The 72,089-nt window shown below is 42.5% G+C and overlaps 1 protein-coding gene across 1 annotated transcript; it reads right to left on the reverse strand.

Moving 5' to 3' along the window:
• Positions 1 to 18,370: 18,370 nt before the first annotated feature.
• On the reverse strand, positions 18,371 to 46,734 carry LOC149165343 (uncharacterized). The gene is made up of 3 exons (XM_089429781.1): positions 45,849 to 46,734; positions 45,574 to 45,767; positions 18,371 to 18,721 (listed from the first exon to the last, which is right to left on the reverse strand). Exons 1-3 carry the CDS (start codon positions 46,717 to 46,719, stop codon positions 18,371 to 18,373), a joined length of 1,416 nt encoding a protein of 471 aa, XP_089285907.1. The 5' UTR covers positions 46,720 to 46,734.
• Between the last annotated feature and the right edge of the window lie 25,355 nt (positions 46,735 to 72,089).

The following is a 72,089-nucleotide window of genomic DNA, read 5'->3' on the forward strand; positions in this document are numbered from 1 at the left end:
CATTCAGCAAGTTTATTTCAGCTAGTTTCAGTTTGTTTTGTTCAATCACAATTTCGGTTTTTGCAGGTACTTTCAGTGTGGGGAAAAAAGAAACAAAAACCAACCAAAAATATTTCCTTTCATGCCTCGCAGGAATAGAGATAACTCAGGAAAATTTTTGCCCAACATCCCCACTGCTTCACACAGCCAACCTTCTCTCTTCTTCGATGGCTGCACTCAAGAAGAACCCTTAGGTGAACAGCCAGAAATATTTGAAGAACCTATAGGGGAAGAAGAAGAAAACATTCCTCCTGAGCCAATGGCTGAAAACAGAAATGCTAGGGGAAATGGAGAGAGAATAGAGGGTACCTTCCCCATTCAAGAGACCAATGGGGACACCAAAATGAAGAATATAAGTCCTTCAGCCCTACCTCACTTCCATGGTTTGACTACAGAAGATCCTGACACCTTCTTGTTCGAGTTTGTTGTCATCTGTCGAACTTATGACTATGCAGAAGACGAGCAAAAGTTGAAATTGTTCCCTTCTACTCTCAAGGACGTAGCACTATGCTGGTTCATTGGATTAGTTGGCAATAGCATCACAACTTGGGCTCAGATGTAGCAGGCCTGAACGATAAGTATCAAGACTATTGTAGGTCAAAAGATACTAAAGAAGAAATCTTCCGAATGACCATGGGAAGTGATGAGTCCCTGGAAGACTATGAAGAGAGGTTCCAGCTCAGTTACAAAAGGGCCAGGTGTACACTTGACCCTGAGTCTCTGAAGTTGGTCCTACTCAGGGGAATTCGGGAAGACCTTTTAGTCACCCTCCATCTACTGGCCGTGGGAAACATCTACCAACTATCCTATGAGGACACAAAGACTATTTTTAGAAACCATTCTAGAGGAGCCAGAAAGAAAAGTAGGGGGCATCAACCCATAGCCAGTACCTCTTCTTCCAATTCATCCATTAAAGGTGAAATTGGAAACATGATGGAAGACTTCAAGAGTGAGATGCTGCACACTCTTGCCATGCAAATGGATACCTTACATATCAAAAGGAAATAAGAGGAAGCAGAGAGGGATTTGGCCATTTTTTGCCCTAGATGCGCCAAGAGGCATCCTAGGAATGAATGCCCATTGAACTCTTTAGAGGTTTGTTTAGTCTGTGAAGAAGATCATCCTACAGATAAGTGCCCTTCCTTGCCCAGACTTAAAGTTGTATATCAAGGGGCCGAAGGAGGCACTGAACAGATCTATTACATAAACCAAAGGAGACAGCATGGACCTAGACCATACCAGTAGGGGATGCAAGGGACATCTCAGGCATACTACAACCCCAACCAAGTCACCTCCATACCTTCTTGGGGCTCCCCTGCTCATCCTTAATGGTCCACGCCTCCTCCTTGGTCTTTCCCATCTCAATATCATGCCCAAAAAGCCACCCATTCATTTCAAACCTATGCTCAGCCGCAACCTCAGTGGAATGCATCTCATCAGGGGTGAAGGCCCCAATATAACTCTCTTCCCACTCTTCTTCCTCTATCACCTGCCCAACCACAACCATTACCTTCTGCTCCACCAAGGCAACCCCAAATTCCTACCCAGCCGAATCTGAACATGAACAACATACAAGCTCAACAAGTGTATAGCGAGGAACCATCATGCCCAACTTATGTTGTGGAGATTCAAGAAATTAACTTGCGATCCGAGAAAGTTCTCCCAGATAGCTAGCCTCCACCCAAGGAGGTTGAGGAAGATAAAGAGGAAAGCGAACCTAAAGCAAATCCACCCTTTCCTGAGAGACTATCCATGACAATCCAGCCTACCCCAGAAGAAACTGAACTCCTGGGAGAATTGAAACATTTATGTGTGAAGATACCACTTCTCCAAGCCATAAGATATGTGCCTATCTAGAATAGGTTGATCAAAGAGAAGTGATTTAGGCATCCAGGAAGGCGCAAGAGAGATGCCCCAACCATCAATGTCATAGGACAACTGTATGACCTGATGTTGGGGTAGACAATCTATCCAAAATATCTGGACCCTGGAAGCCCAGTAGTTGATGTCCACATCAATCTGGGAGCTTCCATTAATGTGATGACAAAGGACACAATGCTCAAACTTAACCTCCAGGGCTCCTTGACGAAGACCACGACAGTGCTGCAGCTAGCAGACCGCTCCATAGTGACCCCAGAGGGGATTGTGGAAGATGTGATGGTCTCCATCGATTCTTGGGAGTATCCGGCTGATTTCTTAGTTCTCCAGCCAAAGGAAAAGCTCACTGGGTATCCTCTCATTCTGGGAAGACCCTGCTTGGCTACAGTTGATGCCTACATCAGCTGCCACGCTGGGAACATGACCATAAAGAATAGGCATATGTCCAAGTAATTAACCCTATATCCTCCTGCCCAACCCTTGCTAGAACATGATTTACCTCTCTAGTTGGAGGAGGAGGATGAGGATGAAGTTTATTGTGCACTTCTTTGTGCATTAGAAATCACCATGGGGGGAAAACCGCAAAATGAGGATGATATAATTGAAAATTTGATTCAAAATCCACCTCCCAGTGTATCACCATTAGAAGACATAGTAAGAGAAACCCAAAAAAATCCCTCAACTGATCTCTGTGTGGCCAACCCTACTTCTCTCCATGTCAAAAATATAGAGTTCAGTCCAGAAAGAACATTGAAAATCAATCCATCCCTATCTACCTCCGAGGAGAAGGAGCTATGCAGCATACTGAGAAAACATCTAGATGCCTTTGCCTGGAGTTATAAGGAGATGAAGGGAGTGCACCCTCAGTATGTACTCATCATATATACATCAAAGAAGGTTGCAAGCCAGTCAGGCAACCTCAAAGGAGGATGAACCCAGCACTTAAAGATATTGTTAAGGAAGAACTGTAGAAATTGCTTGATGCAGGATTCATCTATCCCATCTCAGACAGTGAATGGGTCTCTCCTTTGGTGCTAGTGCCAAAGAAAAATGGTAAGTGGAGAATTTGTGTCGACTATCGAGAATTGAACAAAGCCACTAAAAAGGACCATTTTCCTTTACCTTTCATAGATCAAGTGTTAGACAGTCTAGTAGGGAAAAAGTTTTTCTCCTTCCTAGATGGGTTTAGCGGGTACAATCAGATTCAAATCAGTCGGGAAGACCAAGATAAGACCACTTTCACTTGTCCTTGGGGTACCTTTGCATACTAGGTCCTTCCTTTTGGTTTGTGCAATGCTCCAGCCACTTTCCAAAGAGCAGTATTGAGTATATTTTCTGAACTAGTTCATGATGCAGTAGAAATATACATGGATGATTTTACTCCTTGTGGCTCTAACTTTCAGGAAGCTTTATCTAACTTAGGAAAAGTTCTAGATAAGTATATTGAGATGAACTTGTCCCTTAGTTCGGAAAAATGTGAATTTTTGATGATTGAAAGGACCGTGCTAGGTCATGAAATATCTCAACAAGGACTGTAGGTGGACCCCAACAAAATTGTCATCATCCAAAGGGTCCCACCTCCTCAAAAGGTGAGAGATGTCAGAAGCTTCCTAGGCTTAGCGGGATATTACAGGAGATTCATTAAAGACTTCAGCAAGATAGCCTCTCCTTTGTTTGGCCTCCTAGGTAAAGATGTTGAGTTCATATGGTTGGAAAACTGTCAAGAAGCCCTAGATACCTTGAAGAGCAAGCTAGTGACTGCCCCAATTCTCAGAGGTCCAAACTGGGCCCTACCCTTTCACATTCACACAGATGCCTTGAACAAAGCAATAGGAGAAGCCTTAGGACAAATTGATGAAAAGTTACCTTATGCCATATACTTTATAAGCAAAAACTTGTCAAAGGCAGAGTTAAACTATATAGTGACCGAGAAGGAACTCCTAGCTGTCGTGCATTCCTTAAACAAATTCAGAAATTATATCACAGGCTATCAAACCTTTGTGCACACTGATCATGATGCAATTAGATATTTAATGAACAAACCAGATGTAAATGCTCGCATTATTAGATGGTTTCTTTTACTACAACAGTTTGATCTGACCATTTTTTATAAGCCTGGTAAAGAGAATGTTGATGCCGACTTTTTGTCTAAAGTGAATTTGCCTGCAGGTGAAGAAGGAATGGTGGATGACTAAATTCCGGATGAACACCTATTTTCTATATCATTACTCTCTCCATGGTTTGCTGATATAGAAAACTACTTGGTTTTAGCATAGTTTCCACCACACCTATCCTCAAAAGAGAAGAGAAAGATAGTAAGAAAAAGCGCCCCTTTCACCTAGATTGGAGGCAATCTCTTCAAACTTGGCCCAGATCAGATCTTGAGAAGGTGTGTCAGGGAGGAGGAAGTCTTTGACATCCTCCTAACATGTCATGACGGGCCTTGTGGTGGTCATTTTGCAGCAAAAAGAACCGCCTTCAAGATATTGCAAGCAGGCTACTACTTGCCCACTCTTTATCAGGATGTGAGGAGATACACGAGCCAGTGTGATCGATGTCAGAGGATGGGGAAACCCATTCCAAAGGATGAAATTCCCATGCAACCTCAAGTGACTTTTGAGCCATTTGAGAAGTGGGGCATGGACTTTGTGGGGCCTATCAACTCCCCTTCAAAGCAAAAGAAGTACATCATTGTGCTTACATATATAAATTGAAATAAACTAGCTTAAGAAATGGTAGCTTATTTGTGAGAAGAGATCTCGAAGCTACATGCCTTCGAATTGTCTTAGAATGCGACTCAAAGGCCTATTTATTATTGAAAAACAAAGGAAAACCCTAAACATCCAAAAACCTAACCCTAGAGGATGAAGTGCCAAAACTGTGGACCCCGTTTGGGTAAATTGGTACATCAACTTCTCGAGGTCGTAACTTTGGTATACTATCTTTTTTTGCCTATCATAATACCTCATTTCAAATATTTCGAAGAGGAGGCGGAAAAAAAAAACAAACTGAAGAACAATTTGGGACTTTTATGGTCTCTCCGTTTTCCCTAAAAACGTCTTTTAGTCCCTTAAACGACTCTAGAAGTTTAGAACCCGAAAAACTACCAAAAATAGTAAGTTGTTCTACAATTAAGGAAACTAAAAAGAAACAACAGCAAGGTTCCAAGTGGAATAGGTGGTTGGCCACCAATATCCACCTGGATCAGTCCTCCCCCCTTAGGAAGAAATGGTCCCCATTACGTTGAGTTCCAACATGGGATGGGGAAACTTCTGCTAAACTTGGTCCCTTGTGAGACACTTGCCTTGGTGCAAGAGTTGGCTAGCTTTGACAACTTGATACAGTTGGATATTTGTGTGTATTTTTCTCCAATTCCTGATGTGTCCAATAATAGTGGAAAGTATGGTCAAAGGCGATCAACATTGAACAATGGGTGCAGGCCAACGAATGGTGGAATGCTGAGCTCGAAATAATTATACCCTATAGCCTTAGTGATGGTGTAAGGCCCATATTATAGCAGTTAAAGCTTGCAGTGGGGCCCAACGAGGCACTCCTTTTGCAAATGTAACCAAAAGTTGTCACCCACTTGGAATTTGTGTGGCACCCGATGCTGATCATGACACTGCTTGTATTTAGCATTGGATTTGTCCAATATACCATGGACCTGCTGGCGGACGTACTAAATGCGCTCAATGAAGTTGTTAGCCCTGTCAGCTTCATACTGGACATGAGCCGAATCTCCTTGAGTAGCTACAAATGGTATGGCCACATCAATGAAACATAGTAGCGAGAATCCCAACCCCGCTTGAAAGGGGTTGTGGCCAGTTGAGCTATGGAGAGCTCTGTTGTAGTTGTGCTTAACATAGGGGAGGATTTCATCCCATGTGCATGGATGCTTTGAATTGTACATACACAAAATGTGTATGCTCATCTTGTTGATGAGCTCTATTTGGCCATTAGTTTGGGGGTAAAAAGTCATGGACTTAGTAAGTTTGGTATCCAACACTGACAAGAGACTTGACCAAAGTGTACTTAGGACCTTGTTTTCCCGATCTAAGATAATGGACTGTGGGATCCCAAAATTTACCCGCACTCATTCAAAGAAGATCTTAGGAGTGGCTCTATTGTGATACTCTTCTTGCAGGCTACCGAAATGGCCATCTTAGAAAATCTATTAACGACAATGAAAACACAATCATTTCCATGCTTAGTAGAAGGAAGGCCCAACGTGTAATCCATGGAGAAGGATTCCCAAGGTTGAATATGAGTAGGCAAAGTAGTATATAGGCCTTGCTTATTGATGGTCGATTTGGCAATGACATAAACAGTGCATGATCTGATATATTTCCGAACATCTTGTTGAAGGTTTGGCAAATAAAAATACTTTTGCAGCGCTGCAACTATTTTCTCTACCCCAAAATGTCTAGCGAACCAACTGTAGTGCGCCTCCCAAATCATAATGGCACACTCACTTAAAGGAACACAGAGGTGTCCCAGGTAGCATAACAGTGCATCCTGGAGGTGAAAATTTGGAACTTACTTGACTTATAGGAGTGTCTGGTATGTGTTGTCAAATTCTAGATCACTCTTATAAAGATGCGGCCACTCTATAGTCTTGTTCCCACAAGATTCAAGCACAGTGGTCAACACCATGACTGGTGGTCGATTGAGGCAGTCTACAACATTGTTGGTGCTTCCCTTCTAGTACTTAATGTTCAAATGGAACTATTTCATGTAAGTGTACCATTTCTAATGGCGATCATTTTGCAACTTCCCTTGTGTCTGTATGAACTGCAGGGATCAGTGGTTTGTGTGGATGATCATTTCCTTCCCCATAATGTAATGCTTCCATTGTCAGTAGGCCTACACAATGGAATACATCTCTTTGTCATAGGTGGGATACTTATGGAATGTGTTTCAAAGTGTCTCACTGTGATATGCCATTGGATGCCCCTGCTGGGTAAGAAATGCACCAATAGCATAGTCGGATACATTTGTCTCGATCTCAAATGGTTGTTGTAGGTATGGTAATGTGAGCACTAATGTAGAGAAGAGGTGATGCTTCAACTCGGCAAACACATTCTGTTGCGATTTAGACCAAAATAACTTTTCTTTCGCTCCTCCATTGGTGACTTGACTCAAAGGCCAAGTTATATGAGCTAACCCCAACACAAACCTACAGTAGAAGTTGGCAAGTCCCAGAAAGCTGCAAAGCTCTGTTAGAGTGGTTGGGGCTAGCCAAACCCAAATGAATTCTATCTTGGTTGGGTCCACATGCACACCCCGCTCATCAATGATGTACCCCAAAAATTAAACCCAGGTCATAACAAAAGTGCATTTCTCCAAATTGGCACACAACTTGTGTTGCACCAGGGTTTGGAGGACTTGTCGAATATGGTGGAGGTGTTCTTCTCAACTATAGATGAAGATCATAGTGTCATCCAAATAAACCACCATGAATGAGTTGGTGAAGGGACACAAGATGTCTTCCATAAACCTCATGAAGGTTTTAGGGGCATTTTTCAACCCAAAAGGCACAACCAACCATTCGAGAAGGCCCTCCTTGTATTTGAAGGCAATCTTCCACACATTGGAGGGTTCGATCGGTACTTGGTGATAAACACACTTCAAGTCAATATTGCTGAAATATTTGGCCCCATTGAGCTGGTCCAGAAGGTCATTAATCCATGGGATTGGATACCTATTCTAGATAGTGATCTTGTTCAGCGCCCAATAGTCAATACAGAATCTCCAGGTCCCGTCCTTTTTCTGTACCAACACGATCGGGCTTCCACAAGGTGATGAACTTGGCCTAGTGTTCCCTTTCTGTAACAATTACGAATCTGCCTCTTGATTTCATCATTCTCTAGAACAAAGCATCGATAGATCGGTCCATTGGGTAGTGACACACCCAGGGTCATATCGATGGAGTGCTTGACCTAACCGTGTAGAGGTACCGCTACAAGTGAGGTGAAGATGTCCCTATACTCCTCTACAAACTTGTTCATATTCTTCTATTGTGCAGAGGAGCCCTATCTTAAGGCCGCGACCACAATCTTCTTCTTGCCCCAAGGGAAAATCATAAGGAAAACAAATTTCTTGGTCTGGGAAATGATCTTACTCCATTGCTTCATAGTGATCAAAGAAACAGTGGTAGGCGATGCTACCTCTGATATCCTATACAACGTATTTCCCAAAGTAATAATAACAATGTGAGGCCTAGACTCATACAAATCATGTCGCTTCCATAAGTATGGTTAACCTAACTAAACATCACAAGCTTCAAGAGGGGAAACATCACACAATACCTCATCTATGAAGGGCTTGATTATGTAGGGAAGGAGGCATTGTTGGATGACATAGAGATCTTGCCCTTAGTGAAGCCACTTGATGGTGTACAAGTACGGGTGTGGTGTGGTCAGTAGTTCCAACTCCTTCACGAAATATGTTGAAATGAGGGTATTTTGGCTCCTGCTATCGATAATGAACTGCAATGGAGAACCCTTCACCCACATCTATGAGTGGAAGATTTTCTTCCCCTCCTCTGGATCTTGGGGCCCATCCTTCTGGATCTTGGTGGTGGCAATGATGGCACTAGGATCCTAGTTGATAATCTGCTCCCTTTTGTCATTCCCCTTGTTGGTTTTTGACTTTAAGTCGGAACATGCATCTAATTCGAAAGCCTTCAAGTTGGTCTCCAGTAACTACTTGGCTCGGCAATCACTTATGTTGTGAGTGAGGATCTTATGGAACTCACCTGATTTTCCTGTGTCCTTCTTTGTCTTCATGGTGTTCTTCTTTGCTTACGGCTTCAGTGAGTTGTCCTGGGTTGCCCCGCCTTGGCATTGTCCTTTGTTCTGTAGTTTTGGGGCGCCTTTCCCTTGCTTCGCATTCGCAGATCCAAAATATCGCTTCTTCTGTTTAAATTTATGCTTGATCTTAATAACGTATCAATAGGCGGCACCGAGCGAGGAGATGTCGAGGAACTCCATCTTGTCCTAAATGTACTTGTGTAGATAACCTCGGTACTTGAGTAGCAACTGCTGCTCAGAATCCTTGATACCCAACTTCGTGGGAAGGGTATGGAAAACATTTGTGAACTTCAGCACATCTTGGTCCCTTCCCTACCGCAACGTGGTCCACTTTATGTATTTATTTTCATAGCTCTTGACAGGGTAATATTGTTCCTTGATGATGTCTTGGAAAGAATTCCAAGTGGGTGCGGCTGAAAACAATGAGGATTCCCTCTCATCCTTTTGTTCATAGTAGGTTTCCCACCAGTCCTTGAAATGTGGGGCAGCTGCGAGGAGTGAAAAAGTAATATTTTTCCAATTGGAAAAGCCATGAACTAAAAATATCCTTCCAATAGATTTAACCATCTATCTACGATGTCTGCATCTATCCGTCCTTCAAATATGGGAATGTCAGAGTTAACCTGTACCTTAAAAGGAGTGGTGCCTCCAGAGTGGTTGCTCGATGAAGATGCGTCGCCTATAGGTAGCCATCAAAGGCTTTGGGAAAATTTATCCATCATCGTGTTCCTTTGTCACTCGATGGATTCCTTGAGAAATATTTTGAAAGGATCTCATGTCCCCTCATCTTTCTTTTATTCCACCATAGGAAGTCGTCAGGGTTTGCGAATCTGGTCTTGCAAAGGTTCAACCAGATCGAGCTTTAACTCCTTATACCCTAACCTCACTAGGGAGATGCAAAGAAAAACAAAGAAAGAGTAGACTGCTCTGAACCACTATTCCAGACTTATACAGGAATTCAAAAAAATATAGATATACACATAAACATAGAGATGTAGTAGAAATAAAATTTCATTTCATTAATATCAAATAACTGAAATATGCTTACATACAGAAATGGAAATAAACTAGCTTGGGTGATGGTAGCTTATCTCTGAGAAGAGATGTGGCAGCTACATGCCTTTGAATTGTGTTACAATGAGGCTCAAAGGCCTATTAATTATTGAGAAACAATGGAAAACCATAAGCATCCAAAAACCTAACCCTAGAAGATGAAGCGCCAAAATTGTGGGCCCCGTTTGGGTAAATTGGTACATCAACTTCCCGAGGTCATAACTATCGCATACGATCTCCATTTGGCTATCATAATAGCTTGTTTAAAAGATTTCAAAGAGGAGGCCTAAAATAAACAAACTATAATACTAGTTTGGGACTTTTTTGGTCTCTTTGTTTTCCCTAAAAACATCTTTTAGTCCCTCAAAATAACTCTGGAAGTTTAGCACCCATAAAACTACCAAAAATAGTAAGTTGTGCTACAATTAAGGAAACGGAAAAGAAACAACAATGCGGGTCCAAGTGTAATAGGTGGGTGGCAACCAATATCCACCTGGATTAGTCCTCCCCCCTAGGAAGAAATGGTCTCCATTGCGTTGAGTGTCTCCATGAGATGGGGAAACTTCTGTTGAACTTGGTCCCTGGTGAGCCAATTGCCTTGGTGTAGGAGTTGGCCGTCTTTTACAATTTGATATAGTTGGATCTTCTGCTAGTGAGTATCATTGATCTACATGTCCATGATCCAATTAGTTTTGGCCTATTCCATGTAGTCTGGGTTTAACTCTATTGGTGTGAGTTGTTCTCCAATGTCTGATGTGTCCAGTAATAGTAGAAAGTATGGTTGAAGGTGATCAACATTGAACAATGCGTGCAGGCCAAGGAATGGTGAAATGTTGAGCTCGAAAGAATTATCCTCTCTAGCCTTAGTGATGGTGTAAGGCCCATATCAGAGCGGACAAAGCTTGCGGTGGGGCCCAGCGAGGCGCTCCTTTTGCAAATGTAACCAAACATTGTCGCCCACCTGGAACTTGTGTGGTACTCGATTCTTATCATGGCGTTGCTTGTATTTAGCATTAGATTTGTCCAATATGTCATGGACCTAATGGAGGATGTGTTGAATGTGCTCAATGAAGCTGTTATCCCTGTTCGCTTCAGACTAGACATGAGTTGAATCTTCCTGAGTAGCTACAAATGGTATGGCCACATCAATGGTACATAGTGGCTAGAATCCAAACCCCACTTGAAAGGGGCTATGGAAAATTGAGCTATGGAGATATCTTTTGTAGTTGTGTTGGACATAAGGAGGCTTTCATACAATGTTTGTGCATGATTCAAATTGTCCATACGCAGAATGTGTATGATCATCCTATTGACAACCTCTATTTGACCATCATTTTGGGGGTGGAAAGTCATGGACTTAGTGAGTTTGGTATCCAACATCGACTAGAGACTTGACCAAAATGTACTTAGGAACTTGTTGTCCCAATCTGAGATAATGGATTGTGGGATCCAAAAATGTACCCACGCTCATTCAAAGAATATCTTAGTAGTGGCTTCTGCTATGATACTCTTCTTGTAGGTTGCCAGAATGGCCATCTTAGAGAATTTGTCGATGATCACAAAAATGTAGTGATTTCCATGCTTATTAGAAGGAAGGCCCGACATGTAATCCATGGAAATGGATTCCCAAGATTGACTAGTAGTAGGAAGAGGAGTATATAGGCCTTGCTTCTTGATGGTCGGTTTGGAAATGGCGCAGACAGTGCAGGATCTAATGTACTTCCCAACATCATGTCGAAGTTTCGGCTAATAAAAATACTTCTGCAACATTGCCATTGTTTTCCCTACCCTGAAATGTCTAGTGAACTGACTGTAGTGTGCCTCCCAAATCATCATGGCACACTCACTTAAAGGAACATAGAGGTGCCCCATGTGGCATAATGGTGCATCTTGGAGGTGAAAATTTGGAACTTTCTTTCCTTTCAGGAGCGTCTGGTATGTGTTTTCGAATTCTGGATTGCTCTTGTAAAGATGCGGCCACCTCCTAGTCTCATGCCCACAAGAGTCAAGCATAGTGGTTAGTGCCATGACCAGTGGTCGACTAAGGTAGTCTGTAACATTGTTGGTGCTTCCCTTCTTGTAACTAATGTTCAAATGGAACTGTTGGAGGTATGTGGACCATTTCTGATGGCGATCATTCTGAAACTTCCCTTGTGTATGCATGAACTGTAGAGGTCAGTGCTATGTGTGGATGACTGTTTCCTTCCCCATAATGTAATGCTTCCATTGTTAATAGGCCTTCACAATGGAATACATCTCTTTGTCATAGGCGGGATACTTCTGGACTATCTGAACGTGTCTCGCTGTGATATGCCACTTGATGATTCTGTTGGGTACGAACTACACCAATAGCATAGTCGGAGGCATCTGTCTTGATCTGAAATGGTTGTTGCAGGTTTGGTAATGTGAGCATTGGTGCATAGAAGAGGCTATGCTTCATCTCATCAAACGCATTCTATTGGGATTCAGAACAAAACAACTTTTCTTTCACTCCTCCCTTGGTGACTTGACTCAAAGGCCACATTATAGAGAGAACCCCAACACGAACCTGCGGTAGAAGTTGGAAAGACCCAAAAAGTTGTAGAGCTTTGTTAATGTGGTTGGGGATGACTAATCCCAAATGACTTGTATCTTGGTTGGGTCCACATGCACACCCCGCTCATCAATTATGTACCCAAAATATTGAACCTAGGTCATACCAAAAGTTCATTTCTCTAAATTGGCACACAACTTGTGTTGCCACAATGTTTGGAGGAATTGTCAAATATGGTGGAGGTGTTCTTCCCAAATCTAGTTGAAGATCATAATGTCAGCCAAATACACCACCACGAATGAGTTGGTGAAGGGTCGCAAGATTTCGTCCATAAGCCTCATGAAGGTAGCAAGGGCATTCGTTAACCTGAAAGGCATGACCAGCCATTCGAAAAGGCCCTCCTTGGATTTGAAGGTAGTCTTCCACACATCAAAGGGTTCGATCAATACCTGGTGATAACTAGAATTCAAGTCAATCTTGCTGAAATATTTGGCCCCTTTGCGCTGTTCTAGAAGGTCATCAATTCTTGGGATTGGTTATCTATTCCAGACAATGATCTTGTTCATCAATCGATAGTCAACATAGAGTCTCTACGTCCCATCCTTCTTCTATACCAACGCAATAGGACTCCCACAAGGTGATGAACTTGGATTGATGTGCCCTTTTTGCAACATCTCCTGAAGCTACCTCTTGATTTCATCATTCTCAAAAATAGAGCATCGACATATCGGTCCATTGGGTAGTGGCGCACTCGGGGTCAGATCGATAAGTGATTGACCTGAGAGTGTAGAGGTACCCCTGTAGGTGAGGTGAAGATGTCCCTGTACTCCTCTACAACCTTGTCCATCTGCTGCTACCATGCCTAGGAGACCTATCTGGAGGTCGTGGCCACAATATTCTTCTTGCCCTGATGGCGAATCATAAGGAAAACAAATTTCCTAGTTTGGGAAATGATATTACTACATTGCTTCATAGTGATCAAAGAAAAGGTGGTAGGTGGTGCTACTTCCAGTATCTTTTACAATTTATTTCCAAAAATAATAATAACAATGTGAGGCCTCCTAATAAAACATCACAAACTTCAAGAGGGGAAACATCACAAAATACCTCATCTGTGAAGGGCTTGATGTTGTAGGGAAGGTGACATTGTTGTCTAACGTGGAGATCTCTCCCTTGTTGAAGCCACCCTATGTTGTATGGCTGTGGGTGTGGTGTGGTTGGTAGTCCTAACCGCTTCACGACCTCTACTAAAATGAGGTTCTTTTGGCTCCCACTATCGAAAATGAATTGCAGCAGAGAACCCTTCACCCACATCTGGGAGTGGAAGAGTCGTTTCCCCTCATCTAGATCTTTGGGCTCATCCTTCTGGGTCTGGGTGGTGGAAATGGTGGCACTAGGGTCCACATCGATAATATGCCTCCCTTTTTCATTCCCCTTGTCGGTTTCAAACTAAGAGTCTGAAATTCATCTGATTCGGAAGCCTTCAGTTCAACCACTAGTGACTGCCTAGCTCGACACTCACTTGTGTTGTGAGTGGGGATCTTATGGAACTCACACCATTTCCCTGTGTCCTTCTTTGTATTCGTGGTGTTATTCTTTTCTTGCAACTTTGACGGGTTGTCCTGGATCGACCCGCCTTGGCTTTGTTTTTTTTTCTGGAATTTGGGGGTGCCTTTCCCTTGCCTTGGATTCGCAGATCCAAAGTATCACTTCTTTTGTTTTAATTTTTGTTCGATCTGGACAACATATATTTAGGTGGTGTCAAGCGAGGAGATACCCAAGAACTCAATATCTTGGATGTACTTGTGTAGACAACCATGGTACTTGAGTACCAAATGATGCTCATAATCATTAATACCCAACTTCATGTGAAGGGTATGGAAAACATTTGTGAAATCCGGCACATCTTGGTGTTACACAACATTTTTTCACTGTCCTTGTACTCCTTGTTCCTTGATCCTGGAGGACCTCTACAGTGAACCTACATGCTTCCCCTTCACGAAGAAACTCCCATTGTGTCCCTCTTCATAAGCAGGACAATTCCCTTTTGCATCATTTCCCAAAAATCTTTTGTTTTTCCTAGTTTACAAGACCGGCGCTAATGACCCGTGTCCTCCTCGTGCTGATATGAAGGGATTATAACTGTCACTAGCGCCGACCAGAGCGACTGAGCCTTGTTCCAGTTGTGCCAATCCTCTTTTGGAAAGTTTTTTAAATAAGGCGCTGAAGCTTACAGCTCTAGAAGCTTCCTAACGGAAGTCTGGTAAATGGTTGGGTCGAATGGAGTCGAGGATGTCAGTTTGGGCTCCTTTCCCCTATTAGGATGGAACTACCTCAAGAGATAAGACCTTCTCCCATGAGAAGAGGAACCATCTCCCTTCCATCCATGCTATATAAACCTCCCTTTTTCCCAAGCACAAGCTAGTGTTGGTGTGCTAGTTCTAATTAGGCTCTGGTTGAAGAGTAATCAACAAGTTATTCATAGTTGTAGCTCTCTAGTTGTGTGTGAGGGAGAAGTGTGAATTTGGTTTAGTGTGAAGACTAAAGGGAAGAGCCTTAAAACTACCAATTTTGAGGCCATCATGGAATGCCAACGAAATTGTGTGGGAACCAGTATTTGTTGGAGGAGAACAACAACGTTAAGACAATGGTTGTAATCTCTTCTTGATTTAATATATATGCAACTATCGATTGATTTCCTACATAATATGTCATCTCACATATTTATGGCTTAATGTTTCTTGACCTGTTAAGTAGGTTGAATACAATTTGTTTATTATCACGGTTGTTGTTTGTTGTTGTTTACTTGTTGCAGGTGTTCAAAGAAGGAAACGAGAGATATCTGAAGCGATCAAGCAAGGTCATCATCAAACGGGATAAACGTACTAAGAGGTAGGACCTCTTAATTGGTTATAACCTAAGGAAATCTTCCATAGAATGTCTTATTTGTAGCTAGACCCGCTATCGGGCTAGAGGAATTGTTTGTGTCCGCACTTAAAATTTTATTTCACCACAAATTGGCGACTCCGCTGGGGAAACCAATCCTTATGTTTGCTTGTTTGGAATTTCATGGTTTTGTGTGAACTTTTCTAGTTTCTCCATTTCCCTTTAGTTCTGTCTACTTTACTTTGTTTACTGATCTAGGTCTGAAAATTCACAGTAGCAAGTCTGGTCTCAACTTTTGAATTTTGAATTTTTTGTTTTTATCTTTGCATCCTTGCTCAACGCGCTTATTTCGCTGACAGTCACGCCAATCAGTGCGATATGCTCAGAAACAGTCTCGTCGACCCCCTTCTGGCACTTGTTGTCAGTTAGGCAGTCACGCCGATGCCTGTAAGTGAAGATTAGGGTTCACCCCAGATCTTGGCCAGTGTGTCTTTCTCTCTTAATTTCTACCTTGTAAGTTGTTTAGATTGTCTTCTCCTTGACTGGAATGCTGCATTTCACTTGGTTTATTTGCTTGTTGACTTTACTTCTTCTTGCTTGATTTCTTGGGTCCTTGGATGATTTGTGGCCCTAGGGAATCTAGGTTGTCATCCATTCAGTTGATTGTGAACTCAGTGAGTCAAGTTTTTGGTGCATTTACTCCTTGCATTTCATTTATAGTCCTCTCATCACTTTGGGTCTCCATTACACAAGTTTGAGAAGCTTCGTTTGCTTGTCTAAACGTCTCTTTTCTAGCATAGATTGCATTGCTTGTCTTGTTTTTGGTAGAATCATTGTGTCATTAGTTTGAAAGAGATTCTCTTTTTGTGTTTTTCATTTTCCTAAGAATCGATTATCTCGAAACCTTTTCATTGAAGTGTTTTATGAGAAATTCATTTTTTCATTTCATGAAAAGTACATAATCCTAGTTTGCTGCATCAATATGTTACGTTAGTTAGCATCATTGAAGACTAGGATTGCATTTGCATTTGAAAAGAAAAAGAATTCTCTTTACTTCTGAAAGGACTGTTTGGAGTGTACTTGCTAGGAAACTAGGAATTGGAATGAATTTTTCATTAGTTTATCTTTTTCAAAAGTGAAGTAGTGAAAAATCATTTTTCTTTCAGTTGCTTGATTGTTTGCATTTGATTGTGTTTTCTACCCTCTCTAGTGTAGACAATTCATCAAATTCAAAGGGTCTTGTCTCATTTAGTTGCATTTAGGACTTTCCGAGTCACATTGCTAAGGCCTCAAAACCAAGACATAATTCAAGATAAACTTTAAAATGAACTCAATTAAACTAAGGCGCATTTGAAACCTAACGATCATATCTATAAGGTCTAGGCTAGAGACGTGTTTCGACATCTTTAAACCTAGCAACTGTCGTTAGCCTTAGCATTAGACAACACTAGTACGGACTTATGCTCCCCGTACCATCGAGTATATGAAGGGAGACCCCTCTAGGTTGTAATCCTTTATCCATAGGAAGCCGAGTCTACCTCCTTGTAAACGTGATACACCGAACACAACATTCGGGGAGATTGCTTGACCGTACTTCTCGGTTCACCGAGAGGTATTCTACAGTTCATGGTTGCCTGGTAATCCTTTTTACCTAGATCATCCGAAGTAGTCATTTGATATTTTTGACTCATTAAACTTAAAAGATCATTCAAGTGCTTGTCCTTTCAAGCTCGTTTCCAATCAAAAGTGATAGAGTCATCTTTGCTTCTTTCTCGACTCTTAAAACATGAAAGAGCACCAGTTTATTTATGTGTCTTAAAAAATTGTTGCCCACGATCTTATAACATCCTGTTAGTATTTTCTAGACCAAATCATGAGTTTTCCTTAAAGTACATTTTAAAGCCTTGAAATTTATCTCTCTTTTCCTGTTAACTAAGACGAGGTCATCGTGGCTAAACCATCTGGTTCACCTAGTTCCTCTTCCTCTCCTCTGTCTGAAAGATTGTCTGAGGAGCCTTTTCCTAAATTACTAGAGTCACTTGAGGACCAAGATGTTGAACTCGGAATCGTTCTGAGCATTCAACCTTTGTCATCTCATCCTCCGCCTACTTCTGATACTGGGTCAGCTTCTGATATTGGCCCGGAATCTCCGGACAATCCCATCCAGACTCCTGAGAGTTTGCCGACTACTGAAGGTCGGATTGGAATGGTTATATATCCTCTGAATACTTTGTTCAACCCTGTTGTGATATCACTGTAGTGTACGTACAATCTGTACGATCAGTCGGGTGTTCCTTTGGAATTATCTCCTTGTACATCTTTGGTCGTTGGTCATCGTTTGTTCCCAGTTATGGAACCCTAAGGTGAAGCTCCAATTACCTCTACGGATCAATCGGAAGTTTCTACTCCACACACTGTCGAAGAGGAAGAACATCAATTTCCTCCTGAAGGTTTCCCTTACACGGGAATCATTCCCATCAGTGTATCGGTATTTGCCACCTAATTATGTGACTTTAGCACACTTGGTCTCAGGTACACCTAGTGCCTCATCACTGTATCACAACCATGTTTGGGCGTCTGGCGCCATTCCTAATACAGGTTCGTTCATTTAGAACCCGACCTCCCATCAAGCGATGGTTTCTTCCATTACATCAGTCCTAGTGCAACCCACCATTCTGAACCCTCTTGTCTTGTTTGTCCAAGTCACCCATTTGGTTCAATCGACGGTCTCGAGGCATGTTTTTGTCAGTTCTTTGACCCCTCCAATAAGTGACCCAGTTGTACCGCTGCTTGGGGGGCAGAATCTAAGTGTTTCTATGATGTCACGCACAAAAATGTGAGTAGTTCACAGGCTCAAATGGTTGGGATGAACCAGCCTTCTTTTGGTGTTATCCAAAACCCTACTGGTCCTGCTGGATCAAGCAATGTCCAGTACCAACAGGTCCAAAATCGCATTGGTCCATCTGGGTCAAGAAATTTCCTAAATCAGTAGCCTTATGAGGCTCAGCTTCAGTACCAAGCTCCTTATGTTCCATATGGTTCGCAAGGAATGGTCAATCCACCTTACATCCTTGAGCCCGGACAGTATGTTTAGCCTGGTCCATCCACTTTTCCAAGTGGCTATGGCCACATACAGTTCAAAAATTTTCCGGGAATTGTTCAAGTACCTCTACAGTAGCAAGGACAACCTCTGCAACAACAAGGGAACCTTTGTTGCAGCAAGGGCCATCTGTGCAGCAGCAGGGGTAGATGATACTGCAACAAGGGTAACTCCAACAACTGCAGGGGAAACCCTCACAACAGTTGCAGAAAACCATGTAGTATGCTCCGCAAACCTCCCAACCAATGTCTTCGCAAGGCCAACCTCTGCAGTCATAGGGACAACATTTGCAGCCACAAGGTCAATCCTTGCATCAATAGAACCAACCCAAGCAACAAAAACCCTTATATACATATCAACAGGGTCAACCCTTGCAAGGACAAGGTCAGGGTCAAATCTTGCAGTAGCAGGCCCAAAATCCTAATGTCCATGGGCAACAAGTCCTCAATCCTTTTGTCCAAGTGCAGCAAGTCCAAAATCCCTATGTCCAAGGACAACAAGTTCAGAATCCTTATGTCCAAGGAAGCAGGTCCAAAATCCTCTTGTTCAGGGGTAGCAGGTTCAAAACCCATATGTTCTGGGACAATAGGTGCAATATCCCTATGTCCAAGGTCAATAGGCTCAACAGCCTTTTAACCCGTATGTTGCTTATCAACAAACTATGGCAAGACAATTCCAAGGCGTTCAAGGTCAAAATTCTCCCTACGGCCAAGGTAACCTATAGTGGGGGAAAAGTCAAATGCCATATGGAAAAAACTGTCCACTATGGGGACAAAATCCCTACCATCAGGGATGGGCTCCTCCAGTTGGACCCGCTTATTGACCTCCAATGCATTTCAATACTCAATTTTCATTCTTGAATACAATAGAGTTTCCAGATGTGTCTCGACTCACGAATGCTCTAATTCTTCATTCGCCATACTGGCCTCCGGTTCCGTCCAAGATCCCAAGCAATTGTCCCAAGTTCAATGGGAAAGCAAAAGAAGATCCTCAAGCCCATGTGATAACATATCACCTCTAGTGCTCTTCAAATTCCTACGTTGATGATTCTATTCATCTCTATCTTTTCCAACAAACCCTTACAGGTGTTGCAGCCAAGTGGTACATCGAGTTGAAGTACTTACCATGACTTCAACTCTTTAGCCATGTCTTTCCTCATGCATTTCTAGTTTCCTGTTCGCTATGAAACTAGCACCTATTTGCTTACATCGCTCAAGCAAGATATTGCGAAGCACATCTCTGATCACATCCATGAATGGAGACGTAGACGTCGCCTAAACAAATTTGAGATTGTTGATCAGTTGCTAACCAAATGGTTTACCAAGTCATTTGTCTTCCAATTGCTCGCAATATAGCTATGTGTGGATGTGTTACCAAAGAACAAGCCATTGCTTGTGCGTAGTACTTAGACCTTGTTTATTCTCAGTCTAGCACTTTGTATGAGTTATTACCTGATGATCTGCGACCATCATCTGATCCAATGGCATCGAAGTCAAAAGCTGCACCTCCTGTTGATGGAGTAATTGATTTAGTGTCCCAGACAACTACAAAACCTTCTTCAAATAGAAGTCTGTATCGAACACTGCTTCCAATAGTTCCTCCCAAAATCCACCTAGCCCTGGTAAAACCTCAGAGGTCCACATTGTCCAGTCTACCACAGCAGACAAATCCTCGAAAGGTAAGAAGAAAGGAAAAGACAAGGGTAAAGCTAATGCCCCAAAACAAGGTCCTCCTAAGTCGTCTGCTAGTGATTCTTCACAACGGAAGCCTAAGTATTTGTGCCTCATTTGTGAGGAGGATCACTACACTAAGGATTGTCCCCGATGGTCCGAAGTTAGTTTTTTACTCAAAGGGACCCCAGCTGTCCTTAAAGAGCTGTTTTTGTTTGAGCAGACTCAAATGGTAGACCAGCCTCAATCATCTGCTTCCTCAAGATCTCAACTTTTCATGATGAGTACGCCTATTAATGTGGCTACTAGATCAAAATATTATCAAACTCCTACTCCAACAGCCAGGAAAGAGAAAGAGGCCACCCCTTCTTCTTCTGCCCCGAGTTTTGGCCCTCTTCATATCGAGCACCCTAACCCTGATTCCACCATTCGACCACCTTCTCGAGGTGTGCTAAGGAAGTCCTCGTACAATCCCAATGCTCAAGCCGCTCAGCACTATAATATTGTTGAGGATTTGGCTCAGGCACCATCAACTATGTCTGCTCTCGAGGTACTCCAAAGCTATCCGTCTCAGCAAAAATCATTGTTGTTGGATATTGGGGATATTGATCCTACCGATTCCAATTTGATATGTTTTGATCTAGAGAACCATGTTCCACGATTGCCTCATCAGATTTCCTTTCTCATTCAGGTAATCATCAATGAGAAAACCATTCATAGGACCGTCATCAATGAAGGTGCTTCTACCTGCATCATGTCAGTCGCTTGCTGGAAGGCAATTGGTTCTCCTACTTTGAACCAATCCCATAACACTTTGGAAGCTTTCGACGAGCGTGACTCACGACCATTCGGTGTCTTACCCAGCCTTTCCATTACTTTGGAGGGAAAGACAATACACGTCGAGGTGGAGATTGTTGACGCTAATCTCAATTATAATCTTCTAATCTGACGGAGCTGGACCCATGTCATGCATGCTATAGCTTCCTCCCTGTTCCGTGTCATTTGTTTTCCCCATCAAGGGAAAATCATCACAGTCGACCAATTGTCTTTCTTTGTCTCTTCCTCCTCGGATGGCAATGTTCTGTATGTCAAGCACACTGGTGCTCCTTATGAGAGTGTGGGGGCAGGACTTTTTAAAGATTCTGCCTTGATGGGAATTTTTTTGCTTCCACCTCCTCATGTTTCCTCTGTCAACATTATCTCGGTAAAATATGATCCTTGGGTGATAGCTTCACCAGATCTTGTTGATTCCTGGGGCGAGGTTATGCCACTTAGTCCTGCCAAAATCAATTATGTGGAAATTGTTTTGTCCTCAAGTTCGATATCCTCTGATTTTCCTATTTTGACAACTTCTCTTGATACGTATTCTCAATCCCTGTGGCTTGGTGCTTTGGGATCTCCTGATCCCTTAGTTGAGACTTTTCTTGATGATGAGAGTATTATGGAAGTAATGTCTCTAGAGGAACCACCTTGGAATGATACTCATCATTGTTCCTCGTTCTTGCCTAGCCCGGCAGTCGTGTCTACTAGTCTCGAAGAGTTATCTTCTCAATTTCCTTCCCTACCACTTCAGGCGTCGATCATGCCTCATGAAGTATGGTCGGAAGGAAATTTGGGTAACATTACCCAAATGTTTCCAATTGATATTTTTGTCAAGCCTGGTGTCATTTAAATGTCCATATTGGCATAACTTGTTCTCCAGATGAGATCAAGATCTATACTCATCTGTTTCAAGAATTCCATGATGTGTTTGCGTGGTCATATGAGGAAATGCTTGGCATTGATCCTAGCATCTTCACGCACAAAATACCAACTTATACTCACGTGAAGCTCGTTCAGCAACGGCTCCGCCCAGTGCACCCTAGGAAAGTAGCAACTATCAAGGGTGAAATTGAAAAACTTCTCAAACCTGGATTCATTTATTCGATCCCTCTTACAGATTGGGTGTCTATAATGAAACAAGGCATGATCCGCATTTGCATCGATTACCGTGATCTCAATCATGCTTGTCCTAAGGATAACTATCCCACTCCCTTCATTGATTAGATCATTGATGAATGTGCTGGGAGTGGAATTTTTTCCTTTATGGATAATTTTTCTGGTTAGAACCAGATTAACATTGCACTGGCTGATCAAGAAAAGACGGCTTTTATCTGTCTGTGGGGTATTTTCGCGTACAAAAAGCTTCCTTTTGGCCTAAAAAATGTTGGGGCTACATTTCAGAGGGCAATGTCCTATGCATTTCACAACATTTGGAACATAGTTCAACCTTACTTGGATGACCTTCCCGCTCATTCTTATAAGCACCAAGATCACCCTGACCATCTTCGGTAGATTTGTCTTCGCTGTAGACACTACAACATTCGGTTAAACCCACATAAATGTGTTTTCTGCGTCAAATCTGGATGACTCCTCAACTTTATTGTTTCTAAGGAAGGTATTCGACTTGATCCGCTTAAATTCAAGGCCATTGTTAATTTAGCCCCCCCAATCTTCGCTGCACCAACTGCAGAGCCTGCAGGGGAAAGCAAATTTCCTCCTTCGTTTAGTACCCAATTATGTTGGACTAGCTTTTGGATTTACCCAATTTCTAAGGCAAGGAATGCCCTTTGTTTGGGATGAGATTTCCCAAAAGTCTTTCGATGACCTTAAGGCTTTCCTCATAAATGCTCCTTTGCTGCATCCCCCTGATTATCATTGCGATTACTTCCTTTATCCAGTTGCAGCCTCTAGCACCATTGCTATGGTGTTGGTACAAGACGATGACGAAGACAATGAACATGTTATCTATTACCTCAGTTTCAATCTCCTAGACACTGAAACGCGTTATACCCATGTTGAGAAGTTGGCTTTGGCTGCCATACAGGATGTTTGTCGCTTTCAACACTACATTCTCTTACGCACTACTACTGTGATTTCTGAATGCAATCCCATGAACTACATCCTGACTCGTCAATTGCTAGGGGGCAAGTATTCTAAATGGATTGTCATCCTGCAAGAATTCGATTTGGTGTTTACTACTGCCAAATCTAAGAAATCACTGGTTTTTACCGAGTTTATTTGCTCCCTTCCTTCTACGTCTCTCCCCGCTGGTGCAGATGAGCAACTCCCAGACGAGACTCTTTTCATGATAAGAACCCTTGACCCGTGGTATGGCATGTATCTCCATACGTCCACGTTCCGGTCTGCGTTGACTAAGGATGACCGCCGACGTATTCGACATCACTCCCAACCCTACCGTATTATTGGAGATAATTTATACCGCGTCGGTGTCGATTCAATTCTTCGCCAATGTCTTACTCTCGAGGAGGCTGAGAGAGTTCTCAATGACTACCATTCTAGGGCATGTGGCGGTCATATGTCTAGCTATGCTACTACTAAAAAATTCCTCCACGTTGGTTATTTTTGGTTGTCCATCTTTAAGGATTGCATCCTTGCTATTCGCAAGTGTCATGAATGCCAAATTTACCAGCACAAGATGCGTGCCCCACCCGCTCACCTACACCCCGTCATTAAAGTTGGTCCTTTTGCCAAATGGGGCATTGACTATATGACATGTAACCCTCATTTGACCGGGGGGCATGGTTATATTATCATTGCTATGGATTATTTCACCAAATGGGCCGAAGAGATGCCTATATACCCTGTAGATGGTAAAACAGCGGCTCAATTTCTATTCAATCACGTTATTTCCAGGTTCAGCGTACCTCAAGCCATTGTCAACGACGATGGCTCCCATTTCCGAGATTACATTATGGCTGAGCTGACCTCTACGTTGGGTTTGCCATGATGGCTCAACCTCGTGTTACCCTGAGTCCAATGGTCAAGTTGAAGCTGTGAACAAAGTTTTGGTTACAATGCTTCAGCGTACTATTGGGATGCATAACTCCAATTGGCATCTCATGCTCTTTTCAGCTCTGTGGGCTTACCAAACCTCAACCAAGGACGCAACTGGTTTCACACCATTCCAGCTAGTCTACGATCTGGAAGCAACGTTACCGATTGAGTGTGAAATTCCTTCACTCAAGCTAGTTGTCGAACTTCTCCCTGAAACCTCACCTCAAGAAGAGTGCCTCTTGTATTTAGAATGGATGGATGAGACTTGTCGTCTTGCTGCTTTGGTCATCGAAGCACAAAAGAAGCGAGTCAAGTCCCATTTCGATCAGTCGTTTCCCCTCGCGCATTCTCTGAGGGTGATTTGGTTTTACTATATGATCAAGCTAATGATAAGATGGGGGCAGGCAAGTTTTAACCCATGTGGCATGGGCCCTACATTGTTAAATGAGTGTTGCAAAAAGGGGACTATGAGCTAATCAATTATGAAGGCAATCCTCTAGACAAGCTCCAAAATGGGCTTTATCTCATAAAGTACTATGCTTAGGTCATCTTGCATGGTTACTTGTATACATTAGTGTGTCATTCAGTTTTGTGCAGTGTGGTTTGGTGTGTTAATTCTCAAACAACTTTCCTGTTTACTATGTTTTTCCTTGCTTTGAAGATGTCTATGACTCCTCACATTAGTTTCACTGATGGTTCTTGCCGTAGTACCCGGAATCTATCCTCTGCGGCATGGGCCATTTATGACCCTGATGGTAAGTTGATTGATCTTAAAAGTATCTGTTTAGGTGGCACAACTAATAGCATTGCCGAATACAACGCAGTTATCGAGTTGTTGTCATAGGCCATTGCTCTTGACATTCAGGAATTAGTTGTCAGCCTGGATTCACAGCTTGTTGTCCTTCAACTCAACGGGAAATATTCCATCAGAAACCATCATATATTGAGAATGTATCTACGTATTCGTCTACTAGGAGAAATTTTAATTACATTACATATGATCATATTCCCAGACACATGGATACATTGACAGATGCATTAGCTAATTATGTGTTGGATAGACATTTACGAAACATGTGAAAAACTAAAACAAATCATTTGTACCATAGTAAGCAAGAAAATACAGCATATATATATATATGGCGATAATGTTTGATACATCCAAACCCCAAAAAATAATATGTGTTCAAATAACATCTGCGGCTTGCAGGCCTCATATATTTGTGGCACGCAGGCCTCAAAACTGTAAATGCTGGACCTAGGAGCTAATCAGCATGGTGATCATGGTAACATGAAACTGCTCGTGCCACACGAGATAGCAATCGACGGATCCAATTCGATACCCCCACCGTATGCCTCTGGTACTGGTGTGGGATGTCTCCCACCCAGGCATACTCTAGGATACCACGAGTCAACCCCTCAAGGTTCCTTGCGATCTCCTCCTAGTTGTCGCTTCCATCCTGATAAGGAGAGACATCAAACTAGTGAGCAATGCGCCTAGCTATTGGGGACATCCTGGCATGATGCTCTGGTCCAACATCTGCATTGATAAGACAAAATGTTATAAACACATATATATATAAAAACAATAGAAAAAATAAAAGAAAATAAAAAATGATTTTTTACCTTCATCGTCAAAATCCTCTCCATCTGGACGCAGCATATCCGGAACTCTGTGGAAGTTGGTACCAATCAGTTGTCATCGTAGCCATGAGAAGAAGGCGGGCCTATAGGACATATGCTGGCCCCCAATGATCTTAGGTATCAAACAACTCCAACAGACCATCTGTGGGTCTCGTGGCATCGACGAATCTACCTCAATCAGCTGGCACTGGAACAGCGGAACCTGCTCCAGGAAGAATGTCACTAGTATAGATCCAAAGCAAAATTGCTTCAGATTCCACGCCTTAGCTTTTGAAAGCTAGCGTTTCATGTTGATTTTCATGGCTTCTGCCCAATTGAAGATCGTTGGTGTTGTACAATTGATAGCATATAGAAATTTCGACTTGTTAGTTTCGTGCTCTACTTGGGACCCAGGCCCTCTATTGATAATCAACAGGAGCACTCTCAATGTAAGATCTTGCACAGTGGCAATCTCAATCTTCCCACTCTTGGATTTGAGGGCTTCTAGGCAATGTTCAGCAAGTAGCATGGATATGCTTGCCCCAATCAGCCGTGACCCATATAGGTTGATTGGTTCCCCTTGTTACACTAAAAAATGTCACCATGGCTATTTACAGTTAGTATGGCTCTATCAACAATCATGCTACCCTCTTAGGCAAGTCTTATGCCTCTGCTCTCCATGTCAAACTCCAAAAAGAGAGAAAGTCTTTATAAATGTATTTATCTCTGGGTACGCAGGTTCTCTCAACCTTACCTGCGGGTACACATCCAATGTTCACAAAAGATGCGTCCTTGTACGCTCTGTATGTAAAGGGGCAGGTGCGTCCCCCTGTAAAGGTCAAAATGCGCAAGTTTCATCTTTAAAAAGTTACTTGTGGTCATTTCTAGAGCATTCTAGAAGGTTGTTCGACGTGTATTGAGCGCCTCCAGATGGTTCATGTACCCCTACCAAAGAGGAACTTATCCCATCAATGAGGGAGCTATCCCATCCAAAGAGGGGATTATCCCATTGATGGTGGACCTGATTAACTTCCTCTTGAGCACTATAAATACAGGCATTGGGCCAGAAGGAGGGGAGGTTGGAAGCTAAACATTTCTAAGGGTAGATGCTGCTGGAATTAGGACTCCCATTTAGAAGCTTGTGAGGAGAGATTGCCATCTTTGCTTGTTCTATTTGGAAGTGGGTGAGATTTTTCAAAGTAAAGGAGAACTCTTGATGGACCCTAGGAGGGACTTGCACAACACCAAGGCTCAGGTTGTAATTGTTTCTTTTGTTTCCTATTAATGCAAATGAGTCCATTCTTCTCAATAACTTGTTATTTATGAGTTGTTTCATGTACTCCTTGGTCTATGTGTTAAACATGTTTTATTTTATGAGATTATCAAGTGCTATTTAATCGTTTGATTGTTAGTGAATGCAGGTTTCGAAGTGAAGGAGGAGCTCATCCGGATCAGCGAGGCTGCACTGCTGCAACAACGTTGGATTACGAGTAGGATCTAAACACTTGATTTCCTATATAGTAAATGCATGTTTAGAGAAGGATTGCTCTTGTTTGTCTTGTTTGTCACTAGAGAGTCTTAGGCTCCTAGGGAGGTTGGTTGTGTCTGCACTATCGACTCTTTCCGCCTGACAAATTGGCGACTCCGTTGGGGATTCCATTGATGTGAAAGTCTTTTCCTTTGTATGCAACTTTGATCTGAGAAAAGTCATTTATTTTCTGGTTTTTGGCTCTGTGACTTTGTTTTTGGGTGGGTTAGCTTAGGGGTAGATTCAATTTAGTTTTTCTTGAATTTTCCAGTAGGACGCACCCTCTGAGTATTGCACAGTGCGTCCCTGTACGCACTGTCGCTGTGTGCACAGAGCGGGCCTGCACCTGTCTTAACGGGTTGCCTGCGTCCCCTGCTAAAATTTAAGAAAATTCCATTTTTTGCATTTTTTCTCTTAGATTTTGCTTTTTCTTAGTTTTTACTGCCCAGATCCATTAGTCTCTTGTCAAAGATCTTCACCTAAGCTTGTTTCATTGGCATTCCTGCTTTAAGCTTTCATCAATTGGGTGTTTTGAGTCTCTTTTTTGAGAAATTCTTGATTTGATTTCCTTTGGTCATTACTTGGAGGTTTCTCTCAGTCCTTTCACAATTTTGCATCTTTTTGCTTTCGTTTTTGCAAAAAAAATTCCCCCTCATTCGCCGGGGGGGGGCTAAATTGTGTATGAGTGTTAATTGCCTTTGAGTGTTTTTATTTTTGATCTTTGGAACTCTCACCCAATTTTCTCAATTTGCACTTGATTGGTTCTTAGATCACATTAGAATCGTCTTGTGTTTGAGAATTCTCTTGCATAGATCACATTTGCATAATTAGAATTCTCATTTTCAGAATATGAATGAAAAATGTGCATAGATTACATTTGCATACTTTTCAAGTGAATTGTGCTTAGATTACCATTGCATAGTTTACATTCTGAAAAATCAATCGTAGATTTAGATCAGCTTTCTTTGATTTGAATTTACACAAAAAATAAAAATAAAAAAATGGTTTGGAATTGATTTGCATTAGTTTTTCTTGATAAAATTAGTGCATTAGAGAATTTGTTATATTTTCTCTTAGTGATGAATTTTTTGCATTGTTGGAAGTGAATGGAAACTCTCTCCTTACTTTAGTTAGGATTCATCGAATTGAAACGATTACATTATCATATTCGATTGCATTCAGTTGAGTCGGGTCATAACACCATTAGTTTCATCTCCATTTACCCATTTGAGTAATAACAGCCTTAATAACACATCGCTTAATTAAAATTCATCTAGTAATTTTTACATTTCTAGGGCTCTGAAACACCAACATAGCTTAGGCTAGTGTCTTGGAGTAGGAGAGTAATTAACTCTCCAAGACATCAAAACCAAACAGGTAGCTCATCTTGTGGTAGGATAAATCCGACTGTTTCATTTGTACTCTGGGAAAGCGCCTCTTAAAGGAGAAGCACGAGCTCGTGTCCGAACCAGTGAGGGGATCAATCCTACCTCGTTGGGAACGACGCCAGACATGCACGTATTACAAATGGTAAACCTCGGATTAACCATTGTCGAGGAGCCAGGGGTCACTTGTCGGTAAACCTTGGATTATTGTCAAGGAGCCGGCAAGGGGATTGAGCTTGATACTCTGCCTTTGCGTGCTGTCGGAGTGTAGACTGTTCCCCCAGGTGCATTTGTTGCTGTTGGTAACCTTAGTGACCATTATCTTTAGGGTTCTACCCAAGGTGACAGTGGAGGGAAGATCCCACTGTACCTGGAGCAGACGTCGGCTAGACTCACTTGGATTTTCTGGGGGGTTCACTTCACTCGAGACGGTTAAAAGTGGAGGAACTTGGTCCAGTCTATTCATTAAGTAGGTTGCCGGGGTAACTGTTCCACCCACCACTTCTGTACTGAATTCGGCGATGTTGGATTTCATCCACAACTAGTGTTTTCGGTCCGAAAGGTTACTGTTTGTGTATGGTTTGACTCCTAGATTTGATAGCGCGTGTTAATTTGTTTGTTTTTACTTTTAGAGACCATAGGTGTGAATTGTGAATTTTAATTGTTAGGTGTGAATTGTGAATTGTTAATTGTAGTTTTAAAATTGTTAATAAAATTCACTGAAGTTGAATATAATGGCAAATGTTCCGGAATTTACCAACCTAGGAACCCCTCCTAATGAGAATCCTAGTACTTTTCCTTACTTTGGAAATGTTGGTCCTCCTTATATGGCTACTTTGTCATTACCTGGATTTACAATAGGATTACCGATATGGTTATTTTCAACTTCGTTGGCCCAAAATACTCCAATTGTTCCATCTCAACCAGATGCTTCACCTCAACAGAGTTCACCATCTCAACATCACCAACCTTCTGTTGACCCTTTACCTTCTTCGCCTAATTTTTCTTCCTCCATTTCTTCCTCTTCGCCTGGTAAAAGCCTTGACGCTAGTAACCAGGTGTCTAAGAAGAAGAAGAAAGGGAAGAAGAAGAAGAAGAAGAAGAAGCAAGATAAGAAAGAAGTCAACCAACCAACCATGGCTGTAAATGTTAGTGGTGTTGAGGAAACCTCCAACGTGCATCGTAAACCCAAATACCCTTGTAGGCTTTGTAAGGGTGACCACTTCCTTATCAATTGTCCTGGTATTCCAAAGGTCTTGGAAGTATGGTCAGAAAAATCTCATCAACTTTCCGTTGATCCATCAACCAGTGATAGTCAGGTTCCTGGGAAAAAGGGTAAAGTTAGGTTTCCTTGTAAGTTATGCAAAGGGAGTCATCAAACTCACATTTGCCCTCACATGGATGAAGCCTTAACATTGTTGGAAAACCTTACTGTTCCACAGCAAGAATTTCCAGCTGGTTACCGTAAACTTTCTCCCAACCTACCGTCAACTAACGGAGTGGTCGATTCAATTTCACATTCAGTCGATCACACTCTCCCATTGGAGAGTGAAACTCATGTCACTCAGGTTGATGATCCATTAGTTGATCAAGTGGTCGATTCAATTTCACATTCAGTCGATCCCACTTTCCCTTTAGAGAGTGAACTTCATACCGCTCAGGTTCTTCTTGTTACATCAGATTCTTCTATGCCGAGGGGAATTTCACCTGTTTCTACAGAACCCCCTCCAAGCACTGAGGTCTTTTCCTTTGATTGGAATAGACTGACAGAACCTCGTCTTCCTTCCTCCATCCCTTTCCAAATCATTGTCAAGGCTGGTGGTAGGGACATACATCGTACTCAGGTAGATGAAGGTGCTTCTATTAGTATTTTATCCTCAACTGTTTGGAGAGCTTTGGGTTCCCCTCAGCTTGCGCCTATTACGCAGAATCTGAAAGCTTTTAACAGAACCATTAGTGAACCTTTAGGGATCCTTCCTAAGTTTTCTATTACCTTGGAAGGTAAAACTGTCTGTATTGATCTTATAGTAGTTCGAGGTCCCTTGGATTTCAATTTACTCCTTGGGCGAGACTATGTTTATGCAATGAAAGCTGTCGTATAGACACTGTTACACAGTAATTTATCACTGCCTTCCTGTCAGTCACCCTGCTGTGTCCAAGAAGTCACAATCACTAAATGTTTGCTCCCTGAACTGGCTAAAAAACCCATTTTTCCAAAGTTTTGTGCATCAGCGCGTCTGTTCCTAAAATAACCGCGATGACCAGCGCCCCACAGTCTATTTCGTGCGCTGCCATCGCGGAAGAACATCACTTTTCCGCGATGACGCACAGCGCGGCTTTCACGTGTCCTTCCGCGCTGACATGGCTTGTTCAGTTGTTGTCATGTGCTGACAGCGCGGCAGTCTCCATATAATCCGCGCTGATCCAGTTTGGGCGAATTTGTTCAAACAACCAGCCTTCCAGATCTCTCCAGGCTTGGTTGTTAGCTTTGTGAATGTCGACTCCCTTCTATGGCATGTCTGTTCGACCTTTTGCAACTACTCCCCTTGAAGATAAGCTCATCCTTCCACCTTTTTAGGAGACTCCTTCTCCTATATAAACTTACACCATTACCATGAGCAGCTGGTTAGAAAATAGCTAGACTTAGCTTGGATTATACAAGAGCTTGTAGTGCTCAGATTGCTGCTATAGGAGTGGTGTGTTAGGAGTGGAAGTGATTGATTGCTTTGGGAAGTTTGTTTGTGACATTTGTGTGAGAGAGAGAGACTAGTTTGTCTTGGGAGAACCATCCTCAAAGGTGAATGCTTGAGATACATGCTGACTGATCCCTCCTGAGAAGTTTATCGACGTCAGAACATTTGGTTGTACTCTTCTCTATTCTGATTAATAATAGATGACTGCTATTATTGTTCCATTCTCGTTTGTTTATGCAATGGATAAATGTGAATTATGTCTTTTCTGACTGGCATATAGTTACTTTTACTAGATTTCACGCTTGCGTTTGCTTTCCCTTCGTGTGTGCAGGTGTCTGTTCGCGGGGATCGCGGAAGACTATGACCAGCTGAAGCGAAGGAGCAAGGGAAACATCCCCTCGACAAACGACAGCGCAGGAATCCAAGTAGGTGCTCTTTACTTCTTGTCTAATTGTAACTAGGAACATGCGTGGCAGCATTGTGTGATTGTTGCTAGACCCCTGTTGGGCTAGTAGGGATCGCCTCTATCCGTAGAGGGGATTTACCTTCTCAACAATTTGGCGACGTGCGCAACACTATGTCTCTCACTGTGGGGATCGAGCACTTCCCACTCCGCGTCTTTACTGCCCCTGGGCAAACCTCAGCCATTAAGTCATCCAGGGTACCACCGCTAGGTCGCTGCCCCTCTAAGATGGGCCTCCCACCTCGGCGCGACAGCCCAGTCAAGAAGAAGATGTCCATATGATCGAACTCGATGTCGTGACCGCGGATGGTGAATTTTTGGTCCACCGGGTTCCATGCCCTGATCAGCAGCTCCAGCAAATCATGTTGGGCCCTTAGACGCGGCGTCAGGAAGAATTTCATGAATCCACACGCCCGCATGGCGTTGCAACAATTTACGTCTCCCCAAGCAGCCACATCCTCCACATCGTGAACTCTCTCTTGCCATTGAAAAGCCATGATGTCCTGCATGAACAATAAAACCGATCAGAAGTGCTTCCAGGTAAAAATTCACGTTCATTTTCAAAAAAACAAAATTTTTCCGCGCCAGCGCGACTGTTTTAAAAACAGCCGCGCTGACAATGGCAGCTCTTTGTTAAAAATGCGAGGTCAGCGCGGAAGAACACGCCTTTTCCGCGCTGACCCGAAGTTGGTTACATTGCCTATTTTTCGATCAGCGCGACCCCGTGGGCAATTTCCGCGCTGACCGAGGGCGCACCCATGCAAATAAAAAATGCCCAATTGGGCCTATTCGACCGTTAAAAAACTCCTAAAATGAACCAGAATGCAGGGCGAAGGAATGGGAACCTACCTGGAAGAAGCAGATCTGAAAATGGTCTCCGGATGGGCTGGAAATCGCTCCGTCAACTTTTTGGCTTCTCCACGTTCTTCGCACTCCAAATAGTAAAATGGTAAAAATGACTTATTACCCCCCCCTATTTATTGTAAAAACTCCTAAATTACCATATTTTTTTGGGTTTTTACCATTTTTTGCCATAAAACTAGCCTTGGTTCTGTTTTCAAGCATGTTTCAATATGTTTTTTACGTATATCGAATGGATTTATGCGGGTAGTGCCCTTGTGCAGGTACAGGTATCGCAGCTTGGTCATGACAGTCCACGATTCATGTGATTCCCAAAGTGTCGTCTCTAAGCTCTTCTCCGACGTTAAACAAGAGAAGATGGCCGAGCTCCCTTTCAGCTCGTTAAAGGGAACGAAAGGCGGTCGTTTTTAAGCTCTTTTTCCGACCGTTAAACCAAAAAGATCGCCGGGTGCTTGTCGTTTCGCACTCGATATTGGCTCTAAAACGACGTGTCTTCGACCACTTTTTTACTTTTTCCGGTCGGCGACACTATTTATGAAAAGTACTCCTCGGTTGTAATGACCGGGCGGTTCTTTCGAGCACAGTTTTATACTTTTTCGGGCTCGAGAGACACAACTGTACGAAAAAGGACCCCCCTGGAGCCTCCTTTTCCGCATTCTTTTCAGACTCTCGAAACAAGAAAAGAAGCCGAGTTTTTCCTTTGTCAGGCTCGTTAAACACTCAATGACATCGGATATTGTCAACATGACACACATCAAGCATATGTTACCCCCGTCAAGCTTGTCGTCCAAAAATAATCGGGGTACCTGCCTGCAAAGGTGGGGAAAATGGAACTTTGATTACAGTCGTCTCGGCAGTACGTCGCTCTTGAACACGGCACTCCGCTGTTTCGTGTCTGGGTGGGGTCATCTCATCTCGTTTTCACTAACCTCCATGGGTTTGGGACATCCTATTTGACCTCTCATCTGTTTATTGCCATCATCATCCTACCCGCTGCTCATTTGATGTCAAGTACTGCCAAATCCGTTATAGTGCCGTTATGTGTTCAAGAGAAGTTGTCCTCTGCCACAAAGCAACCTCGTTCGCTATCTCATCACAAATTATTATACCTCTGTCTCGTGTCGCTGATGTGGGAATCATTATGGCCCACCTTCGATCAAGGCCACTTCTCGTCGACTTCAACTCATTATCCGAGAAAGTGACTTAGAGACTCCTTCCAGGTGCCTTGGAGCCTGCATGCCTCAATGGCAGGTTCCTCGTGTTCGACGCAAGGTTTACATCATTGACCTGCGATCGAATGATTCCATGGGTGTTCGACACCAACTCATTGATTCGCACGCTACGGATTGTACCTATAGTACCTTGAGGGCCATTGTCATTATTGGTGGTACCTCTCGCGTCTGTTAACGGTTCTCATCATTGACCGGTAATCAGGCGATGTTCATACATGTTCGACTCCAACCCCTGTATTCACATGTGTGGACCTGTACTCTGTTCGGGTCGAGATGGAGCGCAAGACCCTGGATCCTTGCTCACTGTGGTCCAGGCTGCGATTTTGTGGATAATCATTACATGACTCATCGATGGATGGCTGCGCCCATACCTGAGTCTTCATGGATGGCTGCGACCATACCTTGTCTTTATTATGGTCTCTTTAGCTGGGTGGCTGCGTCCATACCATAGACCAGTCTTGCATGTCTTTTGGATGGCTGCGCCCATACCTAGACTGCGTGTACATGATTGTCAGAGATTTTTCGGTACTTCCTGGTGGTGTTCCAGTTCGGCGTGTGTTGTAAAGCATTTCACCCCTCCCACTCTCTCGGTCTTCATGCTTTAGGGGGCATCTGTTACACAGTAATTTATCACTGCCTTCCTGTCAGTCACCCTGCTGTGTCCAAGAAGTCACAATCACTAAATGTTTGCTCCCTGAACTGGCTAAAAACCCATTTTTCCAAAGTTTTGTGCATCAGCGCGTCTGTTCCTAAAATAACCGCGATGACCAGCGCCCCACAGTCTATTTCGTGCGCTGCCATCGCGGAAGAACATCACTTTTCCGCGATGACGCACAGCGCGGCTTTCACGTGTCCTTCCGCGCTGACATGGCTTGTTCAGTTGTTGTCATGTGCTGACAGCGCGGCAGTCTCCATATAATCCGCGCTGATCCAGTTTGGGCGAATTTGTTCAAACAACCAGCCTTCCAGATCTCTCCAGGCTTGGTTGTTAGCTTTGTGAATGTCGACTCCCTTCTATGGCATGTCTGTTCGACCTTTTGCAACTACTCCCCTTGAAGATAAGCTCATCCTTCCACCTTTTTAGGAGACTCCTTCTCCTATATAAACTTCCACCATTACCATGAGCAGCTGGTTAGAAAATAGCTAGACTTAGCTTGGATTATACAAGAGCTTGTAGTGCTCAGATTGCTGCTATAGGAGTGGTGTGTTAGGAGTGGAAGTGATTGATTGCTTTGGGAAGTTTGTTTGTGACATTTGTGTGAGAGAGAGAGACTAGTTTGTCTTGGGAGAACCATCCTCAAAGGTGAATGCTTGAGATACATGCTGACTGATCCCTCCTGAGAAGTTTATCGACGTCAGAACATTTGGTTGTACTCTTCTCTATTCTGATTAATAATAGATGACTGCTATTATTGTTCCATTCTCGTTTGTTTATGCAATGGATAAATGTGAATTATGTCTTTTCTGACTGGCATATAGTTACTTTTACTAGATTTCACGCTTGCGTTTGCTTTCCCTTCGTGTGTGCAGGTGTCCGTTCGCGGGGATCACGGAAGACTATGACCAGCTGAAGCGAAGGAGCAAGGGAAACATCCCCTCGACAAACGACAGCGCAGGAATCCAAGTAGGTGCTCTTTACTTCTTGTCTAATTGTAACTAGGAACATGCGTGGCAGCATTGTGTGATTGTTGCTAGACCCCTGTTGGGCTAGTAGGGATCGCCTCTATCCGTAGAGGGGATTTACCTTCTCAACAATTTGGCGACTCCGCTGGGGATCAGCCTTTTTGTTTTTGAGTCCACTTTTGTGTTTGGCTTTGATTGATCTCTTTGTGGGTTTTTGGGATTGTCTTTTGTGGCTTATGAACTTTCTGGGTGTTTCTGGAAAGCGTCTTTATTATTAAAAAGCTCCTGCCTTTGGTTTGGGAAGTTTTTGTTTTGGCTTTCCTTGTTTTTTACTCCCAGCGCGTTTTATTTCGGAACAGTCGCGCTGACATCGCGGCCCTGTTCTTTTGGTTTTCTCTTCATCGCGCCTGTACGTCTAACAGTCGCGCTGACCTCGTTTTCAAGGGCAGCGCGCTTTATTCGTGTTCTTCCGCGCTGACATCGCGCCCCCTCTTCTTTGCGATTTCGGTCATCGCGTCTGTGTGTCTTATATCCGCGCTGACCTCGTTTGTCCTAGGGCAGCGCGCTTTTTCCCTGACTTTCCGCGCTGACGTCGCAAAGTTGCTGAAGGCCTCCCCCTGTCAGCGCAAAGTTGCTGAAGGCTACCCGCGCTGAGCCTGAAAAACTTTTTTTTGTCCAATTTGACCTCCTGAACCTCTTGCTGTGACTTTCCCTGCTTCTCCCCACTTGTCCGATGACTTGTTTTTCACTCTCTGAACTTTGAACTGTTTGATTACGAAGCTCAACTCCATAGGGTTTCGTTTTGCTTGGTTTTAAGTTTGCAAACAACTTCCCTTCTAGCTGCTTGGTTCACGTTTTCGTCCTGACTTTCGCGATTACTGGATTGTGTTTGAGTCTCTAATTGACTGGTTGCAACTCTGGTCCATCGGATGTTTGCTTTTCTCTATTTGATTTCACGCTCTGAACCCTAGGACATCTAGCGGCCGTGTGTGTGTCAAGCCTCCCGCAAGGATCCCTGTTTGCTTGATTGACCAGCTCATTCTAGACTCGCTCTTCGCATTTTTCCAGTGATTGTTAGAGTGTATTGGTTTGTGCTTCCAAGTGATCTTTTGCGCTTCCTCCTTGCTTGCAATCCTTGCTTGTTTTGCAGAGCTTAGATCACATAGCTCGTGCATTACCTTGTTTCCCTTTGATTTCGAGACTTTGGTTGAGTGTTTTGGGAACTTCGTGTGCTCTCATTAAGTAGTTTACTTGGTGTTCAAGTTCCTCCAAATTCCTTTAGGTGTGTTATGTCAATAAAAGGAAACGAATTAGTAGCTTGTTTTAAAATTCGAGAAGGAAAAGAACATTTCATTGATTTCCATTTTCAAAAGAAAAGTTTCCTTTCCTCGCTTTAGTTGCATTTAGCTACTTGTTTGTTTGTTTTCGTTTTGTTTCAAAAAATTCTCTGCCCTCTCGTAGCTAGAATTCATCGAACGAAACGAAATTCTTTTGCATATAGATTGCATCTAAGTAATTGTGAGCGAACATACGATAGAGCTTGAAATCGAAACTTAATCTCAAGATCAACTATAAAATGAACCAAATGAATCTAAAAACGCATTGGAACTAAACGCAAATATTTAGAGGTCTAGGTTAGAGACGTGTTCCGGCGTCTTAAAACATAGTCACTGTTGTTTCACATTGGGTTGGGTGATTCCTCCTTCTGTGACTCGATAGTGGTCTAATACGGACTGCGCTCCCACGTACCGTCGAGTATATAGGGAGACCCCACTAGGCTTTTATCCTTTATCCATAGGAAGCCGAGTCGGCCGCCCTACAATTCGCAATGCAGTGAACACAGCATTCACGAAGATTGACCACCCGTACCCTAAAAAGTATTCTGTGGTTTTGCGAAGAGTTTGGCACACCCTCTACCTAGAAGTTCCAGAGCAGTCACTTTTGATCCTTTTCGGACTCCCTAAACGAAAAGGTGCCAGTGAGCGTCTTGTCACTTCGTGCTCATTAAACATTCGAAGGAGACTGGAGTCATCTTTGTCCTTTTCTCGACTCCTGAAATATGAAAAGGTCAAGTTTGGTCTTTGCGTCTTAAAAATTAATTTGGCCACGATAACATCTCCTTTTTTAGGTCTTGTGTGCGATAGTTTTGAGTAGGCTTTTATCGATAGTTTCCTTTAAGAGTTCTCAGGGGTCTGGTCATCCTGGCTGACCCATCACCTCCCGGTACAAGTGACTTAGGTTCTCAATCCTCTGTTGCTCCCGAGGTACCAGTTGAAGGCGGTACTCTTCCCATTGTACCGAGTATCCAGCCTATTAACGTACGGTCCCCCAGCAACCCAGATTACTTGGAGGATTGGAATCCCGTCTGGGAAGAAGATTGGGATACCCCCCAAACCCCCCGTACCCCTTTAGGTATGTCATCTCCAATGGAGGGGGCAGCTTCCAGCACGGGTGAGACACCCGCAGTCACAGACATCGAGACACCCGCGGTCACAGACATTGAGACCCCGATCCCGTCTTCATCTCCCCTCCCTCCACGATATCAATCGCTAAGGGATAGGTATGATGCTAGAACAACTTCTACCACCATATGGGATCCTTCTCTCGCGGCCTCGATTGGCCCTTTTGTTTCACAGCCTCTTTTCCCACCCCTCACCTCAGAACTCAACCCGATCGTCACCTCAGTTCCCGCTCAACCTACTGTTTGTGTAGCACGTTCGACTCCGGTCGTCAGTGCTGCGCCGATTCCCTCGTCTGAAGTTCCTCAAGCTGGTTCTTTTGTTGGAGGCATTCCAGGATCAGGACCGTATGATGCTTATGGGGAACCTATAACAGACCCAGATTACGATGGTCCTGTTTTCTTCTTCGATGCAAATGGTGAGTTCCTTGAGGAAATCTCAGGTCTCCCTCGTCACCCCTTCGAAGAGAACGAGGAATCTTTGAATGTCCGGTATGACCACACTACTAAGTACTTTGGAAACCGAGACCCTCCTCGGCAGCCCATAGGACCACCCAATCAGGACCCGTCATTCTACGTGCAGCCCCCTCAAGGGCAACCATTATATGGCCTGCCTGACCCAGGACAATCTGGGCACCCACAAGGTCAACCTTACCAGGAACAACCTATGGACATGGGAGGTCCGCCATACCCATATCAGAATCAACCTACTGGGCAGCCAGAGCAACCGTCTTTTCAAGACCAGCTTGGTTTCCAGCCAGGGTACCCCTCTGGACCAACTGGCTCAGTTTACAATCCCTCAAATCAACCAGCCGTCCAGCAAGGGTATCCTTATGGCCAGGGTAGACAACCCTATGTTCAACAGGGCCCACCTACCCCTCGAAACACAAATCCTTCTGGGCAAGGGGCGCAACCCTCTGCCCAGCCTATATACCCAAGAGGGCAGCCTGCCGTACAGCAAGCCCAACCCTCTTCCCAACCCGGTTACAGTGGGGGACAAACGAGCCAACCATCTATACAGCCAAATCAACCCGGGGTCTACCCTCACCGTCAACCTGGACAAGCTGGCCAGCCTCAGCGTCAACCAGCTATCCAACCAATTCGACCACCCGTTCCGCGAAGACAGCCCTTGGTGGCACATGGACAACCTGGCGTTCAGCAAGGCTATCCTGCTGGCCAACCAGGTCCATCTCGAATCCGACCAAGTCAACCTTCGGGACGTGTAGTCCAACCTCAACCGGTTCAAGGACAATACTCTGGGCCTCAGACTCAAACAGGTTATCAACCTCCATATCAAACGCAGCCTGCCTACCAAGCTCCGTATGCGAACCAGCAGTCACATGGCTACCAGCAACCCCAGGGGCAAAATCAGTATACTCCTTACCAAAATTATCAGCGACCACAGGTCACTCCCTATCAAAATTATCAATATGGTCAACCTGGCGGGCAAGCTGCTAATTCATGGGGAGCTGGAGGGCAAACACAGGGACAGTCGTCCGCACACGGACAAAACTCCTACGGACAAACTCCCTATGTGCCAGGTCCTTTCGGACCAGGTCCATCGGGACAAAATTCCTATGCGGCCGGTCCTTTCGGGCCAGGTCCGTCTGGACAAAGTTCGTGGGGGCAACCCCAATCTGGGTGGAACCCTAATATCGCCTCGAACCCTCAGCCACAGATGTCCTTCAACCCGCAGCTACCATTTTTGGCTACGTTGGAACTACCCGATGTGTCCAAGTTAACAAATGATCCTATTTTGCATAACTCATGGTGGCCACCGGTTCCGACCAAAATACCAGGTGACTGTCCAAAGTTCGACGGCAAAGCCGGAGAGGATCCTCAAGCCCACGTAATGACCTATCACCTTTGGTGTTCATCTAACTCATGGCTTGATGATTCTATCCGACTGCGCCTCTTCCAGAGGACCCTCACTGGTTCAGCCGCAAAATGGTACATCGAACTTCATCGCGGTATGTTTTCAGACTTTAACTCGTTGGCTATGGCCTTTCTTACTCATTTTCAGTTACCCATTCGGTACGAGACTGGGACCCATTTGCTCACGTCTCTAAAACAGGATACGGCAACGCACATCTCTGATCATATACATGAATGGAGAAGGCGCCGTCGTTTGATTAAATTTTGGATTCCCGATCAACTCCTGACCGACTGGTTTACCACGTCCTTTGTTCCTAAAATTGCCAAAGATATTGCAATGGGGGCGTGTGTAACTGAAGAGCAAGCGATTGCGCGAGCTCAATACCTTGACTTAGTATATTCTCAGTCAGGTACTTTGTATGACTATTTGCCAGATGCCCCGAGGCACGGACAAACCAAAGCTCCACCGAAACCGTCTGTGGATGGAGTTATTGGCTCCGTGAATTCACCAAGTAAGAAATCAACCGCAAACTCTGGGAAGCAGAAACAAAACGCCTCTAACGAGAATGCTTCTCAGAGCCCATCTATTCCTGGGAATACCTCCGAGGTAAATGCCGTTCAGTCCACCGCGGCAGACAAATCCTCGAAAGGCAAAAAGAAAGGAAAGGCCAAAGAAAAATCCGGACAACCTAAGCAAAATTCTCCTAAACCTCCCACCGAGGACGGAGCCAAGCGGAAGCCTAAGTATCCCTGCCTCATTTGCGAGGAGGATCACTACACCAAGGACTGCCCTAGGCGGTCCGAGGTTAGTCGGCTTTTAAAAGGTGCTTCAGGGTCCCCCGCCGTGCTTAAAGAGCCTTTCCCATCCCAGCAGACGCATCAGGTGGCAGACCCTTCTCAATCCTCTTCCTCGTTCGGTTCTCAAGTATTCATGGCAGGAACCATCCCCGTCCACGTCACGACTCGAACGAAAGAATATCCATCTTCAGCCGGGAAGGAGCCGGAGGTCCCCTCCAGCGCTCCCGCGTCTAGTTCTGGCCCTCTTCACATTGAACGGCCCAGCACCGAGACGATCCCCCGACCCCCTCCCAAAGGTGTACTCAGGAAGTCATCTTATAACCCCAATGCTCGTGCCGCACAGCATTATAGCATTGTCGAGGACTTAGCTCAGGCTCCGTCTGCTATGTCCGCGTTAGAAGTCCTCCAGAGCTGCCCCTCCCAGAGGAAGTCCCTGCTATCAGCAATTGGTGGCATCGACCCGGCAGATTCGGATCTCATTTCTTTCGACCTCGAAGGTTTCACGCAGAGATTACCTCATCAGGTGGCCTTCCTTATACAAGTTCTCATCAAAGGCAAGACGATTCACCGTACTGTCATTGATGAGGGAGCCTCAACCTGCATCATGTCAGTTGCTTGTTGGAAGGCTCTTGGTTCGCCTGCTCTGAGCCAGTCTCCCACCACCCTAGAGGCGTTCGATGGAAGAGAATCTCGTCCACTTGGTATCCTCCCGCGTTTACCTATCTCTTTAGAAGGGAAAACTGTAGAAGTCGAGGTTGAAGTCGTTGACGCTAATCTCACTTACAACCTCCTTCTAGGACGAAGCTGGACTTATGCCATGCAGGCCGTGGCTTCCTCCTTATTCCGTGTCGTTCGTTTTCCCCATCAAGGAAAAATCGTCACGGTGGACCAGCTGTCCTTTTTTGCTTCCTCTTCTGAAGGGAATGTACCATTCGTGGAGCATACCTTCAAATCGCTCGAGAGTGTGGGTGCCGGATTATTTAAAGATCCCTCCTTGATGGGAGTCTTTCCCCTCCCACCTCCAAATCTCGCCTCCGTTAACATGATCAGGACGCATTCTGATCCATGGGTTCTCCCTCCCGTGAATCAAGAAGACTCATGGGGCGAGATGATGCCGTTGAGCCCAGCCGAGCTCAACTACATCGAAATAGTTGCTGCATCGGCTTCAACCTCCGGACCTGCTTTTCCAAGCAGCGTTCCCGATTCACCTCAAACCTTCCCCTGGTTGGGAGAGAAGGCCACCTCGGACCCCCTGAAAGAATCATTCCCATCCGACGAGGCTATTATCGAGACTATGTCTCCCGAAGAGCTCCCTTGGTTTGATCACCACCATCGCTCTTCGTTCCTCCCTCCTTATTCGGAAATGGCCACGTGTCTCGGAAAGTTTGCTTCATGTCTCCCACATATCCCTCTCCAAACACCTATCCAGTTATATCAAGTGTCCTCGGAAGGGAACATGGGTAACATTACACAAACTTTGGCTATCGACATCTCTGTCAAAACAGGAGTTGTCGAAAATATTCATATTGGAGTCACATGTACTCCCGAGGAAATTCAAATCTACACAGATCTATTTCGTGAATTTCGTGATGTTTTCGCATGGTCTTACGAAGAAATGCCCGGCATTGACCCCAGTATCGTGGAGCACGAAATTCCTACCTATCCTGGGGCTAAGCCTGTTCGTCAGCGTTTACGCCCGGTGCACCCTCGAAAGGCTGCAGCCATCAAGGCCGAAGTTGAAAAGCTTTTTCGAGCTGGTTTTATTTATGCCATTCCCCTCACGGAATGGGTATCTAATATAGTTCCTGTAAATAAAAAACAGGGCACTATTCGGGTTTGTGTTGACTATCGCGATATCAATCGCGCCTGTCCAAAAGATAACTTTCCTACGCCCTTTATCGATCAGCTTATCGATGATTGCGCAGGAAGCGAAATTTATTCGTTCATGGACGGCTTTTCTGGTTACAACCAGATCAACATAGCCCCCGCAGACCAGCACAAGACCGCTTTCATTTGTCCTTGGGGCACCTTCGCTTACAAGAAGCTACCTTTCGGTCTTAAAAATGCCGGTGCCACTTTCCAGCGTGCGATGTCGTATGCTTTTCATGATATCCGAAACATCGTACAACCTTACCTGGATGATCTACCCGCTCATTCAGCTAAACGTCAAGACCATCCATCTCATTTACGCGAAATCTTCCTTCGCTGTCGACACTACCGTATTCGACTCAATCCGCATAAGTGTGTCTTCTGCGTGGAATCTGGCCGACTACTCGGGTTTATCGTCTCCCGAGAAGGCATCCGTTTGGATCCCCTTAAAGTCGAGGCCATTGTGAATCTTCCTCCCCCTGCCACTCTACAGCAATTACAAAGCTTGCAGGGAAAAGCCAATTTTCTCAGACGATTCATCCCAAATTATGCCGAGGTGGCCAAGGGTTTCACGCGATTACTAAAGCGAGACACGCCCTTTCATTGGGACGCTATCGCTCAGCAATCTTTTGAGCATCTTAAAGACCTTCTGGTCTCAGCTCCGCTCCTAAGACCTCCAAATTACCACCGTGACTACACCCTTTATCTGGCCGCCGCCGATACCACCATCGGCATGGTTTTAGTGCAAGATGATGACGATGGCTCAGAGCACGTTGTATACTATCTTAGTCGCAACCTCCTTGATACGGAGACTCGCTATGCATATGTCGAAAAGTTGGCATTGGCTGCTGTATGTGCCGTCCAACGTTTCCGTCATTACATCCTGTTGCGCACAACGACCGTGATCTCTGACTGCAACCCCATGACCTATATTTTATCACGTCAGTTGCTGGGGGGCAAATACTCGAAGTGGATCGTAATCCTCCAAGAGTTCGACTTGGAATTTACTGCCGCCAAGTCCAAGAAATCCCTGGTCTTTGCTGAACTGCTCTGTTCCTTACCATCTCAATCTGCACCATCTCATTTAGAGGAGCGAATTCCGGATGAAACACTCTTTCTCATCAGCACTCTCGACCCATGGTACGGAGACATCATTGTATATTTACAAACGTCTTCGTTTCGTCCTAATACATCAAAAGAAGCCCGACGACGGATCCGTCATCAGGCTCAACCGTATCGCATTTTGGGCGACACCTGTACCGCCTCGGCGTCGATTCCCTTCTTCGCCGATGCTTAACTCTCGAGGAAGCTGAGCGAGTCATGAATGACTGCCACTCCGGCGCTTGTGGTGGCCACATGTCCGGATACGCTACCGCTCAAAAGATCCTCCGCGCTGGTTATTTCTGGCCCTCTATATTCAAGGATTGTATCCTTGCTGTACGCGCATGCCATGAATGCCAGGTTTACCACCGGAAGATGCGTGCACCTGTTGCACCACTGCACCCTGTGGTAACCGTAGGTCCATTTGCCAAATGGGGCATCGATTATACGTCCTGTAACCCTCGTTCGGCCGGGGGGCATGGGTACATTATCGTTGCCGTGGATTATTTCACCAAGTGGGCCGAAGCAATGCCTACATTAAACGAAGACGGTCACACAGCGGCGCAGTTTCTATTCAATCATATCATCACTCGCTTCGGAGTCCCTCAGGCTATCGTTACAGATCATGGAAAGCATTTCCGAAATCATATGATGACAGAGTTAACAAACCAGTTAGGCTTGCGTCAAGATAGTTCGTCACCCTACTATCCTCAATCTAACGGTCAAGTTGAAGCTGTGAACAAAGTTTTGATCACCATGCTTCAACGCACCGTCAATACGCACAAGTCAAACTGGCATCTAATGCTTTTCCCAGCCTTGTGGGCCTACCGGACTTCTGTGAAGGATGCCACCGGTTTCACCCCGTTTCAACTAGTCTATGGACTGGAGGCTACCCTTCCCGTCGAATGTGAAATTCCTTCATTAAAATTAGCTGTCGAGTTGCTTCCCAACACCACTTCGGTGGAGGAACGACTTCTTTACCTAGAACGGTTAGACGAGACTCGTCGTTTGGCCTCTCTGGCTATCGAAGCGCAGAAGAAGAGAGTCAAGGCTCACTTCGATCAAAATATTCATCCCCGTTCCTTTGTTGAGGGAGATTTAGTACTGCTCTACGATCAAGCTAAGGATAAGCTGGGGGCAGGAAAACTCGAATCCATGTGGTTAGGCCCCTACATCGTGAAACGTGTTTTACAAAAGGGCGCATATGAGTTGATTGATTATGAAGGGAATCCTCTTGACAAGCCCCGAAATGGACTCTATCTGAAGAAGTACTATGCATAACTGCTCACAGTCACTTTGTATATACGTGTGTTTTTGAGTTTTTACTGCATGAGTTTCTTTTGCTTTGGTGTGAAGGCGTGTTTTTGCCCCTTATTATGCTTTCTCTTTCCTGCGCAGATGTCTCGTACTCCTTATGTTGGTTTCGCTGATGGTGCCTGCCGTAGTACTTGTAATTTGTCTTCGGCAGCGTGGGTGATCTACGATCCTCACGGGGAGTTGATAAACCTACAGGGTGTGTGCCTAGGTCGTACCACTAACAATGTTGCCGAGTACAGTGCTGTAATAGAATTGCTTGCCGAAGCAGTTGACCTCGGCATCCGAGAGCTAGTGGTAAACCTGGACTCCCAGTTGGTGGTCCATCAACTAAACAGGCAATATTCCGTCAGAGACCAGCGCATATTAAGGTTATACCTACGTGTGAGATTGTTAGAACGGAGTTTTGATTTCATTACTTATCAGCATATTCCAAGACGATTAAATACGTTGACTGATGCATTGGCAAATCATGTATTAGACAGACATTTGCGAAACAGATAAACATCATACAAAGAAGGAAAGAACAGCATAGTAAGACCATAAGCATATGTAAATAAGTCATTCCAAGCATAGTTTGCACGTGTGTTTTTAAGCTTGCATTAAACATATAAAATCCATGAGTCGAGTGTCATGCGAATCCATACATAAGATCACAAATTGTACTAAAACAAACGCATAATACAGATAACACATCATCATATGTAACAACGACTCATCCAAAAACCGGTATGTATATATATATATATCGTGTGGCGCACTGAGGCGCTCAAAAATAGAAGTACGTGTCCCAAAATCTCAGTACATCCGAGTCATAATGTCTCAAAATAAACAGTGGAAATAAAACCTAGGTGACTAATCGGCTGGGTGGTGCTCTCTGTAGTACACGGCCGCTCGTGCTACCCGCCTCAGAAGGCGGTGCACTCTGGGTTCCACACCCACTGTGTGGATCTGATGCTCCACAGGGACCTCCTCTACCCCCTGGAAATCCGGTACCCCCTCCAGCAACCCCTCAAGGTTGCGAGCCACAACCTCTGGCGTGTTGGCCTCTGGAGGGGCTAAGGCCAAAGCTCCGGCTCCTGGGCCCTCTCTCCGTGCCGTGACAGCCAGGCCAATCGGTCTAGTAGGCCCTACATCTGCGTGACAAGACATTTATTAGGACATGTACATAATAAAAAAAAAATATACAAAACTCAAAAAGACAAAAAGTGTCATACCTGCATCATCCCACTGTTCACCCGGAGGCAGCACCAAGTCAGGATCATTGCGGAAATCCATCCCTGCATATGGCCAATCCTGTACGAAGATCTCCTGTTGGTCCAACCAGTCTCTGAAATATACCCCCCAGCTATGTGGTCGGCCGCCACCCCCACGTGGCATAATCCGAGCCCATCGAGTGGCCCTCGTCTCTCGAGGATCTCTGGGGGCATCCACAGCCATAGACTGCAGCCGCATGGCTGGTACTCGCTCCAGAATAAGCGGGACCAGGATCGATCCATACCCGAACTGCTTCGTCTCTCCGCGACGGCAGTTGCTCAACTGCCTTTTCATATTGTTGCACACTGCAGTGCACCAGTCGAACACGGTAGGCTCGAGACACTCGAGGGCTAGTAGGAGATGAGTCTTGGACGCCTCATGGTTCGCCATGCTGCCCGCTGCCCGGGTCACCATGAACAGGATGGTGCGCAACACTATGTCTCTCACTGTGGGGATCGAGCACTTCCCACTCCGCGTCTTTACTGCCCCTGGGCAAACCTCAGCCATTAAGTCATCCAGGGTACCACCGCTAGGTCGCTGCCCCTCTAAGATGGGCCTCCCACCTCGGCGCGACAGCCCAGTCAAGAAGAAGATGTCCATATGATCGAACTCGATGTCGTGACCGCGGATGGTGAATTTTTGGTCCACCGGGTTCCATGCCCTGATCAGCAGCTCCAGCAAATCATGTTGGGCCCTTAGACGCGGCGTCAGGAAGAATTTCATGAATCCACACGCCCGCATGGCGTTGCAACAATTTACGTCTCCCCAAGCAGCCACATCCTCCACATCGTGAACTCTCTCTTGCCATTGAAAAGCCATGATGTCCTGCATGAACAATAAAACCGATCAGAAGTGCTTCCAGGTAAAAATTCACGTTCATTTTCAAAAAAACAAAATTTTTCCGCGCCAGCGCGACTGTTTTAAAAACAGCCGCGCTGACAATGGCAGCTCTTTGTTAAAAATGCGAGGTCAGCGCGGAAGAACACGCCTTTTCCGCGCTGACCCGAAGTTGGTTACATTGCCTATTTTTCGATCAGCGCGACCCCGTGGGCAATTTCCGCGCTGACCAAGGGCGCACCCATGCAAATAAAAAATGCCCAATTGGGCCTATTCGACCGTTAAAAAACTCCTAAAATGAACCAGAATGCAGGGCGAAGGAATGGGAACCTACCTGGAAGAAGCAGATCTGAAAATGGTCTCCGGATGGGCTGGAAATCGCTCCGTCAACTTTTTGGCTTCTCCACGTTCTTCGCACTCCAAATAGTAAAATGGTAAAAATGACTTATTACCCCCCCCTATTTATAGTAAAAACTCCTAAATTACCATATTTTTTTGGGTTTTTACCATTTTTTGCCATAAAACTAGCCTTGGTTCTGTTTTCAAGCATGTTTCAATATGTTTTTTACGTATATCGAATGGATTTATGCGGGTAGTGCCCTTGTGCAGGTACAGGTATCGCAGCTTGGTCATGACAGTCCACGATTCATGTGATTCCCAAAGTGTCGTCTCTAAGCTCTTCTCCGACGTTAAACAAGAGAAGATGGCCGAGCTCCCTTTCAGCTCGTTAAAGGGAACGAAAGGCGGTCGTTTTTAAGCTCTTTTTCCGACCGTTAAACCAAAAAGATCGCCGGGTGCTTGTCGTTTCGCACTCGATATTGGCTCTAAAACGACGTGTCTTCGACCACTTTTTTACTTTTTCCGGTCGGCGACACTATTTATGAAAAGTACTCCTCGGTTGTAATGACCGGGCGGTTCTTTCGAGCACAGTTTTATACTTTTTCGGGCTCGAGAGACACAACTGTACGAAAAAGGACCCCTGGAGCCTCCTTTTCCGCATTCTTTTCAGACTCTCGAAACAAGAAAAGAAGCCGAGTTTTTCCTTTGTCAGGCTCGTTAAACACTCAATGACATCGGATATTGTCAACATGACACACATCAAGCATATGTTACCCCCGTCAAGCTTGTCGTCCAAAAATAATCGGGGTACCTGCCTGCAAAGGTGGGGAAAATGGAACTTTGATTACAGTCGTCTCGGCAGTACGTCGCTCTTGAACACGGCACTCCGCTGTTTCGTGTCTGGGTGGGGTCATCTCATCTCGTTTTCACTAACCTCCATGGGTTTGGGACATCCTATTTGACCTCTCATCTGTTTATTGCCATCATCATCCTACCCGCTGCTCATTTGATGTCAAGTACTGCCAAATCCGTTATAGTGCCGTTATGTGTTCAAGAGAAGTTGTCCTCTGCCACAAAGCAACCTCGTTCGCTATCTCATCACAAATTATTATACCTCTGTCTCGTGTCGCTGATGTGGGAATCATTATGGCCCACCTTCGATCAAGGCCACTTCTCGTCGACTTCAACTCATTATCCGAGAAAGTGACTTAGAGACTCCTTCCAGGTGCCTTGGAGCCTGCATGCCTCAATGGCAGGTTCCTCGTGTTCGACGCAAGGTTTACATCATTGACCTGCGATCGAATGATTCCGTGGGTGTTCGACACCAACTCATTGATTCGCACGCTACGGATTGTACCTATAGTACCTTGAGGGCCATTGTCATTATTGGTGGTACCTCTCGCGTCTGTTAACGGTTCTCATCATTGACCGGTAATCAGGCGATGTTCATACATGTTCGACTCCAACCCCTGTATTCACATGTGTGGACCTGTACTCTGTTCGGGTCGAGATGGAGCGCAAGACCCTGGATCCTTGCTCACTGTGGTCCAGGCTGCGATTTTGTGGATAATCATTACATGACTCATCGATGGATGGCTGCGCCCATACCTGAGTCTTCATGGATGGCTGCGACCATACCTTGTCTTTATTATGGTCTCTTTAGCTGGGTGGCTGCGTCCATACCATAGACCAGTCTTGCATGTCTTTTGGATGGCTGCGCCCATACCTAGACTGCGTGTACATGATTGTCAGAGATTTTTCGGTACTTCCTGGTGGTGTTCCAGTTCGGCGTGTGTTGTAAAGCATTTCACCCCTCCCACTCTCTCGGTCTTCATGCTTTAGGGGGCATCTGTTACACAGTAATTTATCACTGCCTTCCTGTCAGTCACCCTGCTGTGTCCAAGAAGTCACAATCACTAAATGTTTGCTCCCTGAACTGGCTAAAAACCCATTTTTCCAAAGTTTTGTGCATCAGCGCGTCTGTTCCTAAAATAACCGCGATGACCAGCGCCCCACAGTCTATTTCGTGCGCTGCCATCGCGGAAGAACATCACTTTTCCGCGATGACGCACAGCGCGGCTTTCACGTGTCCTTCCGCGCTGACATGGCTTGTTCAGTTGTTGTCATGTGCTGACAGCGCGGCAGTCTCCATATAATCCGCGCTGATCCAGTTTGGGCGAATTTGTTCAAACAACCAGCCTTCCAGATCTCTCCAGGCTTGGTTGTTAGCTTTGTGAATGTCGACTCCCTTCTATGGCATGTCTGTTCGACCTTTTGCAACTACTCCCCTTGAAGATAAGCTCATCCTTCCACCTTTTTAGGAGACTCCTTCTCCTATATAAACTTCCACCATTACCATGAGCAGCTGGTTAGAAAATAGCTAGACTTAGCTTGGATTATACAAGAGCTTGTAGTGCTCAGATTGCTGCTATAGGAGTGGTGTGTTAGGAGTGGAAGTGATTGATTGCTTTGGGAAGTTTGTTTGTGACATTTGTGTGAGAGAGAGAGACTAGTTTGTCTTGGGAGAACCATCCTCAAAGGTGAATGCTTGAGATACATGCTGACTGATCCCTCCTGAGAAGTTTATCGACGTCAGAACATTTGGTTGTACTCTTCTCTATTCTGATTAATAATAGATGACTGCTATTATTGTTCCATTCTCGTTTGTTTATGCAATGGATAAATGTGAATTATGTCTTTTCTGACTGGCATATAGTTACTTTTACTAGATTTCACGCTTGCGTTTGCTTTCCCTTCGTGTGTGCAGGTGTCCGTTCGCGGGGATCGCGGAAGACTATGACCAGCTGAAGCGAAGGAGCAAGGGAAACATCCCCTCGACAAACGACAGCGCAGGAATCCAAGTAGGTGCTCTTTACTTCTTGTCTAATTGTAACTAGGAACATGCGTGGCAGCATTGTGTGATTGTTGCTAGACCCCTGTTGGGCTAGTAGGGATCGCCTCTATCCGTAGAGGGGATTTACCTTCTCAACAGACACTCTTTCGCGTGATGTCTTTCCCTCACAATGGCAATATTGTGACTGTAGACCAGCTTTCATTCCCTAGTCTTGTTTCAACTACCAATAATATGACATCCCTAAAGGTTCATGATTCTAAAGTGGTATCTACCCTGCCACGGGTTAATTATGTGGCAACTGGTCCCATGTTTTCAGTTATCGATGTAAGTGAGCCTCCCACTGTTTGCTCATCTTCCTTCGATTTAGATCCGGTAATTGACATGGAAAACTCCATGGGATTACTTGAACACGATGTTCTTATCCCTTTTGAGTCCCTTGACATGTGTTCCTTCCAGAGGACTATTCTTCCTTCTGATGAAGACCTCTTGGAAGCCATGATCAAGGTGTGTCCATTGACATCTCTTTCTTCCAGTTGGAAGCCATGATCAGTTTGTCCGAGGAAAGTTCCTTTTACTGTGTCAACCTCGTTAAAAAATGAATCAGTGTGAACGAGGATAGTTTTTTCCTGTATCAACCTCGTTAAAAAATGAAATAGGTTGCACGTGGATAGTTTTTTCCTGTATCAACCTCGTTAAAAAATGAAACAGGCTAGCACGAGGAAAGTTCCTTTTACTGTGTCGACCTCGTTAAAAAATGAATCAGTGAGTATGAGGATAGTTCTTTTACTGAGTCAACCTCATTAAAAAATGAATTAGCTAGATTTTAGGATATGTAGGTAGATTATAGAAAGTAGGGTTTTGAGGATAGTTCCTGTTACTGAGTCAACCTCGTTAAAAAATGAATCAGGTATGAGGATAGTTATTTTCTTGTGTCAACCTCCTTAAAAATGAAACAACTCCCTTTTCAAGTTAAATATTGAAAGTAAACCTTCATTCCATCCATCTGGTTGAATGCAATGAAGCCTGGGGGGCATGTACCTCGCTTTGCATCATTATCCTGGGGGCATGCGAACTTCTTGAGCATAGTTCCTTGTCTTGTGTCAAGCTCATTAAAAAATGAATCAAGGTTTTTAGAGTAGAGTTTTTTGTTAGGTAGATTGTAGAGAGTAGTTATGAGCATAGTTCCTTATCTTGTGTCAAGCTCGTTTAAAAAATGAAACAAGGGTTTTGAGGATAGTTCTTTTCCTGTGTCAACCTCACTAAAAAATGAAACAACTCCCACAAGTCTTTCCAAGATCTTGAAAGTAAAGCTTCATTCCATCCACCTCATTGAATGCAATGAAGCTTGGGGGGCATGTACCTTGATTTGCGTCATTATGCTGGGGGCATGCGAACTTATAACAAGCATAGTTTTTCGATTCAAGCTTGCGTAAACATGAAAACGGATCTGAGCATAGTTCTTTTCCTGTGTCAAGCTCGTTAAAAAATGAAACAAATCCTCCTCTACTTGAGTCGAGAGATTGACTAGATCTCATAAATGTTAAGTGTTTAGGTTAGTTATTTCAGTTTTTTGCATAATTTTCTTATAGTTTTAGGTCGAGTCTTTCAAATGATCTCGTACATGAACCTTCATTTCATCCAATTGGTTGAATGAAATGAAGGTGGGGGGCATGCGCTCTAGCAATTATGCTTAGGGCGCACCAAGCACAGTTTTCTCTCTGTTTCAAGCTTGTGTAAAAATGAAACTACTTTGAAGCATAGTTTTTCTCTGTTTCAAGCTTTTTTAAAAATGAAACCTATCTCGAGTCAATTTCAGTTATTTTCAAGACTCGTTAAACTCATGAAAATCTCGAGATTATTTTGCTATCTTTCATTATCGTAAAACAAATGAAAATGCCGAGTTCTTTCCGTCTTTTCCTGCACGTAAATTAAATTGAAAGTCGGCCATATGAGTATATTTTTATCATTTTTTTCGAACTCGTTAAAACTTACGAAAAAGTGAAACCTCAGAGTCATCTTTTAAGCTCTTTTCTGACTCCTAAAACATGAAAAGATCGCCGAGCGTTTCTTTTACACTCGTTAAAACGGAATTAAAAGACGGTCCCCTTATAGCTCTTTTCTGACCGTAAAAACAGGAAAAGATTGCCGGGTTTTTGTCGTTTCAAACTCGATATGGAAATAAAACGACGTGTCCTTGATCGCTTTTTACTTTTCAGGTCAGAGACACTAATCATGAAAGTACTCCTTGGTCGCAAGATCAAGCGGTTCCCCCAGGTATTATTTTATACTTTTTCGGGCTTGGGGGACACAAATTTACGAAAAAGTTCAACCTGGAGTCTTCTTAAGTTTTTCAGACTCTCTAAAATTGAAAAACGCCGAGTTTCTCCTATACTGGGCTCGTTAAAAATTTCACAGTAAAGGACCTGTTCAATTACAAACAGGAACGAACCACTCCTTCCTAGGGTTCGAATCAAAACTAGGTTGGACTCATCCGAAGGATGAGCTTATAATCAAGCATATGTTATCCTCCTCAAGCTTGTTAAAAATAAAGAGGTACTTGCCAGAAATGGTGGGGGAAAAGAGAGAAGAATGAGCCTATTTGTTATCTTTTGTCTTAGAAGAAACTTTATTACCACTCTTGGACACGACACTTTTCATTCACCTGGGTTGGGAAATCCTTTACCTCACAGTTGATCAAACCACTTTGAAAGTCTTCAGCCGGGTTCCGGGGATTAACTTTGAGTCGTTTATCACCAAGCCATCTGTTGTGTCGTTATGTGTTCAAGAGGTCTGCAAGCAAAACTTTCATCTGCAAAATACTTGTCACCCATTCGACCATCCCTGAGTCAGTCCTTACAGCAACATTTCTTCAACTTGAACAAATGATTTCGTGTTGTGGGCTTGCCTGCAATGGGTCGCTTTCTATCGACATCAGCACACTATCTAGAGAGATGACTTAGAAATCGTCAGTACCTTGAAGTCTGCATGAATCAATGGCAGGTTTCTCGCCTTTGACGTCAGTTTACATCATTGACTTTCGATCAAAGGATTCCGTGAAATGTTCGACATCAACTCATCTATTCACATCTCATGGATTGTACTGGGTACTTTGAGAACCATTGACATTACTGGTGGTCTCTCTCACACTTGTTAACAGTTTACATCATCGACTGGTAATCAAGTGGTTTCTACCATGTTCGACATCAACTCATTTATTCGCATGGCTAGAATCGTACCAATTCGGGAAGTAGAAATGAAGACCCTGGATCTAGTTTCCACCATCCAGGCTGCGAGGAGTTTTGTATTCATTATATAGTAGACTAATCATAAACAGATGGTTGCGCCCATACTGTGTCTACAAAAGTCTATGATTATGATGTACTGCAAGATCATTTCTGTATCAGAGTAGTTAGTCTGTTAGTTAAAGTTTTGATCTGAGTATGGGAATGCCTACCTCAGTGATGATATAATCTTATACATGTATTTTGTGTTGAAAATTGCAGGTTCTGACCAGGCTCTCCACGAGATAATCCTTGAAATGATAAAGCGCTTCACCCTTCCTAGATAATACAAAACCCTAATCTATTACAGGCTTCGCACTTTAGGGGGCAATCTGTTACACTAAAAAATGTCACCATGGCTATTTACAGTTAGTATGGCTCTATCAACAGTCATGCTACCCTCTTAGGCAAGTCTTATGCCTCTGCTCTCCATGTCAAACTCCAAAAAGAGAGAAAGTATTTATAAATGTATTTATCTCTGGGTACGCAGGTTCTCTCAACCTTACCTGCGGGTACGCATCCAATGTTCACAAAAGATGCGTCCTTGTACGCTCTGTATGTAAAGGGGCAGGTGCGTCCCCCTGTAAAGGTCAAAATGCGCAAGTTTCATCTTTAAAAATTTACTTGTGGTCATTTCTAGAGCATTCTAGAAGGTTGTTCGACGTGTATTGAGCGCCTCCAGATGGTTCGTGTACCCCTACCAAAGAGGAACTTATCCCATCAATGAGGGAGCTATCCCATCCAAAGAGGGGATTATCCCATTGATGGTGGACCTGATTAACTTCCTCTTGAGCACTATAAATACAGGCATTGGGCCAAAAGGAGGGGAGGTTGGAAGCTAAACATTTCTAAGGGTAGATGATGCTGGAATTAGGACTCCCATTTAGAAGCTTGTGAGGAGAGATTGCCATCTTTGCTTGTTCTATTTGGAAGTGGGTGAGCTTTGTCAAAGTAAAGGAGAACTCTTGATGGACCCTGGGAGGGACTTGCACAACACCAAGGCTCAGGTTGTAATTGTTCCTTTTGTTTCCTATTAATGCAAATGAGTCCATTCTTCTCAATAACTTGTTATTTATGAGTTGTTTCATGTACTCCTTGGTCTATGTGTTAAACATGTTTTATTTTATGAGATTATCAAGTGCTATTTAATCGTTTGATTGTTAGTGAATGCAGGTTTCGAAGTGAAGGAGGAGCTCATCCGGATCAGCGAGGCTGCACTGCTGCAACAGTGTTGGATTACAGGTAGGATCTAAACACTTGATTTCCTATATAGTAAATGCATGTTTAAAGAAGGATTGCTCTTGTTTGTCTTGTTTGTCACTAGAGAGTCTTAGGCTCCTAGGGAGGTTGGTTGTGTCCGCACTATCGACTCTTTCCGCCTGACACCCCTCTCCGGGACAACCCTGTGATGAAATAGATGTCTGAAGTTTCCAACTCCAGCTCCTAGTCACCAATGATAAATATTTCCCGATTTATGTCCTAGAGACTAATCACGTATCGAAGCAGCTCAGGTTGAGCCCGCATCCCTGGTGTGAGAAAGAATTTGAGGAGCCCACATTTCCTTGAGGCATCCAACCAGTTTGGATCATTCATTGCATGGGTGTCCACGTCTTCTTGCTCACGTTCTTTCCAGTCTACCATTTTCGATGATTCTTTCCTGCAAAAACCATGTATTCAAGTCAATAATCATTTGTGGAAACTAAAATTTGGATTCAAATGGTGGATTTAAGAGAAAATATGGTTTTTTCTTTGTTCATGGCACCAAAAAAAATAGTTGCGCCGACAGTGCAATTGTTCATTTTAGTAACCCTCGGCTGGTGTGATTCTGTGCCCAGAAATCACGCCGACCGAGGGTGAACTTTTTTTGCCAAAACCTCCCCCAAAAATCCAAAAAATGGATAAAAACATGAATAAACAGTATGGAAATGGAGCTTAGGGACTTTTCTCTTACCTGCAACTAGCGGCTCGGTGAATGACCTCCCGGATCTCCCGCAATATACTCTAGAAAAATTATGGCAAAAGTGGGTAAAACGTTTTTCACAACAAGGTAAGATGGTAAATGGTAAAAAAAATTTACTTTCCCCTCCTTCTGTTCTGTTTTTCATGAAATATTAGGGTTTTTAAAGTATTTTCGACCTATTTTGCCTCAAGAATTAGATAATTCATTTTACTTTTTGTGCAATGACATGTGATGGATGTTTGACGATGATACCGAGTCACGTTTCAGCTCTTTTCTCAACTCGTAAAACTCAAATGAAAAGATTGCCGAGTATTTTTCCCTTTTGACTCGTAAAAGAAAATAAAATGAGGGGGCCCGCTTTCAAGCTCTTTTCTAACCCTTTAAAAATGAAAATATTGTCGAGCTCTTGTCGTTTCGAACTCGTTAACAGATGCGAAACATCATGTACCCAGTATACGTTTACCCCTTTTTTGGGCTGGGATGCACTATTTACGAAAAAAGTACTCCTTGACTAAAACGGTAAAGCGGTTCTCTCGAGCATCGTTTTCTACAATTTCAGGCTCAAAAGACACAAATGTACAAAAAGGTACCATGTGGAGTTTTCTTTTCCGTGTCTTTTTCAAACTCACTAAACCTGAAAAAGATAACGAGTTGCACCTTTGTCGGACTCGTTAAAACATACAACGACAATGGATTCATCACCATGACGAACATGAGCTTCTCCTTCCTAGGGCTCATTAAAATAAGTAGGTTGGATTCGTCCAAAGGATGAAATTACAGTGCAAGCATATGCTATCCCCTTCAAGCTTGCAATTAAAAAATAATTAGGGTACCTGCCAGAAATGGTGGGGGAAAATTTGGAAATTCAATCAGTTGTGTCGGCAGCTCACTCTTGAACATGACACTTTCTACTTCATGTCGGGTTGGGATATCCTCACTTCATCTTCGACCTTCCTGGGTTGGGCCATTTATTTTTTCCTTCCATTTTATCTCTGCCATGTCATCATGACCACCAATCCTATGGATGCAAAATCTGCAAAACTTCCAGTCGTGTCGCCAATATGTTCAAGAGTTGTCCTTCTGCAGTTACACTTACCCCTGATTCTATGTATCATCCAAAATCATTTTGCATCCCTTTTTCTCATGTCGATGATGTGGGATACATTATGGCCCTCCTTCGACATGGTCTCTTCCTGTCAAATTCAGCTCATTATCCAGGAAGTTGACCGAGAGACTCCCTTCCCGTACCTTAGAGCTTGCATGCCCTAATGGCAAGTTCTTCACACTCGAAAACAAGTTCACATCATTAGCTTTCGATCGGGTGATTTCATGGTTGTTCGACTTCTGTTCCATTATTCACATTCCATGAATTGTGTTGATAGTACCTTGAGAACCATTGTCATTATTTGTGGTTTCTCTCGTGCTTGTTAACAATTTACATCATTGGCTGGTAATCAAGTGATTTTCTAGCATGTTCGATGATCCAATATATTTTGCTTATAGATGTATTAAATAATTACATGCATAAATTGTAGCTTAAACAGAGAAATTTAATGTGCACATGACAGAAGAGGAGAAACACATAAAGCATGAAAAGAAGACAAGAAACTTGATAATGGAGTTCGTCCAACTTGGACTACGTCTTTGAGCCCTGCTTGATCAATGGGGAGGCCTTCATTCATTAAGTGGCATGATAAACAAGAGTACAAGCATCAATTACAAAAAGGAGTTTTATACATCCATAGTGAAAAATGGCCAAAAAATGTAGAACTCTAATGGAGAAATGGACAGCACCATTGCGTTCATGGCGTCAAGAAATGTTGAAACCATATAAAATTTGTCAAAATCTAACAAAGTGAAAATCTGGCCCACCTGCAAAAACTTGCCTCGAACTACGTGCACTCTCCTCCTCTGCCTGGGCACACTGATGAACTAAGTTTAAATAAAAAATTGGTGGGCGGAGTTCACAAAGACTCTGTTTGGCAATTTTGTTAAAGATCCGAATATTGGGGAGGAGGCCGGGGGTCAAACCCTGCCCCCTCCCTTTTTTACATAACAAAATTTTAAAATGGAAGGGAGGTCGGGTTGGGCCCACCTTGAGCGACCCGCCCTCCTCACCTTCGCTCCAACGGTGGCCCCTTTTTGCGTGGCGGTTTCATTTAATGGGGTGTGGTTGGGTCCGTTCCCCAAGAGCCGGCCCACCACCTACGCTAACAGTTCCGTGGTATGGGGGGAGGGGATGGGGGTAGTGGCCTGCCCCTCCATAATGATATGTATATATTACGGATTGGGGTGGCGGGGTTGGTGGCCCACTACCCTTTTTTTAAACAATTTTTGTTAAATAAAAATAACATGGTAGTTTTTAAAATCCGATTTTTGACCGAAGGAGTCATTTTAACGTGGCAACAGTTTCACCCGGAATCTGGCCGGAGTTGGCCAGATTCCATCCGCTGGAAAAAGTCCAAATTGTGTCTTGATTAATCCTGCCTAGTGAGCAAAAGTCAACCAAACTTTGACTACCTCTATCTTCCTCATCCGAACTCGGATTGGAGTTTCGTTTGCACTGTTGGAATCAAGGCAAGGAGTACTTCAATCTAATGTCAAGTTAATCGTATTTCTACCACTTTTAATTTTGAACCTTTTCCATGCCGTTGGTGTTTGGAGATCCACCTAGATCAATCCTCCCCATTGAGGAGATTTTGGACTGCCAAAAGCTTTATCAGTCAATTGGAAAGTGAGGGAATTGTTCCCTCTCTCTTTCTTTTTCGAGCCATTTTGCCTTGCTAGGGTGCATCCCCTTAAAACCAACTTGAAGGTATTCCACATCACCCCGTCATGAAGTCCTGGTTCTTCTGTCAAGGATGATGTCTTTAGGTAACTCATCGAGATACTCTGGTGAAAAATCATCAACTGTAGGAACTATGCCCACCTCTCTGGTGTCCATAATCAATGGTGGCTCATACAACTTTAAGTTTTCCACATTCACTATGGAGTACATTTGCATATATGTTGAAAAATCGAGACAAAAGGCATTGTTTCCAATCTTTTCCAAGATGGTGAATGGACCATACCGGATTGGTCACAACTTCTTCCCTTCTCCCTTCATCCTTTCCTTGCTGATATGGAACCACACTTTGTCGCCCACTTGAAATTGATGGTCGACTCAGTGTTTTTCATGTCGAGCCTTGTACCGGGCTTGACTTTTCTCCAACTGCTCCTGTACTTCTTGGTGAATCAACTGGATCCGCTGAATGAACCGCTACGCTTTGTCCTTGTCATCATGTCCACTAGAGTCATCTTCCCTTCCAAAGACCATATCAAAAGGATCTTTTGGCAGGTAGCCAAAACATGTCTCAAATGGTGAACGATGTGTAGATGAGTGTACTGCTCGATTGTAGGAATGTTGCACATATGGAAGATGCTCATCCCACAACATAGGATGTTTCCCACAATAGCCTCACAACAAGTGTACCACGGTGCGGTTGACACCTTTGTCTGTTCGTCATTCTGTGGATGAAATTTCGTGTTTCTTTTCAACTTGGTGTCCATCATCTTCCACAAGCTAGTCCAAAACACTCTGGGAAAGCGAGAGTCCCGATCTAACACAATCGATGTGGGATGGACCCAAACATGCTGAAAGAAAAGGTAAGCAGTCTGCTCTATAGTGATCTACTTCTTACAAGGCATTACAATACACATCTTACTACAATGGTCAATGATGACATACAAATAGTCATGAATTTTCCTAGACAAAGGAAAACCTCCTACAAAATCCAGTGACACACTTTCCCATGGACGACTCAGAATAGGGAGTGGTGTCTAGTGCCTGAGTTTTCTATTAGAGGGTTTTGAAACAGAACACAGAACACATCCCTTTACATAGCGAGTCACAATGTTCTTCATATGAGGCAAAAAGAAAAATCTTTGTACATGGTACAAAGTTTTTTCAACTCCAAAATGACCAGATGCAAGGGAGGTGTGGGCCTCCTAGATTACATGTACCCTTTCTCTCGTGGGTATGCATAATTTTCCAAGGTGATACAACAGTTTCCCCTGCAAGTGATAGTTTTCCATCTATGAACCATGGGTTAGTTTTGCATAAATCTCCTTAAAGTCATCATCGTTAGCATACTGTTCAGAATAACTTTCAAAAGGCAACAAAGCATTATGAAAAATAACAGAAGCAGAAATAGGAGGGCGAGATAGCATATTAGACACTTTGTTGCTAGTGCCCTTCTTATACTTTATTACCAGATGAAACTGCTGAAGAAAACCCATCCACCTGAAATGACGAGATTGCTGCAGCTTGGTTTGTGACTAAAGATACTGCAAGGGCTAATGATCCATATGGATGATGGTCTCCTTGCCAATCAGGTAGCGTTTCCACTTTTTCACACTCTGGACCAAGGCATATAACTCCTTTTCATAAGTGGGATAGTTTATCACAACCTGAGAGAACTTCTCTGAATGGCAACATATCGACTTCTTTTGCTGCATCAGTACCTTTCCCATGGCATATTCGTTGGCATCTGTCTGGATCTAGAATGGCTATTGGAGATCTGGTAAGGCCAAGACCGGTGTGGTGCTGATATTTTCTTTCAATGTTTCGAAGGACTTTTGCTGCTTTCCTCCCAATTGAAAGACTTTCTTTACACTTGTCAATGCGTGTAAAGGTGATGCAATAATAGAGAAATTGGCAATAAATCTCCTCCAATACTTTACTTCACCCAAAAAGCTACGAACCTCAATTACACTAGCAGGCTTAGGCCAATTTACAATTGTTCAACTTTAGAAGGATCAAGTTTTAGTTGACCATGACCAACAATATGACCTAGGTAAACCAAAGACGTTTTCCCAAACTCACACTTTGACAATTTTACATAGAGTTTTTCTTTTTTCAATACATCAAGCACTTTCTTCAGATGGCATACATGTTCATTCCAACTTTTACTAAAGATAAGAATATCATCTAGATATACAAGAACAAATTCAACAATGAAAGACCTAAAGAGATCATTCGTGACCCTCATGAAAGTGGCTGGAGCATTGGAAAGTCCGAATGGGATCACAATCCATTCAAACAACCCTTGTTTGGTCTTGAAGGTGGTTTTCCACACATCTTGCTCTGCAATTCGGACTTGGTGATAACCACTACACAAATCCAATTTGGTGAAATAGATAGCATTATTTAACTGATCTAATAAATCATCTATGCACATAAGAGGGTAAGGATTTTTCACCGTGATTTTGTTTAGTGCTTGGTAATCCACACACATCCTCCATGTGCCATCTTTCTTTGGCACTAAGACAATCAGTGAGACGCATGGAGAAGTGCTTGGTCTGATGACCCCTTGATTCAATAGTTCCTGCACCTGCACTGGCAGTTCCGTGGTATGGGGGGAGGGGCCGGGGGTAGTGGCCCACCCCTCCATAATGATATGTATATATTACGGATTGGGGTGGCGGGGTTGGTGGCCTGCCACCCTTTTTTTAAACAATTTTTGTTATATAAAAATAACATGGTAGTTTTTAAAATCCAGATTTTGACCGAAAGAGTCATTTTAACGAGGCGACAATTTTACCCAGAATATGGCTGGACTTGGCCGGATTTCGTCCACCGGAAAAAGTCCAAATTGTGTCTTCATTAATCCTGCCCAGTCAACAAAAGCCTCTATCTTCCTCTATCTTCCTCATCGAACTCAGATTGGAGTGTCGTTTGCACCATTGGAATCAGGGCGACGATTACTTTGACCTGATGTCAAGTTAATCGTCTTTCCGCCACTTTGAATTTTTAGCCTTTTCCATGCCACTAGTGTCTGGAGATCCACCTGGATCATTCAACGTCAACACATCTATTCACATGTTAGAATTTGTACTTTGAGCGGGTCGTGTTGGAGCGCAAGACCCTGAGCTCAGATTCCAAAAGTCCAGGTTGCAAGGCAGTGTGACATGATTGTGTTGATATGCATGTCCCTTTTAGATGGGTGGCTGCGACCATACCATGAGTTGTCATATGTGATCCTTCTCATTATTGGATGGTTGTGACCATTCCTTGGTTTTGATATGATCCTCTTTATCGGATGGTTGTGCCCATACCTGGATCCATTTACATGATCATTCTCTGGATGGATGTGTCCATACCACGATTCATGTATCATTTGACAAAGTTTTCAATTATTATATGTATCTGTACTTTATTGTAGATTTTCCGAAGACAGACTCAGTTCCCCGCACTGATTCATAAAGCATTTCACCCCTCACTCTAGTTCGGTCTTCACGCTTTAGGGGGCATCTGTTACACATTATTTTGTCACTATCCCTGTACTCCTCATTCCTTGATCTTGGAGGACCTCTACAGTGAACCCTACATGCTTCCCCTTCATGAAGAAACTCCCATTGTGTCCCTCTTGATGAGCAGAATAATTCCATCTTGCATCATTTCCCAAAAATCTTTTGTTTTTCCCAATTTACAAGACTGGTGCTAATGACCCGTGTCCTCCTTGTGCCGATTTGCAGGGATTATAACTTTCCCTAGCGTCGACCAGAGCGATTGAGCCTTGTTCCAGTCGTGTCGATCCTCCTTTGGAAAGTTTTTTAAATAAGGAGCCGAAGCTTCCTGCACTAGAAGCTTCGTAACGAAAGTTTGGTAAATAGTTGGGCCAGATTGAGTCAAGGATGTCAGTTTGGGCTCCTTTCCTCTATTAGGATGGAACTACCTCAAGAGATAAGACCTTCTCCCATGAGAAGAGCAACCATCTCCTTTCCATCCATGCTATATAAACCTCCCTTTTTCCTAATCACAAGTTAGTTTTGGTGTGCGAGTTCTAATTAGGCTCTGGTTGAAGAGTAATCAACAAGTTATTCATAGTTGTAGCTCTCTAGTTGTGTGTGAGGGAGAAGTGTGAATTTGGTTTAGTGTGAAGACTAATGGGAAGAGCCTTAAAACTACCAAAGTTGAGGCCATCATGGGATGCCAACAGAAGTGTGTGGGAACCCAGATTTGTTGGAGGAGAACAACAACGTCAAGACAACAGTTATAATCTCTTCTTGATTTAATATATATGCAGCTATTGATTGGTTTCCTACATAATATTTCATCTCACATGTTTATGGCTTAATGTTTCTTGACCTGTTAAGTAGGTTGAATACAATTTGTCTATTATCATGGTTGTTGTTTGTTGTTGTTTACTTGTTTCAGGTGTTCGGAAGGAAACACAACATAGCTGGAGCGAGCGAGCAAGGTCATCATCAAAGGGGATAAGCGTACTAAGAGGTAGGCCCTCTTAATTGTTTCTAACCTAAGGAAATATTCCATAGAATGTCTTGTTTGTGGCTAGACCCGCTATCGAGCTAGAGGAATTGTTTGTGTCCACACTTAGAATTTTACTTCACCACACTTGGTCCCTTCGCTGCCACAACATGGTCCACTTTATGTATTTATCTTCATAGCTCTCGACAGTGTAATATTGTTCCTTCATGGCATCTCGGAAAGAATTCCAAGTGGGTGTGGCTGAAAACAATGAGGATTCCCTCTCATCCTTTTGTTCACAGTATGTTTCCCACAATTTCTTGACATGTGGGGTTGATTTGAGGGGTGAAAAAGTAATCTTTTCTCTATTAGAAAAGTCATGAACTAAAAAATATCATTCCAACATATTTAACCATCTATCTAGGATGTCTTCATATATCTGTCCTTCAAATAAGGGAATGTCAAAATTAACTTGTACCTTAAAAGGAGTGGCACCTACAGAGTGGTTGTTGGGTGAAGATGCGTCACCTGTGGGTAGCCGCCAAAGGATATGGGAAAAGTTATCCTTCATCACATTCCTTTGTCACTTGAGGGCGTCCTCTTGGAAATATTTTGAAAGGATCTCCTGCTCCCTCATCTTTCTTTTATTCCGCCATAGGAAGTCGTTGGGGTTTGTAAGGCTGGTCTTGCAAAGGTTCAACCAGATCGAGCCCTAACTCCTTATACCCTGACCTCGTTGGGGACATGCAAAGAAAAACAAAGAAAGAGTAGACCGCTCATATACCATTGAACCAGATTTATGCAGGAACACAACAAAATACAAATATAAACATAAACACAAAGATGCATTAGAAGTAAACTTCATTTCATTAATAGCAAAGAACTGAAATATGCTGACATACAGAAATGGAAATAAACTATCTCAACAAATTGGTTTGGGACTTTTTCGATCTCTCCATTTTCCCTAAAAACGCCTTTTAGTCCCTCAAAACGGCTTGAGAAGTTTAGGACCCGAAAAACTGCCAAAAATAGTAAGTTGTACTACAATTAAGGAAACTGAAAAGAAATAACAGTGGGGGTCCATGTGGAATAAGCAGGTGGCCAACAATATTCACCTGGATCATTGCCCTACATACAATATGTTGTTGACCCCACTTTACAAAACCTTTGCATTGAACAAGATACACTTCTACCTTTCCAAAATGTTGACTTAACATCCAATTGATAAAATTTCCAATTTTACTTACTAGCTAATGCAATCATTGATCTAACAGTATTCATTCAAAAGTGTACCCATAATATATTCCTTCTTTTCATGAATATCATTTTGAAACCATTCTAGATTTAAACTTGTCTACACTACCATTAGCATTGAACTTAAATATGAACAACCATTTTAAACCTATTAAGAAATTTTTTTGTAATTCCATAGGTTCCCAAGTTTCTTTTTTTGTTATGGAATCATATTCCTCTTTCATAGAATTCATCCATTCCTTATGATATTTTCCTTCTCAACATTGAAAGGCTCTTCTACACTCATAATTTGAGTCATCATATTATAATATTTAGACATGATAGTTGTCTAAATTTTCATTGTTGATCTTCTTAATGTCTCATTGCTCTGTGAAGTTACTCAACTTTTTCTTGTTTTTCTAGTGCAATTTGTAGCTTCAATGCTACTTTGATCTTCAATGCCACTTGTTGATTTTCAATTTCTTATGTTTTTGCATTTTTTATTCCCCATTTAGGAAGTTTGCATATATATTCATCATCTTTAGTTTGAATACTCATGGAATTTAACATCTCTACTTGCAAAAACTCTACGAATAATAGGATCATACAATTTGTAAGCTTTGTGGTATGCACAATAACTAATGGATATATATTTGATCAATGTTGCGTCAAGTAACAAGTTTCCTTTTGTTTTCCTTTTGACTGTAGGAAAATTCTGTTCAGAAACCAGCTCAGAAAAATATAGAAAAGATAGTTCAACGACTTCAAAATCAGCCTCTTCGAGCGGGAAACCTCCTTTACATTACACAAATGAACAATTCTTGGATGATACAAATGACAATACCTCCTTTCTATATATAGGAGTCTAAGTGGTCCCAATATAATTAGAGACTACATAACAATAATATTGTAGGGGCACAACAATAACAATAGTGGGCTTCTATGGGGCACAATAATAACAACATGCAGATTACATGGGCACAACAATACCATAAGGGGGTTGCACTAATAACAATAAGGGGCTACACTAGTAGTATAGGGACCTAATATGACCATCTCCTTCAAAAAGTGTTGTCCTCAATGCTTGAGTAGTTCTGGATGCTTCTGTATAAAATTCTCGTCCTCCCATGTGGAATCTTTAGTGGGTAAGTTCTTCCACTTGATGAGATACTCTGAAATTGATTGATTTCATCGTTGTCGGGTTCTTGTTTTCGTGAGTGATTCAAGTTCAAATATGATTTTTCCTTCTTCGTCAAGTTCCTACAATATTGTTTGTACTGCGACCTTGTCATCTATAACCTTATTTAATCATGAAACGTGGAAAACTGGAGGCACTCGGGAAGATGCAGGAAGCTCCAATTTGTATGCCATTGTACCAATCTTGTGTAGCACTTTATAAGGACCATAATACTTTGGTGATAATTTATTATCCTTCTTAGCTTGCTTGAGGGACATTTTTTTGTATGGTTATAGTTGTAAAAATACCCAGTCACCTACGTCAAAAGTTATTTCACTACGATGTTGATCTACCTGTTGTTTCATTCAATTCTACATGAAAGTGAGGTTATCCTTTCTCTTCTTGAAATGTCATTCTATCTTGAGAGTTTGAGGAGTGGTAATTCCTACCAATTCATTACAGATATGGTCGGATTCATTTCTTCTTTCTCTGGGGTTGTTTCTTGTTATATATCCTCTTCTTTTGACGTATGTTGATCCTTTTCTTCCTCCTCTTCACAATCAATGTAAAATAATTTCTTCTCAGCACACTTATGGCCTTTAGTGTATTTTCTATCACAACTGTGACAAAGGTCATTTTCTCCTTTTTCTTCCCATTGTTGTGGTGTCAACCTTGTAGGTCGTGGAAGGCTAGGAGCAACAACACTTCCATCTTTATAATTGTGAGTGGTAGGATTTCTTGTTGTCATAATTTTGCTTTCAATTTTTCTTGCCAACATGAATGCTTTCTCCAATGAATCAGGTTCCCAAATACGAACCTCATGTTGAATGTTATCCTTTAAAGTCCCTATGAAGACATCAATCCTCTACTTCTTTGGAAATCATTTACCCTTATATCCAATTTTTGGAATTCCTCAATGTGCTCTACCATTGAACCCTTTTGTTTGAGATTTATCAATTGGCTAAAGAAGGTGTTTCTCTTTGTATCCTCATAATGTGATATCATTTCCTCCATGAAAATTGACCAGGTGACAACTTGTTTACGTGAAAAAAGCCCTTTATACCATAAAAATTGATTCAATTCTAAATATAAAGATGCAATAGGTACCTTTTGCTACAGTTGCACATCATGTAGAGCAAAATATTTCTCCATCTGTAGTATCCATGTTATGGGATCCTTGCGATCAGACTTCCTCATATCGATCTTTGGAATATGGTGGGTCTTCAATCTAATGTTAGATTCTATGAAATCATGATTAACATTTATTTTTTCCTCTACTATCTTTTTGTCATTAGGAGGCCTTTCTTGTAGCAGCTTTGTCCCACCTTCCTTCAAACCTTCCATGTTTTTATTCAAATATTCCATGCCTTTCTTCAAATCTACTTCCCTACCATCGATATTAGCTTCCATGGCACATATAAAACTATTTATCTTAGCTTCAATCGCATTCTTCAAATCATCCATCCAATTTTGCTTACTAGGTGTTTCTATTTTCTTGATTCGAGTCATTCTTTTTCTTTCTTTTAGAAGCTCGATCTTAAACCTGTTGTATCTCTGACATTTCATATCTCCAAGGTATGAAATTGCAATATTTTGTAGCCCTCTACGTCCTCTTTCCAATGCCACCAGTCTAATCGAAATTGGATTCTCCAAGAAAGAGTTATGCCCAATCTCCCAAGATGACTTGATTATATACTTTTTCAGTAGAGCGAACTTGTACGAAGTTCCACATGTCACTGTTTCCACATTCAGACTTGAAAACAATACACAGAAATGTACAGGCCATCCTATTTCGGTAACTTCTTACGAAATTTCAATCTGATGCTCAAAGAGAAAGTTATGATGATTTTTCCAAGGTCACCTATTGTGGATGTAATTTAGGAGCCTGTCGAAACCCTAAATGTATTGGATCGTATCTCTACATATATAATGAAACAAGATCTGAAATTCGGGCTTGAGATTCACCAAGATTTTGGCTCAAATGGGTTTTAATTTCAGAGTTTGACCCTTCGTATAAAAAACATTATATCAAAAATGCCACGATGACCTGTTTGAGATGGAAGTCTAGATCTTGCAAAAACCCTAACTACCTTAGATCATATCTCTGACAATATAGCGAGACAAGATCTAAAATTTGGATCCAAAGTTAAGAAAGTTTTTGGCTCAAATGGGTTTTTTTTTAACTTCTAAAACTTTGTATAGAAAATTTTATAGTGAAAATTCTACGATGACCTGTTTGGAGCAGCGAAACCCTAGAATCCAAAGCTCTGATACCAAATGTTAAGAAACCAACTCACAAAAAGATAGAAAAGATAGATCAACGACTTCAAAATCAGCCTCTTCTAAGGGGAAACCTCCTTTACATTACACAAATGAACAATTCCTGGATGATACAAATGACAATACCTCCTTTCTATATATAGGAGTCTAAGTGGTCCCAATATAATTAGAGCTTACATAACAATAATATTGTAGGGCACAACAATAACAATGGTGGGATTCTATGGGGCACAATAATAACAACATGGGGACTACATGGGAACAAAAATACCATAAGGGGGTTGAACTAATAACAATAAGGGGCTACACTAGTAGTATAGGGACCTAACAAATTATTTACTACCAAGAATTTTGAAATGGTTAACAATTGGTTTTAACTATAAAATTTGTCATAAGGATTTTTATGCTATAAAAATTTGGTTGATATTTATTTTTAGATACTATTATGTACTTATTGTTTCAACATAGAAACAACTAGGAGTATTCTTACCTTTAATCAATCTTTGAGCACATTCAACCAAGGTGCTATTTTTCCTTTCAACCACGCCATTTTGCTAAGTATGTGAAGTTGTGCATTATTTTTGAATCAAGTTACCTAAAAGTGAAAAGTGGTGGGGGTTTCTACCCAAAATTGAATGCAAGGAAGGACCACCAAAAGTGGAAGGGAATGAATGGCAATAAGTTGTGGGTGGGAGTAAATATAAACATTTTTAAAAGACATCTACTTGTTCAAGCAGGGATGGTTTTCAATTAAGGTAAATCACACAACCTTAGATATGACCTTAGATACAAACATGTCCTCAAACATAATAGGCATGCATGCCTAATTGAGATAGGTCCTGAGAAATTCATAGAACCATACATACCCCACAATGTGTAGTGTTTAATGAAATTTCCTTATGTGTATCCTCCTCCTTGATATTACCTAAGAATATTGATGTGTTTTCATGTCTACTTTTCAACCATGTTTTTAAACTCTTTGAAATATTTAAACATGTCACTTTTTTTTCTTAGGAAATAAACCCATGAAAATATTTTTCTACTAATAATAAAGATAAGAAAATAAGAAGCTACCCAAAGTGATTTAGCTTGCATTGGTCCACATACATCAGTTTGCACAAATTCAAGAATCCTCCTTTTTCTTTTATCTATACTTATAGGAAATTCATACTTATGTTGTTTTCCTAACCCACAACCATCACCTTTAGCATGGTCATTCTTAAATACCAGGAGACCCTCTACCATCTATTTCTTTTGAAATAAATCTATAGCTTTAAAATTTAGATGATCATACCATAAGTTCCATAGTTATTTTGTAGACATAGTTGTCGATTACAATGCTTGATGATACCTAATAGTAAAAACAAGTTTGTATGGACATCCCACTCTAATTCCTTCTATTGTAACATTATAGTGATCCTATATGTCCTTCACAAGTCTACTCGACTTCACACATTCAACTTGTGAGCCTTGATCTGTAATTATTGAAAATCATATTAAATTTATCTTAGTCTTTGACACATAAATTACCTTCTCTATTTGTTTCACATGACCATTTGGTAAACTTTCCACACATATATCACCATAATATTTTATTACATAATATCTATCATCACCTATATAGATTTTAGCACCTTTTTTTCTTCTCATGATAAGTCTCAAACCAATATCCATGGCATGTCATATGAATAGAAGCTCCAAAATCTATAAAGTATGCATTACAATCAACTATTTATGTTGATAAAACTACATCTAAAATAAATAACTTAAGAATTTTGAGATCATCACTTATTGTTGTTTCTCTATCAGCAAAACTTCCCTTACGTCTTCTATATTTGGACTCGTGAAGCTTATTATGTTTGTGGTGATGTCTCACCTTGATACAATTTTACATTATATTTTTCTCCAACGTCCCTTTCCCATGACTCTACTTTGTATGGTGTTTGGGATTTGGAAATAAATAGCGAATCTAAACTCTAAAATTTACTATGAAGATTATTTTTTCATTAATCTTCTTGAGATAGGATACTATTCAAATCATCAGATGCATGTGCTTTCTCTCTTGTTGCAAGACTAGTGATAAATATATAATATTCATCTAACATACCATTTAACATAACAATAACCAAATTGGTGCTTGATATCTTCTTATCAATATCACCTAGTTTATTATTCAGTTCTTTAATTTTAGATAAAAGATTACTAATATTTTCATTTTCTTCCGTTTTTGTTGGGAGAAGCTTACTTTTTAAAAACAATCCTTGATTTGTGTTAGTTGTATAATACAAACCTTTAAGTACCTCCCATGTTTCTTGGGACATTTTGTACTTTGTTATATGGAAAATAATGTTATCTTTTCATATACATTCTTAAGAGAAGCTTTTCCTTGTTTTCTCTTTTCTCTAAATCTTGAATTGAGGTTGTTGAGACTATTGTTGGTTATAGAGCTTGATTATCTTCTTGATTTGGAGATCCTTTTTTTTAGTCACATTTTCACCCATGTTCCTCACAAGAGGACATATGTGGGGATTTACCCCCTACTATTGTTTCTATGGGGGTCCAAGGTGTTGAAATTGTAACTAGGTTTAGTCTTCATAATCATTGTACTTGTATCAATATGTATTCAATGTAAAGCCAAAAAGTAATTTTTTTATTATTGCTTTTATTATCAAGTATATTTTCAAAAGAAAAAGTCAAAGGGCATGTTCTTCGTGACCCTATAAAAGAGAAGAAAATTTGAATTTTGTAAGAATCTATTTATTCCTCCATGTTGCCAACTCAACCCTCCTAGAGTTCATGTAGGCTTTCCCATCAGACGTGACCCTTCGCATGTGGAACTAAATATTTATTGGAACCTATCTTCCATCATTTTGAAACCATTTGGAGATCTTCTTAGGCAGAGTAGTCTGAGTTCTGAGGTAGAGCAATCCAAGTTATGAGGTATACCTATCTGAGTTCTGATTAACACTGGTCCAAATTCTGAGGAATGGATATCCGAAATTTTGAGGCACATAGCTCTGAATTTTGAGGCATGTATATCAAAAATCCTGAGGGCACTATTAATGAGAAGACTCTATGGAATTATCTCTATGGCTATTAGGCCGAAATAAAGGATGAAATTCAGGCTTCTATGGTGGACAATTATTTGGCATTGTATGGACAATTTTGTGGACTCTTTAGTGGACATAATCATGACATCTAGTGGACAGATCTGTTGTAGACTTCATGTTAACTATTGCTTGGTGGAGAGCTGACTTGGCACTTGGGTCACCAGTTTGTTTTAATTAGATTTCTCCTATTGATGAAGAAGCTATAAAGAAAGGATTGTTGGGTTTCCCCCTTGTGGGGTTTTTCCCTGGCTTGGATCCTAAGTTATTTTGTCTCTTATTCTTTGTTTGCATCGTAGTTGTGTAGTTTCTTGATGATTTAATCAATGAAGTGAAAACTAATTTGAAAATACATTCATAAATCATCACAATAAATTAACATGATAAGAAATTCTATCTTAATCATAATTTCAACATGGTATCAAAGCCATGGTAAAGGCAGGAACACTTTTAAGGAAGCCATAAGTAGGGCTACGAAGTCAAGAATAAAATTCTATTAATGCAGACAAGGAAGATAAAAATTAAACTAATACTACTAGGAGGAAGAGAATAAGAGTCTAACATATAGTTAGTTGGCCTACTGAAGGCCTGTGAGGCAACCAAGTTCATCAATGGAGGTAAGACTAGACAATCTATACTTATTATCTGTGTTTTAAGACGAAATATCTATGTTGTAGTAAGGAGACCCTTAACTGATCAAAATACCTATGATGCATTAGTTATGAAGGCCAAGTTTCCTCATCATGTTGTGCTGGTAATTAAGGGTTAGAAAAGGGAACTAATATTGAAGTTTTTGATGACTGTAATAACCCTAGACAAAGGAAAAAATATGTAATACTTTTCTAAAGTTTGAAAGTGATTTTTTGAGTCTCTACAACAACAAGCTTGATGGAGCATATAATTACAAGGATTGGGAGAAGAATTTTATATACAGACTATTTTCAAGTGTTTACATGACAAAGATGACATTATGACATGCAAATTTTGAAATATGTTATCTTTGTGACATACAAATTACTTCTAATTCTGAGGATCTGATTTTTGTGGCATCTAATCTCTATGACAATTATCTGATATTCATAATAAAATTTATATACTTGAAGCACTCCATATTATATCCAATATGAATAAGGACTATAAAAGAGTGATAATAGAAGTTATAATTGATCTCTACTAGCCTTTAAGAGGATAAGAAGACCAAAATTTGCATTCAATATTATCTAAAGTTAGACCGAATCTCCTGTGGCACTATATGAAATGTTTCCAAGGTACCATGGACTATACTGCATCATATTTCCTTGAAAGAAAAACTACAATCTAAATTCTATAGAAACTATAATCATATCAAACGTCATCTCTAAATGTCATTTGACTTAAAGGATTTAGTCTGATCATGGAAGGTGACAAGTCCAAATATCTCTATGACAAATAAAAATTAATAGAGTTACTCTGAAGTGAATATCTATAACATTTCTCCTTGACATATGCAAAGGACTAAAGTTTGAAAACTTAAGGATATAGGGTGATCTAAGGATATACGTTGATATTCAAATTTAATTATCTCTAAATCAGAACATTCGAACTTTTTTGAAAAATAATTCATATTGAAGAAATGTTTGAATCTTTATGTGAAATACAAGATATGGCATATGATCCTGAGGCACACAACCAAGATTCATGTGACAGATCTAGAGGCATGCTCTACTGTGTTGACGTGAGTCCCTATCCCTCTCTGTAAAGCAAGTTCCTGTAACATCTATCTCTCTCTATACAAGTTTCCCATGATATACAATTTTCTTTCTTGGTGCAATTTTTATAGATTCAAAATTCTGTGTGGTCAATTTTACAGATTTGAGTCCAAATGTCCATAGAACCTTATGTAAA

Source organism: Pinus tabuliformis, chromosome 5_1, assembly GCF_031772625.1.
Source record: "Pinus tabuliformis cultivar Carrire ecotype Pingquan chromosome 5_1, CPIR1, whole genome shotgun sequence".
Taxonomy (NCBI): domain Eukaryota; kingdom Viridiplantae; phylum Streptophyta; class Pinopsida; order Pinales; family Pinaceae; genus Pinus; species Pinus tabuliformis.

What these genes read in the sequence shown, in the direction of transcription:
- LOC149165343 (XM_089429781.1), bottom strand. Translation starts at nt 46,719, where the DNA reads ATGCAGGACATCATGGCTTTTCAATGGCAAGAGAGAGTTCACGATGTG. An exon ending in TGAACAGTGGGATGATGCAG is followed by an intron (nt 45,768 to 45,848) that starts GTATGACACTTT and finishes CTTGTCACGCAG; the next exon opens with ATGTAGGGCCTACTAGACCG. An exon ending in TGGAGCATCAGATCCACACA is followed by an intron (nt 18,722 to 45,573) that starts GTGGGTGTGGAA and finishes CATGGACATTAG; the next exon opens with GATTTTGGGCCTGCTACTGC.